The sequence below is a fragment of the Dioscorea cayenensis genome, chromosome 1 (assembly GCF_009730915.1).
Source record: "Dioscorea cayenensis subsp. rotundata cultivar TDr96_F1 chromosome 1, TDr96_F1_v2_PseudoChromosome.rev07_lg8_w22 25.fasta, whole genome shotgun sequence".
Lineage (NCBI taxonomy): Eukaryota > Viridiplantae > Streptophyta > Magnoliopsida > Dioscoreales > Dioscoreaceae > Dioscorea > Dioscorea cayenensis.
In genome coordinates, this window is record NC_052471.1 from 25,602,639 (window position 1) to 25,666,704 (window position 64,066).

The window sequence follows — 64,066 nt, forward strand, 5'->3', positions numbered from 1 at the left end:
ATGGTTTTGATTGAAAAATAAAGGCATTACCATGAAAAACATATGATTGGACTTTGAATGAAATAGGAAGGCGTGTGAAGAAATCACGGGATTGGGTTTTGACTAAAAATTGAAGACGTGTTAAGAGAAAGAAAACAAGTTGGTTTTGATTCAACAATATAGTAGGCGTTGAATGAAAACAAGGTTAGTGTTTTTGATTGGAAGTAATTGACATTACGATGAAAATATAAGATGGTTTTGATTAAAAAATGATATTTTAAGCATAGGATTGAGTTTGATTGAAAAATAGAGGCGACTAAAAACTGGAACATTGGATTATTGTTTGATTGAAAAATATATGAACAATGAAAAGCTGTAGATATGTTTTGAGCTGTCCGGCCGAGAATTCCCAAAACAAAAGATAAGATTAGTTTTTTTATTAAAAAAAATGAGACATATGAAAATAAAACAAAGGATCACTGTTTTAATTCAAACCTGTAAAATAGAATTTGGTTTCAAATTCAAAAATAGCGTACATTGTGAAAGGAAAAGAATGGATTTGGTATTTATTGAAGAATAGGAGACATTCTAAAAGAAAAACATTGGTTAAGGTTTTTGATGGCCGAGTAAATAATGGAGACATTGAAAAGAAAATACCATAGGAGTAGGGTTTTGTTTGCCAAAAATGGGAGACATTCGGATATGGGATTTGTGTTTGATTCGAAATATTATAACCATTTTGTAAAGAAATATGGGATTAGGTTATTGATTGAAAAATGATGTGAGCGTCAAAGAAAACATGGATTTATGGTTTTGATTGACAAGCTAGGGAGGCATTAGTACAAAGAGAAAAGCATTGGATTGAGGTTTTTGATTCAAAATACGTGAGAACATTCCTATAAGAAAACATAGGATTAGGGTTTGAGTAGAGAATTTCGTGCAAAGAAAACATGTCTACGATGTGTTTGATTAAAAATAGTGAGACATTGAAAAGATATTAGACTAGTGTTTTGGTTCCAAAATACGAAAAGCGTTCCACAAATAAAACTCTAAGGATAGGGTTTTGAATAAGGACTAGTAGCGTTCACTATAATAAAAAATATAATTATTGATTTGATTCAAAAATAGTAGACATTCCTAAAAGTAAACACAAGATTAGGGTTTTTATTAAAAAATAGGAGGCATTCCTAAATGAAAACATAGGATTAGGATTTTCATTGAAAAATATGAGACATTCCAAAAAGAAAACATCAGATTAAGGTTTTGATTAAAAATTAGCAAAGATTCCGAAAACAAAAGATATGATTAGTGTTTTGATTAAAAAAAAATGAGATATTCGGAAAAGGGAACAAAGGATTTAGGTTTTGATTTAAAACCGTAAAAACGACCTATTCAAGATAGAAAACATAGTGTCAGGATTTTGATTAAAAAATCATAGACATTCCGAAAAGAAAACATAGGTTATTTTTTTATTCAAAATTGATAAATATGAGACATTAAGAAAAGAAAATAAGTGATTCGGGCTTTGATTGAAAGATAGGGGACATTCTGAAAAGAAAACATAGGATTAGGGTTTTGATCTAAATACTATAGGTATTACGAAAAGAAAACTTAGGAGGCATTCCAAATAGAAAACATATGAATAATCTTGTTTTGATTATAAAATTAGGGGTTTGATGAAAACCAAAAAATAGGAGACAATAGGAAAATAAAACAAAGGATTATTATTTTGATTGAAAAATATGACACCTTTTGAGAGGACGACATAGGATTAGTGTTTTGATTTAAAAATAGGAAGCATTAAAATAAAGCATAGAATACGATTTTAATTTAAAAATAGGAGGCATTCCAAATAGAAAAAATAGGATTATGGTATTTTTTTTATTAAAAAATACTGGCCACTCTGAACAAAAAACATAGAATTAGGATTTTGATTCAAAATCGAAAAATAAGTGACATTCTGAAAAGAAAACATAGGATTAGGGTGGTTTTGATTAAAAAATACTAGCCATTATGAAGAAAAAACATTTTTTTTTTATTCAAGACAGAAAAATTGGAGACATTCGGAAAACAAAACTTAAGTTTAGTATTTTGATTGAAAAATATGAGACATCCCAAAAAGACATATGATTAAGGTTTTGATTTAAAACCAAAAAATAGGAGACATTTCGTAAAGAAAGCACATTATTAGGGTTTTGATTATAAAATAGTAGACATTCCCAGAAGAAAACATAGGATTAATGTTTTGATTCGAAAATAGTATACATCTAAAAAAAATATAGGATTAGTGTTTTGATTCAAAAAAATGTGGTATTCAGAAAAGAGAACATAGGAGTAGCTTTTTCATAGAAGAATATGAGACATTATGAAAAATATACATAGGATTACTGTTTTGATTTAAAATTAAGAGATATTAACAAAAGAAAACATAGCATTAGCATTTTAATTCAAAAATAGGGACATTCCAAAAAAAAAGTAGTAGGATTTTGATTCAAAATTGAAAAATTGTAGACATTAAGAAAAAAAATATAAGATTAGGGATTTGATTGAAAAATCGGAGACATTCCAAAAAGATAACATATTATTATGGTTTTGATTGTAAAATAAGAGACATTCTAAAAGGAAAACATATGACTCGGGTTTTCATTAGAAACCAATAAATAAGATACATACTGAAAAGGAAACATATGATTAGGGTTTTGATTGAAAATATGAGATATTATGAAAATAAAACATAAGATTAGGGTTTTGATTTAATAAAATGGTACCTTGCGAAAAAAATTGGATTATGGTTTTGACTAGAATCCAAAAAATAGAAAGACATTAAAAAAAAAGGTTTAATTGTCGTACAAGGCCCCTTGTAATTATGTACTTTCTACCCTTTTAGTTCTTGTAATACTTTTAGGTACATTTAAGTCCTCATATTTGATCGAGTTGGAACTTTCTAGACCGTGGCATAGATGGCGTTAACTTTACCGTTTCTTTTGCGCTGACATGACTTTTTATTGTGATGAAGTGGGGACTAAAGTCAAAATCGATCAAGTATGAGGAGTTGATTGGACTCAAGCTGCGAGATGTGAGCTTTTTATTATCAAATAGGGGGACTAAAAGAGTCCAAGCTTCGATCAAATACAAAGATTTATTCTACCTAGCAAATATTTAAAACCATGTACAGACTCAAAAGAAATGGTGAAGATAGCGCCATCTACGCTCGGACTTCGAGAAGTCTCAATTCGATCAAATATGAGGACTTAAATGTATCTAAAAGTATTATAAGGACTAAAAGGTAGAAAGTACACTATTATAGGGTGTACATGTGGCAATTATAGCTAAAATACATCATCGATTACTACTTTGACTCAAAAATAGCACACATTGGGAAAAGAAAACATAGGATAAGGGATTTGATTGAAAAATAGTAGACATTGCGAAAATGAAACATAGGATTAGGGTTTTGATTGAAAAATAGGTCACACTCGGAAAAGAAAACATAGGATTAGCGATTTGATCGAAACCCGAAAAATAGGAGACATTCCGAATTGAAAACATAATATTAGGGTTTTGATACAAAAATAGTAGACATTCTGAGAAAAAACATAGGATTATTGTCTTGATTCAAAACCGAAAAAAATAGGAACCCTAAGATTAGGTTTTTGATTCATAGGAGACATTCCGAAAAAGAATACGATAAGGGTTTTTCTATAAAAGTAGGAATATTCTGAAAAAATGGAAAAGGATTAGTTTTTTGATTAAAAACAAAAATTAAGAGACATTCCAAAAAAGAAAACATCTGATTAGGGTTATGATTGAAAAATAGTAGACATTCTAAAAAGAAACCCTAGGACTAGGTTTTTGATTAAAATATTAGAAATATTACCAAAAGAAAATGAAGGATTAAGGTTTTGATTCAAAAATATGAGACGTTCTGAAAGAAAATATAGGATTAGGGTTTCGATTAAAAAATAGGAGACATTCTGAAAAGAAAATATACGATTAGTGTTTTGATTGAGTAATAAGAGATTTTCTGTAATGAAAACATAGCATTAGCATTTTGATTCAAACCCGATAAACATGAGATATTGAGAAAATAAAACTTAGGATTACGTTTTGATTAAAAAATAGCAGAAATTCTGGAAAGAAGCCATAGAATTAGGGTTTTGATTTAAAATTAAAAATTTGGAGACATTAAAAAAATATAGGATTAGGGTTTTCAATTAAAATTATGAGACAATACATAATAAAATCTTAGGATTAGTGTTTTGATAAAAAAAAATAGACGACATTCCGAAAAGAAGATATAGGATTTGTGTTTAGATTCAAACAAGAAAATAAAAGACATTCATAAAAGTAAACATATGATTAGGTTTTTGATTGAAAAATATGAGATATTCTAAAAAGAAAACATATGATTAAGGTTTCGATTGAAAAATAGGAGACATTCCGAAAAGAAAATATAGGATGAGCATTTTGATTCAAATGCGAAAAATAGCCGACATTCAGAAAAGAAAACATAGGATTAGGGTTTTGATTCAAAAAGTGCAAAACATTTAAAAAAAGAAAAATATAAGATTAGGATTTGCTTGAAAAATATGAGGCATTACGAAGAAAACAAAAGGATTAGGGTTTTGTTTGAAAAGTAAGAAACATTCCAAAAAGAAGACATATAATTAGGCTTTTAAAATAAAACTGAAAAATAAGAGATATTTGGAGAAAGAAATATAAGATTAACATTTTTAATTAAAAAATAAGACACTAACAATGCCCATTTCCGTGTTGTACCTCAAGTGCACGGGTTTATCATAGTAATAATACCCCGGTGAGTGGGTAGTCGAATCCTAAGGGAATAGTGATCAGAAACATAGAGATTGCTATTTGACTAGTGTAATGATGAATTGATAGTGATGTGAAAATAAATCAATGCAAATAGAAATAAGAAAAGAAGAAGAAGGCGCAAATAAAAGATAGGAGAGGCAATCGACAATAAATGGGGCACCCAGACATTTCTCACCCTAGGACTATTGCTTCAAGTGCAAGACTAATCATTATGTCTCTTAACTGATGTCTAATGAGTCATGAAAATCCTTAAACACATGGTCCCAAAAGTTAAGATCAATAGTGACTAACCATAAACTATGCCCCGGTGGACAAATCGCTCAGTATCAACACCTCACACTGTGCTAGGTTGCTTAAAGCTCTAGGGATTCCAAGTGGTATAACCTATTCGCAAATATAGATCTAGCCCTTTGGTCCAGGCGAAAGACCCCTAATCACAATTAAGCCCCAGATACTAAGGATTAATTCAACGCTTCACTCTGTTGCTCGCGTAACTAAGCCCTAGCGGAGTTTGTCTATTAGTACTTCACTCTATTGTGACCGCACAAAACTCATGGAATGTGGAGGCAGGATAAATCACACCAGAGGGGAAAAGGGACATTCCTCTACCTCTTGACTCATCCTCTCAACCCTCTCCAATCTAGCATTGTCTAACCCTCATGGTGTGTCACTTATCCACAAGGATTACCAAGATGGATTCTCAGCCCTAGTGTCACTCTAAGAGAAAATAAACTCAACAAACATTCAAGATTGGAACTCAATTAAAACATCAATTAAAGAAATCATAATAAAAGGTCAAAGAAACAACATCATCCTAGGGTTTACAAGTCCAAGCACCCACTAGGGGTTTAGCTCTCCATGGAGCACAATACAATCAATAATGAAATTAAAAGTAAAAAGATGCAATCCATGAATAAACCTTCTTGGTGTTCGTGTTGATGGTCTTATGGATTGGTCGCGTCTTCTTCAAATGTTCCCTTGTCAACCCTAGGGCACAACTCGCAGGATCTGTGCCGACGAAAGCTCCCCCAATAACTCTCTTCCAAAGAATCACAGTGTTGAAGGCCGTCAAACCTCTCCAAAAGCCTAGCCCAAGCCTCTCGAACCCTAGCCACGGGCGCCTCCAAAGGTGGAGAAAAGATACCCAAAAGATAGGGAAAAAGATTCGAAAATCGGGCTGAAATCATGACTTAAATAGGGCTGGAATCAGGCATCCACACTAGTATGTGGAATTTCCACACACTCGTGTGAATCTGTAGAAATTCAATTTTCAGCAACCTGTGGACATTAATTGCTACAGTAAATTACTACAGTGATTTGCTACAGTATCTGCTACAATGCTCAGCCAAAATACTCCCGAATCCACACTTTTTGTCGAGACAACATAAATGGGCACACGTCCGTGCTGTAGATCGCATTGCATCTTCAAATAAAACACATTTGACAGCAATCTTCCTAGCATTACACAAGTCGGAACACATGAGTGTGACTGCCTTTGTGCCCCTCAAATTTTCATATTCACTTGAGCACAACGGAGGTTGGCACATACTCACATGTCTTTGAGCACAACTTGTGTGTTCACGTTTGTTCACTCCAAGATTCCATCAACAAAGTGCAAACGCAATCTACTTTGGCTTCTTTCTTCCATATTTGTCTGCACAACCCTACATGCACAAAAGAACACAAATACACATGTATTAGCGATAGAATCTGAGAAAAGTAATGCTCATTATAAGAAAAGAATACTTCGTATTACTAATAAACAAACACTTATCAAACTCACCCACACTTAAGCATTTGCTTGTCCTCAAGCAAAAATAAAACATTGAAGCATAGAAGAAGGAAATATTGAAAGTTTGTGGCCTTAGGTTCACCGAAGCATGCAAGGGAAGCATTCTACAAGTAAGGAGAATTTTAACACTAAATATGAAAAATAAATGCTATAGCTAAAAACTCGAATAAAAAAAGACAACAAACCCGAGATTGTGTAAGTGTGTATAGACTTACTAAAGTAGACCTAACATATACTCATCAAAGTTTTAAGCATAAAGGACTTATTTATATACAAAATAAAACAATGAGACTGTAATAGGTTCACACATCCTCTAAGATAGCCCTTTTCGAAGAGGCCGCTAAGGTGGCTTTCACAATTTCGAGTGGTAGCTCTATCTACCAGGGTAGTAGCTTTCACTCATCCCATGAGATAGCTTTTTCTCTCATTAGGGCAAAACTAGTATCTGACTTATGAGAATAGCTTCATACTTTATAGGTGGTAGCTTTTTCCACCCCAAATGCACAACCAAAACAAACTTTTTTCTTTTTTTCCCAATTTCTTTTTCATTTTTTCAGCAAAAATTAAACAAGAAACAAAACTAATCAGTCCCTTAGACAACAAACTTGAGTTTCCACAAGGTTTCATGAGCGAGTAGTGCAACAAGTGTTAATCAGGAAAAAATTCCTACAAATTCAAGTAAAAAGTAGAGCATGAGAACATTCAATGTAGAAACTTCTCCTAAACTTAAGAATAAAACCATTGCAACTAAGGTGAACCACCATGGGCTACATGAGAATGCACAATCAAAGTATATGTATAGAACATGTGTAATGTGAACTCCCCATCCCCCCTCCTCCTCCCCCCAACACTTAAGATGCACATTGCCCTCAATGTACGCATGCAAGCACAATAGAATATAAATAAATCAAAAACGTATGTGGAAGTGGGTAATTGAAACAATACTCCCCTAAACTCCTAATGGTGCATTTGATGAAGCTATTTTCATTGACAGTTGAGTTCCAATGAGTTGTGGAGCACACATGGCCACGTAAAAATCACATTGACTGTGTCTATGACTAGACCTCAAATTCCATACTCACAAGACCATCTGCACGTATACACAAGGGGAATTCAGTAAAGCTCAACAAAAAACAAAATAAAACTCGAGTATATAAAGATAAAGAAATGAAATACAACTCGAGACAAAATGAAAATAAACGATAAACTCCTAACGAAGATCTTTTCCAAGTAGTACAAGTACCAAAATAAAAAATGAAAAATAAAATACGAACACATAAAGAAACTAAAAGAAGAACGCATCAAGAGTCGGTGTCCTGTGTAGTCTCTGCTGGTGCTACTGCTGGGGCTGTTGAAGAAGGTGGATCAACTTGTGCTGGTACTGGTGATGGTGGTGCTGGGAATGCCTGAGGAGTCCGAGGTCTCATAAGAAATGGAGATGTCATGTCTTGCTCGAGAATCTGCTGTAAGATGTCGAGACGGGTCATCACCTCAGAATGGTGATCCACGGGGCTTAAAAACCACATGGGGACTTAGCAAAAATCAGAAAAATATATCATAAATTCATTCTTAAGTTCTCCTAAAACATGCATCCATCATTTGAACATCAAAACAAAGCACATTCACCAATTTTAATCGAATAAAATCAAGTATGGCGAAGAAAAGAGAGAATGAAATTGGTCGGAAAACTCGAGTAAAATCTCTCAAAATCGATGGTAAGAAGTCGAGAGAGGACGAGGATGCATTCTCAAAGTGTTTGGGAGTGTGAAAATGAAAAGATGAACAAGATATATAAAGAGAAATCGTGGCCTTTTGAATTCTGTTCATCCACACAGGCGTGTGGAAATTACCCACGCCCGTGTGACTCTACAGGAGAGCTTCACAGGGGCAGACACACGCCCTTGTGTGCTCTTAGGATGGCATTCTTTGACTCTGAATGCATCTACACGGGCGTGTGGAAATTTCCCACACCCGTGTGCCTGACCCACAGGGCCACTCACACGCTCTTGGGGCTCCTCTATCCACACAAGAATTTCTGTAAGTGTTTCACACGCCCGTGTGGAAATTCCACATGGATGTGGATCTTCACAAGGCCATTCGCAGGGGCACTCACACACCCATATGTCTCCTCGGGATGGAGGAAATCTTCTTTGCAGAGTTTCACACTGGCGTGTGGAAATTACCCACTCCCGTGTGTAGTTCACAAGGTCATCCACAGGGGCAGGCACACGCCCTTGTGTCTTCTCGGGATAAAGCTCTAAACTTTGCAGAGAAACACACGCCCATGTGGAAATTCCACACGGGCGTGTGACCGTCACAAGGTCATTCACAGGGGTAGACACATGCCCCTATGTCCTCTTGGGATGAGCTCTGAACGATAACACACGCCAGTGTGGAATTTCTACATGGCCTTTTGTATTCTCTAGATAACTTAGAAAAAAAATTACAGACTTTTTAGAAAATTTTTGAACATTTACATATCTTCTAAGCCTGCCTGTATTATGCGAGAGTAACCACAAAATCATGAAAAACACAATCAAATGATTAAGAAAACTTAGCCAAACACAATTAAGCACATGATATTACCAATAAGCCACTAGAAAATCACAACAATAGCTTATAAAAGATCAAGACACCCACATTTAAGCTCTTATTCATGGAAATACTAACTAAAACCTAGAAACACAGTAAAAAATTGGGTTGCCTCCCAAGAAGCGCTTGTTTAACGTCACTTAACTTGACGTACCTGACCTTACCATATGGGGGCTCATAGATGCAGGTTTCCCTCTTACCCACGACTTGAAAACATGATGAACATAGTCTTTTGAAGGTAGAGGGGGAGCTATCAAGTTTGTTACCGCACAAGGGTCATCACCCTTACTCTGTTCTTGCTCATCCCCATTTGCCTTAGGGCATTTCTTGTGACGTCTCCTTACACACTTCATCTTCCGGAGCATCTTCTTCATGATCCCCCGGGGTAGGTTGTATCTTGTCCTCTAGAACAAGTGTTATCACGTCTTCATTCTCCACTTCTTGGTCTAGCAACACCTTATATGGGTACAAATTCATCATTTCCTGCATATATTCATCTATTAGTTCATCGGTAGTGTCAAGAAAGTAAAGATTATCATCAAAGTCTAGAGAATGTCTCATGGCTTCAGTGAGGCGGCACGTGAGCTTGTCATCCCCTACTCGTAAAGTCAACTCCCCGCCATCCATATCGGTAAGAGCTTTGGAAGTGGGCAAGAACGGTCTCCTAAGTATCAAAGGAACATTGACATCCTCATCAATATCCAACACTACAAAGTCTACAAGAAATATATACTTGTCAACCTTCACAAGTACGTCTTTGATGATGTCTCTCGGATGTCTCACCGTTCCGTCCACTAATTGAAGTGTTATCTGAGTGGGCCTAGGCTCTCCCAAGCATAGCTTTTGGAAGAATTTATAGGGCATGACATTGATGCTAGCCCCTGAATCCACCAATGCCTTTTCTTCACCGAAATTGTCAATGTTGCATGAAATAATAAAGCTTCCGGGGTCTTTCTTCTTGTTCGGCATATTCTTTTGCAGTACCACCGAACAAGAGGCATTTAAGATCACAGATTCACTCTCCTCCAACTTCCTCTTGGTTGTCAAGAGGTCCTTGAGAAACTTTGCATATGGAGGCATTTGAGAAAATGCCTCCACAAATGGAATGTTGATGTGAAACTGCTTGAATAGACCCAATAACTTCTTGTATCGCTCATCATTTTGGTCATTTTTCAATCTTGAAGGGTAAGGGATTCCTTGCATGTAAGGTGGGGGTACCACCTTCTTCTCCTTGTTAGTTCTCTCCTAAACCTCCATGACCTCGTGTGCTTCAGCATTAGTCTTCTCGCTCGGAAGCCTACTCTCAACCTCATGACCACTTCTCAAAGTGATCGCCTTCACATGTTCTCTAGGAATAGTTTCGGTTATACTAGGCAAGCTTCCATGAGGTCTCTCCGATAATGACATCAGAATTTGCCCCACTTGATTCTCTAAATTGTGCAATGAAGCGGTATGGTTGAGAAGTGTAGCTTCGACTGACTGAAATCTTGTATCCGATGATTGGATGAATTTTGTCAAAGCTTTCTCTAGATCAGTTATCCGGGTCTCCATGCCTAAAACTCAATTTTCCATGTTCAGGGCTTCTTGTTGTTGTTGTTGAAACCCGGTGGTGTCATGGCCTTTTGTTGCCCTTGATAATTCCATGAAAGATTCGTGTGGCTTCTCCAACCTTGATTGTAGGTATTGCTATATGGATTGCCTTGGCCTCTTATTGCATTACCCACAAAATCCACTTGTTCAACCGAGGACGTACCACCAATAGAAATCGGGCAATCAGACGAAGTATGTCCTCCCCTACACCTAGTGCAACTAGTAATGGCCGTCACTCTAGGAGAAGTTACAGTATCTAGCTTCTTGCTCAATGACTCAACCTAGGCCGCCAAACTACATCGATCTCATGAAGTCCAGCTACCTTCTTTCTGTCTCTTGTGTTCCACTGATAGCTGTTCATAGCCATTTCTACAATGAGATATCGGGCTTCTTCAGGGGTCTTGCTTCCTAAAGTACATCCTGCTGTAGCATCAAGTAACTGCCTTGTGCTCGGGTTCAACCCATTATAGAAAGTCTGAATGATCATCCACTCGGGGAACCCATGTTGAGGACATTTCCGCAGGAGCTCGCCCTTGATTATTCCATGAAAGATTCGTGTGGCTCCTCCAACCTGGATTGTAGGTATTGCTATATGGATTGCCTTGGCCTCTCATTACATTACCCACAAAATCCACTTGTTCAACCGAGGATGTACCACCAATAGAAATCGGACAATCAGACGAAGTATGTCCTCCCCTACACCTAGTGCAACTAGTAATGGCCGTCACTCTAGGAGAAGTTACAGTATCTAGCTTCTTGCTCAATGACTCAACCTAGGCCGCCAAACTACATCGATCTCATGAAGTCCGGCTACCTTCTTTCTGTCTCTTGTGTTCCACTGATAGCTGTTCATAGCCATTTCTACAATGAGATATCGGGCTTCTTCAGGGGTCTTGCTTCCTAAAGTACCTCCTGCTGTAGCATCAAGTAACTGTCTTGTGCTCGGGTTCAACCCATTATAGAAAGTCTGAATGATCATCCACTCGGGGAACCCATGTTGAGGACATTTCCGCAGGAGCTCCTTGAGCCTATCCCATGTCTCAGAAAGAGACTCCAATTCCGTTTGCACAAAGGATGAAATTTAATTTCTGAGCTCCACAGATTTTCCAGGAGGAAAATATCGGGCAAGAAAAGCTTCTACCATTTCCTCCCAAGTAGTAATGGATGCTCTTGTTAATGAATATAGCCACTGCTTTGCTCTCCCCTTCAATGAAAATTGGAAGGACCTCAATCTGATAGCATCATCCGTAACTCCATGAATCTTAAGCATGTCGCACGCTTCCGAGAAGTTCTGGATGTGGTTGTTCGGATCCTCATCAGCCAAGCCATTAAACTGTGCTGACTACTGTATCATTTAGATGAATTTTGGCTTTAATTCAAAATCCTGAGCTGTAATCGGTGGCCCCACAATACTAGACTGTGTATTCAAAACTGTGGTCTGGAATAATCTAATAGTGTCCTCTGCTGTTCATTCTGTTTTGCCATATTATCTGACCCTTCACCTTCTACCTCAGCTTGATTTGTATGTTCTTGCACAGGTTCTTTTCCCCATCAACAAAGTGTTCGTTCAAGTTTAGGATCTCCTTCAAACAATGCCAAATATTTCCCTCAGGTCATAACCAGGACTTCAACCAAAGAAAGAAAATCAAATCAGAACAATGGAACAATAAGAAAATGTGACATAGAATAAATGATGAATAGCTAAAATAGCAAAGTGCAAAGTGTTTCGAAAATGCCTATTCCCCCGGCAACAGTGCCAAAAACTTGACAACGCCACTTTGCATATTGTACCGCAAATGTACGGGTTTGTCAAAATAATAATACCATGGTGAGTGGTTAGTCGAAACCTCAAGAAATAGTGATCAGAAACACATAGATTGCTATTTAACTTGAGTAAAGATGAATTGATAGTGATGTGAAAACAAATCAATACAAATAGAAATAAGAAAAGAAGAAGGAGGCACAAATAAAAGATAGGAGAGGCAATCGACAATAAATCGGGCACCCAGACATTGCTCACTGTATGACTATTGCTTCTTGCAAGACCAATTATTATATCTCTTAATTGATGTCTAATGAGTTGTGGAAATCCTTAAACACACGGTCCCAAAACTTATGGTCAACCGTGACTAATCCTGCACTATGCCCCGGTGGAGAAATCGCTCAGTCTCAACACCTCACACTGTGCTAGGTTGCTTAATGCTCTAGGGATTTTAAGTGATAAACCCTATTCCCGAATATAAATCTAACCCTTTTGTCCAGGCGAAAGACCGCTAATCTCAGTTAAGCCCAAGATACTAAGGATTACTTCAACGTTTCACTCTGTTGCTCACGAAACTAAGGCCCAACGGAGTTCGTCTCTTAGCACTTCACTCTATTGTGACCGCAAAGAACTCATGGAACGTGGAGATAGGATAAATCACATCGGAGGGGAAAGGGGATGTTCCGCTACCTCTCGACTCACCCTCTCAACCCTTTCCAATCTAGCATTGTCTAATCCTCATGGTGTGTCACTTATCCACAAGGATTACCAAGATCGATTCTCAACCCTAGTGTCACTCTAAGGAAAAATCAACTCAACAAGCATTCGAGATTGGAACTCAATTAAAACATAAATTAAAGAAAGCATAATAAAAGGTCAAAGAAACAACATCATCCTAGGGTTTACAAGTCCAAGCACCCACTAGGAGTTTAGCTCTCCATGGAGCACAATACAATCAATAATGAAATCAAAAGTAAAAGATGCAATCCATGAATAAAGCCACCTTGGTGTTCATGTCGATGGTCTTATCGAGTGGCGGCGTCTTCTTCAAGGGTTCCCTTGTCAAGCCTAGGACACACCTCGCTGGATCAGTGCTGACAAAAGCTTCCCAAATAACTCTCTTCCAAATGAACGCGGTATTGAAGGTCGTCAAATCTCTCCAAAAGCCTAGCCCAAGCCTCTCCAAACCCTACCGTGGGCACCTCCAAAGGTGGAGAAAAGATAGCTAAGAGATGGGGTAAAAGATTTTAAAATCAGGTTGAAATCACAACTTAAATAGGGCTGGAATTGGGCATCCACACATGCGTATGGAATTTCCACACGCCCGTGTCAATCTTTAGAATTTCAATTTTCAGCAGCCTGTGAACTATAACTTCTATAGTATGTTGTTGTAGTGATTTACTACAGTACTTGCTATAGTACTCCGCCAAAATACTCCCAAATTGACACTTTTCATCAAGGCAACATAAACAGGCACACGTCCATGAGTGTGACTACCTTTGTGCCCCTCCAATTTGCATTTTTAGTTGTGCACAACGGAGGTTGGCACACACTCACATGGCTTTGAGAAGAACTTGTGTCTTCACATTTGTTCACTCCAAGATTCCATCAACAAAGTGCATACGCAATCTACTTTGGCTTCTTTCTTCCATATTTGTCTCCACAACCCTACATGCACAAAAAAACACAAATACACATGTATTAGTGATATAATTCGAGAAAAGTAATGCTAATTGTAAGAAAAAAAATACTTTGTATTACTAATACACAAACACTTATCATACACATTCCAAAAGGAAAACAGAGAATTAGAGATTTCATTCAAAACTAAAAAATACGAAACATTCTTAGAAAAAAAAAATTGGATAAGGGTTTTGATTCAAAACAGAAAAATACAAGACATTCCACAAGCAAACATTGGATTAGGATTTTGATTCAAACATAGGAGACATTCCCAAAAAAAACATTGGATTAGGGTTCTAATTCATAAATAGGAGGCATTTGAAAAAGAAAACACATGATTTCTATATTTTTGATTAAAAATCACTTGCCATTCTAAACAGAAAACATAGGATTCGGGTTTTTATTCATACCAAAAACATAGGAGACTTTCCGAAAAGAAAATGTTGGATTAGGATTTTCATTGAAAAATAGAAGGCATTCAAAAAAAGAAACATACGATTAGGGTTTTGATTAAAAAATAGTAGGTATTCTGAAAAGAAAACATAGGATTAAAAAATGCTATACATTATGAACAGAAAACATATGATTAGGGGTTTGATGAAAAACCTAAAAATAGGAAACATTAGGAAAACAAACCATAGGATTAGTATTTTAATGGAAAAATATGAGGCATTCTGAAAAGACAACATAAGATTAGGATTTTGATTTAAAACCAAAAAATAGGACACATTTCTAAAAGAAACCACATTATTAGGGGCTTGATTAAAAAATAGTAAGCATTTCCAAAAGAAAACATAGGACTATTGTTTTGATTCAAAAATAGCAGACATTCCTAGAAGAAAAATATAAGATTGGCTTTTTGATTCAAAAGTAGGTGGTACTCTGAAAATAAAACATATGATTCAGATTTTGATAGAAAAATATGAGACATCATGAAAAAGAAAACATAAGATTAGTATTTTGATTGAAAAATAGGGGATATTGCGATAATTAAAGATAGGATTAGGGTTTTGATTTTAAAAAAAAATAGGACACATTTTAAAAAGATAACATAGGACTAGGGTTTCAATTCAAAAATAGGAGACATTGCTAAAATAAAAAATATAGGATTAGGGTTTTGATACAAAAATAGGAGGCATTCCAAATAGAAAATATTAGATTAGGGTTTTCATTCAAAACCAAAAAATAGGAGATAGTCTAGAAAGAAAACATATGATTTGAATTCTTTTTGAAAAATATGAGAAAAAGTAGACATTCCAAAAAAAAAATATATTGGATTAGAGTTTTGATTCAAAAATAGAATACATTATGGGGAAAAAACATAGGATTATGGTTTTGATTTAAAAATAAAAAAAGGAGACATTCCGTAAAAAAAAACATAAGATTCGGATTTTGATTAAAAAATCTTGAAATAAGAGACATTCAGAAAAGAAAACAAAGGGTTAGCTTTTTGATTCAAAACCAATAAATAGGAGACATTCAAAAAACAAAACATAGAATTAGTATATTAATTGTAAAATAGGAGACATTAAGTAAAGAAAACATATCAATAGTGTTTTCATTCAACAACAGAAGACATTAAAAAAATATAGGATTAGGGTTTCATTCAAAACCAAAACGTAGGAAACATTCTGAATAGAAAAAAAATAGGATTAGGGTTTTGATTCAAAAATAAGAGACATTATGAAAAGAAAACATAAGGTAATGGTTTTGATTCAGAAATAGGACACATTCTCGATAGAAATCAAAGGATTAGAGTTTTGATTAAAAAAATTGGAGACATTTCGAAGAGAAAACATAGGATTAAAATTTGGATCCAAAAGCGGGAATACGGTGATGATTGAAAAATTGGAGACATTGCGATAAGAAAACGTAGGATTAGTGTTTGATTTAAAAATAGGAGACATACCAAGACCAAAAACGTAGGATTAGGGTATTGATTAAAAAATAGGTTGTGTTCTTAAATGAAAATATTGAATTACGGTTTTGATTCAAATATTAAAACAGAAGACATCCCATAAAAAAAAGATAGAAGATAGGATTAGAATTTTGATTGAAACGAGACACTCCTTAAAGAAAGCAAATGATTAGGTTTTTGATTTAAAAAGAAGAGACATTTTAAGAGAAAACATATGATTATGGTTTTGATACAAAAGTTGAAGAAATTCCTCAGAGAAAACATAGGATTATGGTTTTGATTCAACGGAGCCATTCTAAAAACAAAATATAGTATTAGGATTTTGATATAAAAAAGGAGACATTCCGACAAGAAAACATAGCACTAGGGCTTTGACTGAAAATCGAAGAAAGAGACATTCCGAAAAGAATATATAGGATAATGGTTTTTATTTAAAAATTAAATAAGGATATATTAAGAAAAGAAAACTTGAGATTAGTGTTTTGATTTAGAAATAGGAGACATTTAGAATAGAAAAATTAGGATTGGATTTTTGTATTGGAAAAATCAAAAATAAGAGAGATTGTAATATATATATATAGGGTTAGGGTTTTCAATGAAAACTTGGAGACATTTAGTAAAGAAAACGTATAATTATTGTTTTGATTCAAACTCTAACATAGGAGACATTTCAAACAGGAAACATAAAATTAAAATTTTCATTCAAAAATAGTATATATTAAAAAAAAGAAAACATAGAACTAGGATTTTGATTAAAACCCCAAAAAAAGGAAACATTCCCAAAAGAAAATGTGGGATTTAAGTTTTGATTCAAACCAAACAAATAAGAGATATTCCAAAAAGAAAACAAAGGATTAGGTTGTTGATTAAAAAATAGAAGGCATTCCCAAAAAAATAGATAAGATTATGTTTTTGATTCTAATCCAAAAAATAGGAGTCATTTGGAAAATAAAACATAGGATCAAGGCTTGATTCAAAACCAAACAATAAGAGAAATTCCGAAAAGAAAAAATATGATTAGGGTTTTGATTAAAAACCGAAAAAGAGAAGATTCTGAAAAAGAACATAGAATCATGGTTTTGATGAAAAAATAGGAGACACTACCAAAAGAAATCATCGGACAACTTTTTGATTCAAAACCGAAAAATTGGGGAAAATATGACAATAAAACATAGGATTAGCTTTTTGGTTGAAAATAAAAAATTACGAGACATTAAAAAAGGAAAACATAGAATTAACGTTTTAATTGACAAATAGTAGACATTAAGTAAAGAAAACATAGAAGTAGTGTTTTAATTCAACAATAGAAGACAATATGAAAAGAAAATATAGGAGTAGGGTTTTCATTCAAAATTGAAAAATCGGAGATATTACGAATAAAAAAAATAGGACTAGTGTTTTGATTAAAAAATAAGAGACATTAAAAAAATAAAACATAAAATTAGGGTTTTAATTCAAAAATAGGACACATTACCATAGGAAAACATTAAATTATGGTTTTGATTAAAAATTGGACACATTGTAATAGGAAAACATAGGATTAGGGTTTTGATTGAAAACAAAAAAAATAGGAGAAATTCCAAAAAGAAAACATAGGATTAGGATTTTGATTGAAAAATAAGAAACATTCCAAAAAGAAAACATCGGATTAGAGTTTTGATTTAAAAACAGGAAAAAAAAAAGAAGACATTCCAAGAAGAAAACATAGGATTAAGGTTTTGATGAACAAATAGGAGACATTACTAAAAAAAACATAGGATTAGTTTTTTGATTCAAACACCAAAAATAGGAGATATTCTGAAAATAAAACATATGATTAGCTTTTTGATTCAAAACAAAAATTAGGAGACATTCAAAAAGGAAAACATAGAATTAGCATTTCAATTGAAAAATAGGTGACATTAAATCAAGAAAACATATCATTATTGTTTTAATTCAAAAATTGAAGACATTCTAAAAACAAAACATAGGATTAGTGTTTTCATTCAAAACTGAAAAAGTAGAAGATGTTCCGAATAGAAACGTAAGGTCTAGGGTTTTGATTAAATAATAATAGTCATTATTGAAAGAATACATAAGATTAGGGTTTTGATTAAAAAATAGGACATATTCCTAAAAGAAAACATAGGATTAGGGCTTTGATTCAAAATTGACAATATAGCATTATGAAAAAAAAAACGTAGAATTAGATTTTTTATTCATAACTAAAAAATAGGGGACATTCTAAGAATAAAATATAGGATTAGCTTTTCAATTCAAATGCAAAAATTAGGAGACGTTCAAAAATCGAAACATAGAATTAGTATTTTAATTGAAAAATAGGAGACATTAAGTAAAGAAAACATAGCATTAGTGTCTTGATTAAAAAATAAAAGACATTTGAAAAAAAACATAGGATTAGGGTTTTTATTCAAAATGGAAAAATAGGAGATGTTGCCAATAAAAAAAAATTAAGACTATGGTTTTGATCAAAAAAATAGAGACATTAAGAAAAGAAAACATAAGATTGGGATTTTGATTAAAAAATATGACACATTTCTAAAAAAAAACATAGGATTAGGGTTTTAATTAAAAAGCAAAAAATAGGAGACATTCGAAAAAGAAAACATAGGATTATTGTTTTAATTCAAAAATAAGAGACATTAAAAAAAAACATAGGGATAAGGTTTTAACTCAAAACCAAAAATAGAAGACATTCCTAAAAGAAAACATAGGATCACAGTTTTAATGAAAAAATAGGAGACATTCTAAAAATAAAACATAGGATATTCTTTTTGATTGAATTACAAAAATTTGGAGACATTCAATAAGGTAGAAATAGAATTAGTATTTTAATTGAAAAATTAAAAATAGGATACGCCCCAAATAGGAAAATAAGACTAGGGTTTTGATTAAAAAATAAGAGACATTACAAAAAGAAAATATAAGATTAGGATTTTGATTAAAAGTTAGGACACATTCCTTAAAGAAAATGTATTATTAGTGTTTTGATGAAAAACCAAAAAATAGGAGACAATCCAAAAAGAAGCAATAGGATTATTCTTTTGATTAAAAAATAGGAGACATTCGAAAAAAAAAAAATATTATTAGGGTTTTGATTCAAAAATGAAAAATAAAAGATATTCCGAAAAGAAACAATAGGATCATGGTTTTGATGAAAAATAAGAGACATTACAAAAAGAAAATATATAATTAGTTTTTTGATTCAAAACTAGAAAATAGGAGACATTTAGAAATTAAACATAGGATTAGCTTTTTAATTCAAAACCAAAAATTAGGAGACATTCAAAAAGGAAAACATAGAATTAATTATTAAATTGAAAAATAGGAGGCATTAAGTTAAAAAAACATAGGATTAGAGTTTTGATTAAAAAATAGAAGACCTTCCACAAAGAAAATATAGAATTACTGTTTTTATTCAAAACTAGAAAAATGGGAGACTTTCGAAATAGGAAAAAATTAGGACTAGTGTTTTAATTAAAAAATAAGAGTCATTACAAAAAGATAACATAAGATTAGGGTTTTGATTCAAAAATAAGACACATTCCCAAAAGGAAACACATGATTAGGGTTTTCATTCCAAAATTGGAGACATTGTGATAAGATAACGTAGGAGAAATTCCTAATAGAAAACTTAGGATTAGGGTTTTCATTCAAATATAATAGCCCTCCCAAAGAGAAATTATAGGATTAAGGTTTTGATTCAAAAATAGTAGATATTTAAAAAAAAAATATAGAATTAGGGTTTTGATTATAAATTTGGAGCCATTCTGTAAAGAGAACATAGAATTAGAATTTTTATTCAAGAATAAAAGGCATTACGGAAAGAAAACATACGATTAGGATAGGATTAGAGTTTTAATTCAAGAATAAGAGGCATTACGGGAGGAAAACCATAATCCTATGTTTTCTTTTCGAAATGTCACCTATCTCATAATCTGCCCTGAATCTTATGTTTTCTTTTCGGAATGCCTACTATATTTGAGTGAAAAATCTAATCCTATATTTTGATTTGCGAGTCTCTGCTAATTTTTAATCAAAACTCTAACCATATATTTTCTTTTTGTAATCCCTCCTATTTTTGAATAAAAATCCTAATCCTATGTTTTCTTTTCAGAATGGCTCCTAATTTTTAATCAATCCCCTATTCTTATGTTTTCTTTTGGGAATGTCTGGTATTTTTTATTCAAAACCCTAATGCTATGTTTTCTTTTGGAAATGTCTCTTATTTTCAGATTTTAGTGAAAACCCTAATCCTATGCTTTCTTATAGTAATATCTCCTATTTTTCAATTAAAAACTAAATCCTCTATCTTTCACTACTAAATGTCTCACATTTTCAATCAAAACCATAATCTTATTTTGTTTTCCCATCGGAATGCCTCCTATTTTTGAATCAAAGTCTAATCTTTTGTTTTCTTTTTGGAATGTCTCCTATCTTTCAATCAAAACAATAATCCTATGTTTTCCTTCTGAAATACCTCATATTTTTCAATCAAAATAATAATACTTTGTTTTCTTTTCAACATTTCTACTATTTTTGACTCAAAACAATGATTCTATATTTTCTTTTCGTAATGAATCCTAATTTTGAATATAAATTGTAATCCTATATTTTCTTTTTGAAATGTCTATTATTTTTTAATTAAAAGCTTAATCCAATATTTTCTTATAGTAATGTCTCCTATTTTTAATTCAAAACTTTAATTCCATGTTTTCTTATAATAATGTGTCCTATTTTTCAATTAAAACTCTAATTCTATGTTTTCTCCTATTAATATCTCATATTTTTAAATCAAAACTCTAATTCTATGTTCTCTTTTCAGAATGCGTACTATATTTTAATCAAAAACCTAATCCTATGTTTTTTGATGTTAATGTCTCTTATTTTTAAATCAAAACCATAATCCTTTATTTTCTTTTCAGAATGTCCCCTATTTTTTGTTTTTTAATCAAAACGATAATCCAATGTTTTCTTATATCACCTATTTTTTTAATCAAAAGGCTAATCCTATGTTTTATTTTTGAAATGTCTCATTGTTTTCAATGAAAATGCTAATCCTCTATTTTTTTTAAGGAATGCATCCTATTTTTCAATGAAAAACCTAATTTTGTGTTTTTTGTTCGGAATGTCTCCTATCTTTCAATCAAAATTCTAATCTTATGTTTTCTTTTTGAAATATCACACACTTTTCAGAATGTTTCATAACTATAAGAAAAACATATGATTACCGTTTTGATTAAAACCCAAAAAATCGGGGAAATTTCCAAGAAAAAAACATGGGATTAGGGTTTTGATTAAAAAATAGTACGCATTTAGAAAAGAAAAGTAAGGATTTGCTTTTGATTCAAAACTAAGAGCTATTCCAAAAAGAAAATATAAGATTGGGGTTTTTATTGAAAAATAGGATACATTAGAATAAGAAAACTTAGGATTAGGGTTTTGATTCAAATATAATAAGCATTACCAAACGGAAAACATAGGATTTAGGTTTTGACTGTAAAATAGGAGACATTACTATATGAAAACATAGGATTATGGTTTTGATTGAAAAATAGGTGAACTTGATATAAGAAAATATAGGATTAGTGTTTTTAATAAAAAATAGGAGACATTACTATAGGACAACATAGAATTAACGTTTTAATTCTAAAATAGTAGACATTAAAAAAACAACACATAGGATTAGGATTTTATTCAAAGATAGGAGGCATTACGAAAAGAAAACATAGGATTAGTGTTTTGATTCAATAATAGTAGACATTTCGAAAAGAAAATAGGATTAGGGTTTTGATTGAATAATATGAGACATTTCAAAAAGAAAACATAAAATTAGGGTTTTTGATAGAAATATAAGAGATAATCCAAAAAGAAAGCATAAGATTAAAGTTTTAATTATAAAATAGGAGGCATTCCAAAACAATAACATATGATTAGGGTCTTCATTGAAAAATATGAGACATTTTTAAAGGAAAACATAGGATTAGGGTTTCAATTGAAAAATAGGAGATATTACAAAAATAAAACATAGGATTAGGGTTTTCATTGAAATATAGTAGGTAATCTGAAAAGAAAACATAAGATTAGGGTTTTGATTGAAAAATAGGAGACATTATTAGAAGAAAATATAGGATTAGGGTATTGATTCAAAAATAGCAGACATTCCCAGAAGAAAACAAAAGATTAGTGTTTTGATTAAAAAATAGGAGACATTGCTAGATGAAAACATAGGTTGAAAAATAGGAGACATTACAATAAGAAAACATAGGATAAGAGTTCTGATTAAAAAACAAAAAATTGGAGACATTACAATAAGAAAACATAGGATGAGAGTTTTGATTAAAAAACAAATAATAAAGGACATTTCCATTCAAAGACCTAATCTATGCTTTAATTTCGTAATGTGTCCTATTTTTCAATAAAAACATTAATCTTGTGTTTTCTTTTGTGAATGCCTGCTATTTTTCAATCAAAATAATAATTCTATGTTTTCTTTTTGTAATGTCTTGTATTTTTTAATCAAAGCCCTAATCGTATGTTTTTTTTTTAAAATGGCTCCTATTTTTGAGTCAAAAACCTCATCGTAAGTCCCTATTTTTTACTTTTTAATCAAAATCATAATATTGTGTTTTCTTATATTCATGTCTCCTATTTATCAATCAAAGCTTTAATACTATGTTTTTGTTTTTGAAATTTTGAATATTTTTCAATCAAAACAACAATCCTATATTTTGTTTTCAGAATGTCTACTATTTTTAAATCAAAACTCTAATCTTATGTTTTCTTTTCATAATGCCTACTATATTTTAATAAAAACCCTAATCATATTTTTATTTTTTGAATATCTCCTATCTTTCAATCAAAATCCGAATCCTATTTTTTCTTCTGTTAATTCCTCCGATTTATCAGTTTTGAATCAAAACCTTAACTTATGTTTTATTTTCAAAATGTCTCCTATTTTTCAATAAAAAATCTAATCCTTTCTTTTCTTTTTGGAATTTCATTTATTTTTGAGTCAATACCCTAATTCTATGTTTTCTTCCAAGAATGTGTACTATTTTTCATTTTTAAATAAGAACCCTAATCCTTTCTTTTCTGTTTGGAATGTCTCATTTGTTTGAATCAAAACCCTAATCCAATCATTTGTTTTTGGAATCTCTGCTAAATTTTAATCAAAACTCTAATTCTATATATTCTTTTCGTATTGCATCCTAATTTTGATAATCATCCTAATTCCACATCTACTATTTTTGAATCAATACCCTAATCCTATTTTTTTCTTTTTGGAATGTCTCCTATTTTTCAACCAAAATTCTAATCCTATCGAAATGTCTACTTGACAAGGTCCTCTTGCGTATATCCCGCAAGTACACGGGTTTGTCGAAGTAATAATCCCGGATGAGTGGGTATCGAATCCACAGGGAATAGGGAATGAAAACACATAATCCGATTCTTAGCTATGTGAAAGATTAGTACTGATAAGTGTGAAAATGATTCAATTCTCAAAAGTAAAAACAACAAGTAAGAGAGCACGAGAAAAGGAGGAGGTAAGGAAATCGATAAAGATGGGGTACTTGGATAATGCTCCGCCTAAGATAATTGTTTCAAGTGCAAGAACCACCTGTTATGCTTCCTAATCGATGCAATGGTGAGTCGTGGAAATCCTTAATTACATAGTCCCAAATCTAAGGTCAACTATACCTAACTCTATACATGTCCCGGAGGAGAGATTAGATAACCTCTCAACCTCGCACTCGAATAGAGTTGCAAAAGAGCTCTAGGGATTCCAAGTGATAAATCTCTTCCTAATTATAGACCTAACCCTTTGGTCCAGGTGGAAGGTCCCTAACCACAATTAAGCCCTTGATACTAAGATCACCTCAACGCTTCACTCCGTTGCACGCGCAACTAAGCCCTAGCGGAGGGTCATCCCTTAGACCAGTCACTCTATTATGGCCACAAAGAACTCGAGGAACGGAGGTAGAATCTATCACGTAAGAGGGGAAAGGGGACGCTCCTGTACCTCTCGACTCACCCTCTCAACCTTCTCCAACCTAGCTTTGTCTAACGCTCGGGGTGTGTCACTCACTCACAAGGTTACCAACAAGAACTCTCAACCTTAGTGTCACTCTAGGGGAAATGTTCATACAATCAAGCATTCAAGGTTGGAACTCACAATAAACATCAATTAATTGAAAGCATAATAAAGAGATTCAATGAAACAAATACATCCTAGGGTTCACAAATACCCAAGTACCCACTAGGGGTTTAGCTCTCCATGGAGTTAAGTACAATCAAAGAAATAGAATGTAAAAAGCAATGAATCCATAAAAGAAACCCCCTCGATGGTCGTGTCGATGGTCTTGTAGAAAGTCCTCTACTAGTCAGTCCAAGGATTCCCTCGTCTCGGGTATACGATACGCCTCGACGGAAGCTCCCCTACCAACCTTCTTCCTAAGGAATGACGATGTCGGAGCCGTAGAACCTCTCCAAAACCTTAGCCAATACCCCTCAAAAGCCTAGCCGAAGCCCTCTCTCAAGTTGGGGAAAAGATGGAGAAAAGAATACTGAAATCGGGGCTGAATCGGCTTTAAATAGGGCTGGAATTGGGTGAGTACATGGGCCTTTGGATTTTTCACACGCCCATATGGAATTTCCACACGGGCGTGGATAATTTCCACACGCCCGTGTGGATCCTCTGAATTCCTGTTTTCTCGGCCGACTGTGAACAGTGATGCTACAATACCTTACTGCACTACTCTGCTACAGTATCCGGCCTGAATAGCTTCCCGAATCCATACTTTCATCGGGGTAATGCAAACGGGCACACGTTCACGTCGTGGATCACTTGCTTTTTCAATGATAGACAAGTTGGTGGAGCTCTTGTTCTATGTGCATAAGTCAGAATGCTCGAGTGTGACTGCCCTTGTGCCCTTCCAAATGGATGTGCCAACTAGAATACGAGGAGGTTGGCACACACTCTAGCATCTCACACCCGACCTATGTCTTCACGTTTGAACCTTAGCAAGATTTCCTCCAAAATCGGTGCATTACGATCCACATTGGCTTCTTTCCTTCATAGTTGGCCTCACAACCCTACCTGCATGAAAGTAACATAAAAACAAACATATTAGTGTAAAAACCCCAGAAAAGTAATGCTCAACATAAGGAATGAACGCTTCACATTCATATCACACAAGCACTTATCAAACTCCCCCACACTTAAGCTTTTGCTTGTCCTCAAGCAAAAATTAGACATTCTGTGCAAAGATGAAGTAAATATTGGAAGTGCTTGGCCTTAGGTTCACCAAAGTGTACAGAGAAAGCATTCTACAAGTAAGGGAAATTTCAATATTAAATACAAAAAATCAAAGCTCTAGCTAAAAACTTGAATCAAAAAGGACAACAAACACGAAATCATGTACTTGTGTGAACTCACTCAAAATAACCCAAGGTATACTCCTCAAAGTTCTAAGTACAAGGGACTTATTTATCTACAAAAGTGACAACAATTTCAAAGATGGTAGTAGCTCCACACATCCTCTAAGGTAGCCCTTTCCAAAGCGGCCGCTAAGGTGTCTTTCACACTTTGGAGGTGGTAGCTCTTTCTACCGGAGTGGTAGTTTTTACTCATTCTATGAGATAGCTCTTTCTATCATTAGGGCATAGCTAGTATCTGACTTATGAGAGTAGCTTCATACTTCATAGGTGGTAGCTCTTTCCATCCAACAAGCACAAATAAACAATAAAACTATTTTGTTCCTTATTTTCATTTTTCATTTTTCATTTTTCAATTTTTTTTTTGTTTTTGTTTTTTTCTAAGAATTTAACACAAGAAACAACTATAACTAGTCCCTTTAACATCGAACATGAGTTTCAAATATAGTTTAAAGAGTGAGTAGTTTACTGACTGTAGTTCAGGTAAAAATTCCTAGAAATTCAAGCAAGAACTAGACCATGAAAACATTCAATGTTAAAAATTCTGCTAAACTCAAGAATACAATCATTGTAACTAAGGTGAACCGCCATTGGCTATATGAGCATGTATATCAATCAAGAACAATAAAAAAAATGTGTGCACTATGAAACTCCCCCCCACACTTAAGTTGTACATTGTCCCCAATGTACACATGCAAGCTCACTCAAAATGTATTTCATTCAAAAATAGATGTGGAAGAAATAATCAAAACAATACTCCCCTGACTCCGAATGTCGCGTTTGAGGGAGCTAAGTCCTTGGGAGTAATATTCCGACGGGTTGTGAAGCTCACATGGCCAAGTGCCGAAGCACCTTTGCCGTGCCCATGACTAAGTCTCAATTCCAATGATGACAAGACCATCTGCAGGCATACACGAGCGGGTTCAGTGAAGCTTAAGAAAAACAAAATATCTCGAGTATATATAAAAGATAGACAATGAATATAACCCGAGATGCAAAATGAAAATAAACTCGGAAGGAGAATCCTTTATGAGTATACAAGTCTAAAATAAAATGCAGAAGGTAAAGAATAAAATGTATAAAGTGTCTGTGTCGTCTGGTGTAAGCTCGACTGCTGCCACTGGATAGTCAAAAGGTGCAGGTAGATCAGGCGATGGTGAGGCTGGTGGGGGTGAAGGGGTCCTCGTTCTCCTGATGAAAGGCGAGGATGCATCTCGCTCTAATAGCTTCCGTATGTTGTCAAGAAATGCCATCATCCCCGCATACTGTGCAACCTGTATAGCCCAGACCTCCATGATCTTGGTCCGAAGCTCACCCACAAAGGTAGTCACAATCTAAGTATTCCGGCTTGTGCATGTGTGTGTAACAAGATCTCCACCAGCGCGGTCGTTCGCTGAAGAAGCAAAACTATCTACAACGTAAATGTGTACCCGTTTATGTTACCTCGATGAAAGCATGGTTTCGTAAGTGTTTTGCACCGGTACTGTAGCAGGACACTGTAAGAACTACTGTAGCAGGTACTGTTTACAGCCGGCCGAAGAAAGAGTTGTCTAGAGAAGCCACACGGGCGTGTGCAAATTCCACACTCCCCTGCATTACTTCCACACGAGCCGTGTGAAATATTCACAGGGGCGTGTGGATTCCCGATTCTAGCCCTTTAAAAGCTGATTTCAGCCCCGATTTCAGCATTCTTTTCTTCATCTTTTCCCTAACTTGAGAGAGGGCTACGGCTAGGGTTTTGAGAGGTATTGTCTAGGGATTGGGAGAGGGTCTTTGGCTCTAACAACCCGCTCCGTTTAGAAGAATGTCTGTGGGAGAGCTTTCGTCAGCACCGATTCGGCGTGGTGTATCCTAAGCCGGACAAAAGGACCTTTGGACGAGTAGCGGACTCTCGACAAGACCATCATTATGACTATCGAGGGGTTTTCTATGGATTTATTGCTTTTACATTCGATTTCATTGATTGTAATTAGCTCCATGGAGGGCTAAACCCCTAGTGGGCACTTGGATTGTCAACCCTACGATGTATTCATTTCATTGAACCTTGTTATTATGCTTTTATTAATTGATGTTTTTATTGAGTTACAATATCCGAGTACCCCATCTATATTGATTACCTTACCACTCCTTTACTTGTGCTCTCTCTTGTCTCTTTTACTATTGTTTGCATTACATCTTGTCACACAAATCACAATTCATATTTCACTTAGTTAAGAAACAATTTAAGTATTTTTACTCCCTACTCCCTGTGGATACGGTACCCACTCACCTGTTATTTTATTACTTCGACAAACCCGTGCACTTGCAGGACATATGCAAGGGGCGTTGTCAACCGGGCGCTAGAGTGTTTCCTGTGTTGTAAGGGGTGCTTCGGTCTCCATCGGTGCACGCCAAGGCTCAGGAACCTGTCGTGAACCCTCTGCTACAACCCTTCCATCCTCAGCAGTCTCTGGGGTAGCCGTAGCCAGAATGTATGCTCCAGGTCCAACTCTACGCACTAATCCCATAATCCTAATCGTATCAAGTCCAAGAGGGGAGGGAATGACCGCCTTTTTGGCACCTCTAATAGCGTCCAGAAAACCCATCCCCACGATGAGTCTAGTGATGTGAGGGCCTGCGAATAAAACTCCCACTCTCGTAAACTAGATCTGGTGCCTCAAAAAGTTTGCCACTACATACCACAGGTCAATCTGTTCATTCCGGACCATGGAATATAAATAGAGTAAGTCCTGCCAGCTCAAAACAGCTGTGTTGTCACCTCGGCCAGTCATAGACCTATTGAGGATGGAGTGTAAATATCTGTAGCTCAGCCGGGATAACCATGAGGCCTTATACACTCCAGGTTCATAATGCCCTTGTCCACACAAAGCTCGGTATGCTTGCTATGGGATTAGGGTGCTAGGGTAATCCGTCTGCAAGCGTCCATACTTCTCTTTATCTATGTATGTCTCATCATACAAGCTCATCCAAACTGAGAACTTAGTGACACTCATGCAAAACTAATGTCCGAATGCTTGGAATTGTATAGCATGAATGGTGTCGAATCTCCCATAGTGCTTATCAAACTCGAAGGATGCCAACACTTCCAGCGTCAATGTGCGGATAGTTGGTTCTCGAATCGACAACAATCTCCTCCAGCTTCGCATTCCTAACATCTCGTCAATCTCATCGGCTAATTCATCACCCTGCTGGATCTCTCTCAGCAAACTTAAATCCACAAAGCGAGAATGTCCAAGACTGAGTCCCGATAAGCTCTCAAGTCGAGCCTGATGCTCGGGATTCAAGAATTCAATGTGTGCTAGCTCAGGTGGAGTCTCTCTAGGACGCTTACCCTCTTACTTCTTTGAACGCGGTGCCATACAAGCAATAATTGATGAAGAAACTATCAAAGAAGCTCAAGAAACAGTACTGAAGAATTCCACACGGTCGTGTGGAAATTCCCTACGCCCGTGTGGATCTGCTGGGCGTGATAATCACACGGCTACATGTCAATATTCCCAAAATACAACTTAAAACCACATCTAAACTCTTTCTAAACGTGCATAGGCCATTCTAGAGTAAAAATCGCACCACACTATGACTATTAATCCAAAAAAACAAAACAAGAAATGGCGAATAAGAGAGGGGGTAAAATGTTTACTGATGAAATGAGTATGTAAACTTCAAAATCGGCATGGAAATTAAATAAAAACACTCTAACCTAGCAATGCGAGGTCGGGCGACTGATGAAGAATGCTCTTCGAGTGATTGAAGGTGTCTTGGAGAAAAATCTCAAAGAGATTTTAAAGAAAAATTCGTGTCTCTTGGAATTACCCACGCCCGTGTGACACTATAGGAGAGACTCATAAGGGTGAACGCAAGCCACTATGTGCTGTCAGGAAACCACATAATGCCATCTGGACGCAACCACATGGGCATGCGATAATTACCCACGCCCGTGTGCCCGACCCACAGGGGCAGACCCACAACCCTGTGGCTTCTCTGTCCAACCCTAGAAAACTCTACGTGTTTCACACGCCCGTGCAAAACTTCCCCATGGGCTTGGACATGTACAGGGCAAGCTCACAGGGGCAGTCGTATGCCCCTGTGCCTTCTCGGGATGAAAGAGAGCTCCTTTGCACAGATACACACGAGCGTGCAGAAATTACCCACGCATGTGTGTTTATCACACGGTCATCCATAGGGGCGAGTCCACGCCCCTATTTCTTCTCAGGAAAAATCTCTAAGTCTCTACGGAAGATACACGCCCGTGTGGAAATTACCCACGGGTGTGAAAATCTCACAAAGTTGTTCACAGGGGTGAGTCCATGCCCCTGTGCCTTCTCTAGATGAGCTCTCAGTAGAGACCCTTGGATGCGTTAGAAAACTCTGCAATCTCTGCAGAATATTCCTAAACCAATAAAAACACTCAAAGGCTGCTTTCATCATGCAATTACACCAGACAAAAAAGCACGACATGCTCAAACGACCAAAAACTTCACCATACTCATTTAAACACATGTGTGCACCAAAAATCCACTAGAAAATCATAGCAATAACATATCAAAATCAGGACACCAACACTCAAAACGTTATTTATGCAAACACTAAACTAAAAACTAGAAAAATAGTAAAGACTTGGGTTGCATCCCAAGAAGTGCTTGTTTAACGTCACTAAGCTTGACGTACCTTGTCTTATCTCACGGGGGCTTATAGATGAAGGTTTCCCTCTTACCCATGACTTGGAAGCATGATGAACATAACCTCTTGAAGGTAGAGGGGGAGTTGTCAAGCTTGTTACCACTCAAGGACTTGTCACCCTTGTTCCTTTCATTCACATTCCCAATAGCTATGGGGCATTTCTTGTGGCGTCTTCTTGCTCGCTTCATCTTTGAGTGCATATTTTTCATGATCCATGGAGTAGGTAGTACTTTCTCCTCTAGACCAAGCATCATCATCATCAACTCCACGTTCTCCGCGTCTTGATCTAGCAGCCCCTCGTATGGGTCCGGATTCAACATTTCCTACACATATTCATCGATTAGTTCATCATTGGTGTCAAGAAAATATAAAGTATCATCAAAGTCAAGAGAATGTCGCATGGCTTTAGTAAGGCGGTATGTGAGCTTGTCATCTTCAACCATTAGTGTCAACTCCCCACCATCCGTGTTGATCAATGCCTTGGAAGTGTGAAATAATGGTCTCCCAAGTATCAAAGGAACATATACATTGTCATCGACATCCAACACTATGAAGTCTACAGGAAATATGTACTTATCCACCTTGACAAGTACGTCTTCAATGATGCCCCTCGCATGTCTTACCGTTCGGTCCGCCAATTGCAATATCATCTGAGTCGGCCTAGGCACTCCCAAGCCTAGCTTTTGAAAGAAAGAGTATGGCATGACGTTGATACTGGCTCCTCACTCTGAAAATGCCATCTCTTCACCCAAATTGCCAATGTTGCATGGGATAATGAAGCTTCCTGGGACTTTCTTCTTGTTCGGCATATTCTTTTGCAAGACCGCCTAGTAAGATGCATCTAAGATCACCAATGCACTCTCTTCAAATTTCCTCTTGTTGGTCAAAAGATCTTTCAAGAACTTAGCATACTGAGGAATTCGAGACAATGCCTCTACAAAAGGAATGTTGATGTGCAATTGCTTAAATAGACCAAAGAACTTCTTGTATTTCTCATCATTTTGATCATTCTTCAATCTTGAAGGATAAGGGATTCTTGGCTTGTAAGGTGGGGTGCCACCTCTTTTTCTTTGTTAACTCTTTCCTCAACCTGCACGACCATCGGTGCCTCAACATTGGTCTTCTCACTAGGAAGTTTGCCCTCCACCTTAAGACCAATTCACAAAGTAATCTCCTTCACATGTTTACGTGTGTTAGTTTTAGTATCACTAGGCAAACTACTTTGTTGTCTCTCTGATAGAGACTTCATGATTTGCCCCACTTGATTCTCTAGGTTGTGCAATGATGCGGTGTGGTTGCGAAGTGTAGCTTCAACCGATTGGAACTATGTATCCGATGATTGTACAAATCTAGTCAAGTTTTTCTCTAAATCAGTCATCCGGGTCTCCAAGCCTGAAACTCTATTCTCCATGTTCGGGGCTTGTTGTTGTTGGAAACCCAGTGGTGCTATGGCCTTTTGCTGCCCTTGGTTACTCCATGAAAAATTGGGGTGGTTCCTCTATCCTTGGTTATAGGTGTTGCTATACGGATTGCCTTGGTTTCATATTGCATTACCCATAAAGTCAACTTGCTCAACGGATGAAGTACAACCAACGGCTATTGGGCAATTGGATGGGGCATGTCCTCCCCCATTTCCATCATAATTCATTACGGCCGCCAATCTAAGAGAAGTTAGAGTGTCTAACTTCTTACTTAATGCCTCTACTTGGGCCGCCAATGATGTAACCGCATCAATTTCATGGAGTCCAGCCCATGTCTTCCTTTCCCTTGCATTCCTTTGGTAGGTCTTCATGGCCATTTCTTCTACTAATTGTCGGGCTTCATTGGGGGTCTTATTCCCCATTGTCCCTCCTGCGGCGACATCTAAAAGCTGTCTTATACTTGGATTTAACTCATTGTAAAAGGTCTGAATGATCATCCACTCAGGAAATCCGTGTTGTGGGCACTTCCACAAAAGGTCTTTGAAACGCCCCCATGTCTCAAACAAGGACTCGAGCTCCATTTGAACAAACGATGAAATCTCACTGCGAAGTTTTGCCGACTTTCCCGGAGAGAAGTACTTAGCAAAGAAAGCTTCAACCACCTCATTCTAGGTCATGATGGATGCTCACGGTAAAGAATGCAACCACCACTTTGCTCTTCGTTTTAGAGAAAATGCGAAAGCCCTCAATCTAATAGCATCATCCATAACACCGTTGATTTTCAGCAGTCACAAACTTCCAAGAAGTTTTCAATGTGATTTTATGTATTCTCATCATCCAAACCATTAAACTGCGCTGATTGCTGAATCATCTGGATGAATGCTGGCTTCAGCTCAAAGTTCGGAGTTGTAATCGGGGGTCACACAGTGCTAGATTGTATCCCCAATACTGATAGTCTTGTGTAATCAGAAAGTGTTCTCTATTTTTCATTCTGTTCAGCCATGTTTGTAGATCCTTCAAAGTCTATTTCAGCTTGATTTAATGGTTCTTTCATAGGTTCTTTACCTTTCTTCAGAGTATTCGTTCAAGTTAAGGATCACCTTCAAGCAATATCAAAGGGTTACCTCGAGTCATAACATAGAGCTATACAAATGAAAGAAAAACAAATCAGAACGATGAAAGAATAAGAAGATATGAAATAGAAAAATAAATTAATGAATAGGTAAGATAGCAAAGTGCAAAGTATCTCTAAACGACTAGTCCCTGACAACGGCGCAAAAAACTTGACAACACCCCTTACGTGTGACCCGCAATAGCATGGGTTTGTTGAGTAATAAATCCCAGGTGAGTGGGGTATCTTATCCACAGTGAGTAGGGAGTAAAAATACTTAAATTGCTACTTAACCACATGAAAGTGAACAATGATAGTGTCGATAAAATGTAATGTGAACAAAGATAAAAGAAACTAGAATGAGAGGTGCAAGTATGTGAGAGGTAAGGGAATCAATATAATTGGGGTACTAGGACAATGCTCCCCCTAGGATTAATGTTTTAAGTGCATGACCCACTATTATACTTCCTAATCAATGCTCAATGGGTCGTGGAAATCCTTAAGTACACGGTCCCAAATCTAAGGTCAACCATGACTGTCTCTACACTATGTCCCGGCAGGGAAATCGCCCAGTCTCAACACCTCACACCGTGTAAAGTTGCATGGAGTTCTAGGGAATCCAAGTGATAAACCCGCTTCCTATGTATAGACCTAACTCTTTGGTCAAGGTAAAAGACCCCTAGTCACATTTAAGCCCTAGACACTAGAGTCACTTCAATACTTTACTTTGTTGCCCCTTGCGTATGTCCCGCAAGTGCATGGGTTTGTCGAACTAATAAATCCTAGATGAGTGGATATCGTATCCACATGGAATAGGGAAGAAAAACAATTAAATTGTTTTCTAACTAAGCAAAAAGTGGATAATAGTTGTGTGACAAGATGTAATGTAGCAAAAGTAAAAGAGACAAGAAAAAGAGCACAAGTAAAGGGGAGGTAAGGCAATCGATATAAATTGGGTACCAGGATATTTTTCCGCCTAGGACAATTATTTCAAGTGCAAAACCCTCTATTATGCTTTCTAACTAATGTATTAATGAGTCATGGAGATCCTTCAATACATGGTCCCAAATCGAAGGCCAACCATACCTAAGTCTGTACATGTCTCGGAGGAGAAATTGAACAATCTCTCTACCTCGCACTCGTATAGAATCGCAATGAATTTTAGGGATTCCAAGTGATAAATTCTCTTCCAAGATGTAGACCTAACCTTTTGGTCCAGGTGGAAGGTCCCTAGTCACAATTAAGCCCTAGGTGCTAAAATCACTTCAACGCTTTACTCCGTTGCCTCTACAACTAAGCCACAGCAAAAGGTCATCCCTTAGCCCATTCACTCTACTAGGACCATGGAGAACTCATTGAAATGGAGATAGGATAAATCACACCGGAGGAGAAAGGGGACACTCAGCTACCTCTCGACTCACCCTTTGAACCATCTCCAATCAAGCTTTATCTAACTCTCGTGGTGTGTCACTCACTCACAAGGGTTACTAATAAGAACCCTCAACCCTAGTGTCACTCTAAGGGAGTATTCAAGCAATCAAGCATACAAGATTAGAACTCAATTAACACATCAATTAATGAAAACATAATAACAAGGTTTAATGAAACAAATACATCCTAGGGTTCACAAATCCAAGTACCTACTAGGGGGTTTAGCTCTCCATGGAGCTAGTTACAATCAATGAAATCGAATGTAAAAATAATTAATCCATAGTAATCCCCTCGATAGTCATGATGATGGTCTTGTGGAGAAGCTTCTGCTCATCCAAGGGTCCCTTTTTTTGGCATAGGATAGACCTCGCCAGATCGGTGCTGACGAAAGCTCTCCCACTAACCTTCTTCCAAACAAAGCGTGATATTGGAGTTGTAAAACGTCTTCCAATCCCTAGCTAATACCTCTTAAAACCCTAGCCGCAGCCCTCTCTCAAGTTGGGGAAAGATGGATAAAAGAATGCTGAAATCGGGGCTAAAATTGGCCTTGAATAGGGCTAGAATCGGGAATCCACATGCCCCTGGAAATTCATCGCACGGGCCAGTGGAATTAATGCACGGGCATTTGAATAGTACCTACTACTGTGAATTACTATAGTACCAGCTAGAAATCACTTTTGTCTAGAATGTGATTACCTTTGTGCCCCTCCAAATCATTGTGCTAACTTGAATACACCTAGGTTGGGACACATTCTAGCATCTTGAGCCCGACTTATGTCTTCGCGTTTGATCCTTCTCAAGATTTCCTCCAAATGGTGCATTCATGATCTACATTGGCTTCTTTCTCTAACATTCGATTTCACAACCCTATATGCATGAAAGTAACATAAATGCACACATATTAGCGCTAAAACTTGATAAAAGTAATGCTTATCATAAGGAAAGAACACTTCGTATTCTTATCACACAAGCACTTATCAAACTCCACCACACTTAAGCTTTTGCTTGTCCTCAAGCAAAAATTAAAACATTAAGACATAGATGAAGGAAATATTGGAAGTGCTTGGCCTTAGGTTCACCAAATTTTACAAAGAGAGCATTCTTCAAAGTAAGGAAAGTTTCAACATTAAATACGAAAAACCAATGCTCTAGCTAAAAACTTGAATAAAAAAGGATACAAACCCGAAATCGTGTAAGTTTGTGTAAACTCATTCAAGTCAACCCAAGGTAAACTCCTCAAAGTTCAGGGACTTATTTATCTACAAAAAGTAATGAAAATTTGAAAGATGGTAGTAGCTTCACAGCTCCTCTAAGGTAGCCCTTTCCAAAGCGGCCTCTAAGGTGGCTTTCACACTTTCAAGGTGGTAGCTCTTTCTACCGGGGTGGTAGCTTTCACTCATCCCATGAGATAGCTCTTTCTCTTATTAGGGCATAACTAGTATCTGACTTATGAGAGTAGCTTCATACTCCATAGGTGGTAGCTCTTTCCACCCAACAAGCACAACAAAACAATGAAACTACTTTGTTCTTTCTTTTCCTTTTGCTAATTTTTTTTTACAAATTAAGAAAAGCCACACTTATAACGAGTCCCTTCAACATCAAACTTGATGTTCTAAAAGAGTTTAAAGTGTGAGTAGTGCAACAAGTGTGAATAGGGCAAAAATTCCTAGAAATTCAAGTAAAATCTAGAGCATGAGAACATTCAATGCTAAAAATTCTCCTAAACTCACGAATACAATCATTGCAACTAAGGTGAACCGCCATTTTCTTAATGAGCATGTATAACAATCAGACTAATATAAAAAAAATGTGCACTATGAAACTTCCCCTCACACTTAAGTTGTACATTGTCCCCAATGTTCGCATGCAAGCTCACTCATAATATATATCAATCAAGAACAAATAATTGGGAGAAGCAATCAAAACAATACTCGCCTGACTCCTAGTATTGTATTTGATAGAGCTAAATCCTTGGGAGTGATGTTCCAATGGGTTGTGAAGCACACATGGCCAAGTGCCTAAGCACCTTAGCCGTGTCCATGACAAGCTCTCAATTCCCATACAGACAAGACTATCTGTAAGCATACATGAGGAGGTTCAGTGAAGCTCAATAAAACAAAAACAACTCGAGCATATATAAGATAAGGCAATGAGTACAACTCGAGACAACAAAATGAAAATGAACTTAGAAGGAAAGTCCTTTCTGAGTATACAAATACAAAATAAAATGCAAAAGTAAAGAAATGAAAAAGCGGAGTCAAGTGTCGATGTCGTCAGGTCTCTCCTCCACTGCTGATGCTGGTGCCAGATCAAAGGATGCCGGTGGAGATTGTGATGGTGATGCTGGAGTGGTTGGAGGTCTGCTAATCAGTAGTTGTTATAACATGCCAAAAGGGGCCACCATCTCGTTATACTGTGCTGATTGTATCTCCTGAATCTCGGTGATCTCAGACCACAGTACACTCACAGTGCTCTCGAGCCTCTCAATACGATCGTAGGCTCCTGAAAAGTGTACTCAGGCGCCCTGATGTCTCGTTCGCCGTCAGTGCAAAATCCACCGCCGCATCTCCTCCGCCCTCAGTGTTCTTGACAAACGCCTCTTGCGTATGTCCCGCATGTGTACGGGTTTGTCAAAGTAATAAATCCCAGATGAGTGGGTATCGTATCCACAGGGAGTAGGGAATAAAAATATGTGAATTGTTTCTTAACTAAACGAAAAGTGAATAATAGTTGTATAACAAGATGTAATATAAACAAAAGTAAAAGAGACAAGGGAGAAGACACAAGTAAAGCGGAGGTAAGGCAATTAATATAAATGCGGTACCAGGATATTGCTCTACCTAGGACAATCATTTCAACTGCAAAAACCCTCTTATATGCTTTTTAATTAATGCATTAATGAGTTGTGAAGATCCCTCAATACATGATCCCAAATCTAAGGTCAACCATGCCTAAATCTCTACATGTCCCGGAGGAGAAATTAAACAATCTCTTAACCTTGCACTCATATAGAATCGCAATGAGTTCTAGAGATTCCAAGTGATAAATCCTCTTCCTAGATGTAGACCTAACCCTTTGGTCCTGCTGAAAGGTCGATAGTCACAATTAAGCCCTAGGTGCTAAAATCACTTGAACACTTCACTCCGTTGCCTTTGCAACTAAGCCCTAGTGGAAGGTCATCCGTTACCCCATTCACTCTACTATGACCGCAAAGAACTTGAGGAAATGGAGGTAGGATGAATCACACTGGAGGAGAAAGGGGATGCTCCGCTACCTCTCGACTCACCTTTTCAACCCTCTCCAATCTAGCTTTGTCTAACTCTCCTAGTGTATCACTCACTCACAAGAGTTATCAAGGTGAACTCTCAACCCTACTGCCACTCTAAGGGAGCATTCAATCAATCAAGTATTCAAGATTGGAACTCAAATAAAACATCAATTAATGAACGCATCATAACAAGGTCTAATGAAACAAATACATCCTAGGGTTCAGAAATCCAAGCACCCACTAGGGGGTTTAGCTCTCCATGGAGCTAGTTACAATCAATGAAATCGAATGTAAAAACAAGTAATCCATAGAAAACCCCCTCGGTAGTCATAATGACGGTGTTGTGGAGAAGCCTCTACTCGTCTAAGGGTCCCTTTGTCCGGCCTAGGATACACCTTGCTGGATTGGTGGCAACAAAACCCCTCCCACTAACCTTCTTCCAAACAGAGAATGATGTTGGAGCCATAGAACCTCTCCCAATCCCTAGCTAATACCTCTCCAAACCCTAGCCACTGCCCTCTCTCAAGTTGGGGAAAAGTTGGAGAAAAAGAATATTGAAATCGGTGCTAAAATCAGCCTTAAATAGGGATGGAATCGGGCATCCACACGCCCCTATGGATTCACCACACAACCCATGGAATTTCCACACAGGGGTGTATAATTTCCACACGCCCATGTGGATTCTCTGGAATTCACTTTTCTCGGCCAACAATGAACAGTACCTACTACAATGAATTACTACAGTATCCTACTATAGTATCGTCCCAAAACACTCCGAAATCCATGTTTTCATCGAGGTAACGTAAACGGGCACACATTTACGTCATAGGTCACTTTGCTTCTTCAACAACAGACTCATAGGTGAAGATCTTACTATTAATACACAAGCCGGGATACTCGAATGTGACTACCTTTGTGCCCCTTCAAATCGTTGTGCTAACTTGAATACATGGAGGTTGGCACACATTCTCTCATCTTGAGTCTGACTTATGTCTTCGCGTTTGATCCTTCTCAAGATTTCCTCCAAATGGTGCATTCATGATCTACATTGGCTTCTTTCTCTAGCATTCGTCTTCACAACCCTACATGCATGAAAGTAACATAAATGCACACATATTAGCGCTAAAACCTGATAAAAGTAATGCTCATCATAAGGAAAGAATACTTCACATTCCTATTACACAAGCACTTATCAAACTCCCCCACACTTAGGCTTTTACTTGTCCTCAAGCAAAAATTAAAACATTAAGGCATAGATAAAGAAAATATTGGAAGTGCGTGACCTTAGGTTCACCAAAGCATACAAGGATAGCATTCTGCAAGTAAGGGAAGTTTTAACATTAAATACGAAAAATCAATGCTCTAGCTAAAAACTTGAATAAAAAAGGATAGAAACCCGAAATCGTGTAAGTGTGTGTAAACTCGCTCAAGTCAACCCAAGATATAATCCTCAAAGTTCTAAGTAAAAAGGGACTTATTTATCTACAAAAAGTAATGAAAATTTGAAAAGACGGTAGTAGCTTCACACATCCTCTAAGGTAGCCCTTTCCAAAGCGGTCGCTAAGGTGGCTTTCACACTTTCGAGTCAGTAGCTCTTTCTATCAGGGTGATAGCTTTCACTCATCCCATGAGATAGCTCTTTCTCTCATTAGGGCATAACTAGTATATGACTTATGAGAGTAGCTTCATACTTCATAGGTTGTAGCTCTTTCCACCCAACAAGTACAACTGAACAATGAAACTTTTTGAAATTAACAAAAGAAACATCTATAACTAGTCCGTTTAACATCAAACTTTAGTTTCCAAAAGAGTTTAAAGAGTGAGTAGTGCAACAAGTGTGAATCGGGCAAAAATTCCAAGGAATTCAAGTAAAAAAACTAGAGCATGAGAACATTCAATGTTAAAAAAACTCTCATAAACTCAAAAAAATACAATCATTGCAAACTAAGGTGAAACCGCCATTGGCTATGTGAGCATGTATAATAATCAAAACTAATATTAAATATATGTGCACTATGAAACTCCCCCCCCTCCCTCCCTCCCCCACACTTAAGTTATACATTGTCCCCAATGTACCATTCAAGCACAATAGAAAATAAATCAATCAAGTATAGATATGAGAGTGGTAATTGAAACAATACTCCCATGACTCTGAGTGTTTCTTTTAATGGTGATAAATCCTTGGGAGTAAAGTTCCAACAGGTTGTGAAACACACACGGCCCACATTGGCCGTGTCCATGACTAGTTCTCAATTCCCATACGGACAAGACTATCTGCACGCATACATGAGGTGGTTCAGTAAAGCTCAATAAAACTAAAACAAATCGAGAATATATAAAAGATAAAGCAATGAATACAAGTCGAGACAGCAAAATTAAAATAAACTCAGAAAGAAAATCCTTTCTGAGTATACAAGTCCAAAATAAAATACAGAAGTAAAGAAATGAAAAAGAAAGTCAAGTATCAGTGTCATCATGTCTTTGCTCTGCTGCTGACGCTGGTGTTATATCAAAGCATGCTGGCGGAGGTGGTGATGGTGATGCTGGAGGAGTCATCAGTCTCCTGATAAAGGATGAGGATGCATCTCGCTCTAATAGCTGCAATAAAATGTCAAGAAGCGCCATCATCCCTGTGTACTACGCAACCTGTAAAGTCTGGACCTTCGCGAGCTCGGACTAAAGCTCACCCACAGCACTCTCGAGCCTCTCAAAAAGATTATGAGCTGGAGAGTCAGTAAAAATGGGTATTGAATACCATAGTGTCTCCTGTACTACAATGGATGCTCAGGTCCATATCGGTGTAAACTGAGGCTCGGGAACTTGTCTTGAACCCTCCGCTGCATCTCTTCCACCCTCAGCGATCTCCGGTGTAGCCGTAGCTAGAATGTATGCCCCAGGCCCACATCTATGTACCAACCCCATCATCCTAATCGTATCAAACCCAAGAGGAGAAGGCACAACAGTCCTCACAGCACCTCGGATGACGTCTAGAAAACCCATCCATAAGATGAGTCTAGTGACATAGGGAGCAACAAATAATATTCCTACTCTCACAAATTGGCCCTAATGCCTCAAGATGTCCGCTACTATGTGCCCAGGTGAATCGACAAATTGCATACCATGGAGTATAATTAGAGTAAGTACTGCCTGCTCAAAATAGCTGTATTGTCACCTCGATCGGACACAGACCTGCTGAGGACAGAGTGTAAGTATCTGTAGCTCAGCCGGGATAGGCTAGTGGCATTGGACACTCCTGGTTTGTACTATCTATATCCACACAAAACTCGGTACGCTTGCTGCAGAGTCACTATGGCCAGGAAATCCGTTGGCAAGCATCCATACTCCTCTGTACCTGTGTAGGTTTCATCATACAAACCCATACAAATGGAGAATTCAGTATCACTCATGCAAAATGGATGTCCGAATACTCAGAACTGTATAGCATTCACTGTGTCAAATCTCCAATATGGCTGATCAAACTCAAAAGACGCCAACACCTCTAGCGTCAATGCACGGAAAGCTGTCTCTTTTATAGTCAATAATCTTCTCCAGCTTTGCACTGATACAATCTCATCAGTTAGCTCGTCACCCTGCCGAATCTCTCTTTGCACACTCAAATCCACAAAGCGAGACTGAACAAAACTGAGTGCTGATAATCTCTCAAATTGAGCCTGATGCTAGGGATTCAAGAACTGCATGTGTATTGGCTCAGGTGGGGTCTCTCTAGGACGCTTAACTTCATGCTTCTTCGAAAAAGGTGCCATATCTCCAAGAATTGACGAGAAAACGATCAACAAAACTCTAGAAACAATACTGCAGAATTCTACGCAGGCTTGTAGAAATTACCTGCGCCCGTGTGGATCTGCGGGGCGTCAAATCTGCACGGTTGCACATCAATGCTCCAAGATTACAACAAAAAACCAGAGTTAAACACTTTCTTATCATGCATAAACTATTATAAAATGGAAATTACATGCAACTCAAGACTTTTGATCTTTTAAAAACAAGAATTAGCAAAGAAAAGAGGGTAAAAAGGTTTATTGATGAAATAAGTATGAAAACTTCAAATTCGGCATTAAAATTGGATGGAAACTTGTCTAAAATAGTGCTATGTGGTCCAGGAGACTAAACAAAGTCTCGATCTTCGAGTGATTGGAAGTGAAGAAGAAGAGAATTCAAGAAGATTTTAAAAAAAACTCGTGTCTCTTGGAATTCTACGCACCCACACGGGCGTGGGTAATTTCCACAGGCCCATGCACATCCACAAGAGAGAATCACATGGGCAAACGCAAGCCCTTGTATGCTCTCAGGAAAACACTCAATTTCTCTGAACGCAATCTGCATGGGCATGCAGAAAATGCCCTACAACCCGTGCACCCAATCCATAGGGGTAGACGCACGCCCCTGTGGCTTCTTTGTCCAACCGAGAAGAATCACTAAGTGTTTCGTACGTCCGTGCGAAAATTCTGCACGGGTGTGGACATTCACAGGTCCAACTCAGAGGGGCAAGCACACACCCCTGTGTCTTCTCAGGATGGAGGAGAGCTCTGCTGCAGAGATACACATGGGCGTGCGGGAAATACCCACGCCGGTGTATTTGCCACAGGTTCATCCACAGTGGCGAGTAAATGCCCCTGTGTGCTCTCAGGATAAATTGCTAAGTCTGTGCAGGAAAACGTACCCCCATGCGAAAATTATCCATGGGCATGCGTGAGTCACAAGGTCACTCACAGGGGCGCATCCACGCCCCTGTTTCTCTGGACGAGCTCGCAATGCAAAACCATGGGCGTGCAGAATTTCCACATGCCCGTGCGTTTTCTCTAAATGCCTTATAAAACTTTGCGGGCTCTGTAGAAAATTTCTGAACATGTATACACACTCAGAGCTTGCCCTATTATACAAAATACACTAGCGAAAAACATGAGAAACTTGCTCGAACGACCAAAACTTCACCAAATCCACATGAAAACACACAATACATTAAGAGTCCATAATAAAATCACAGCAAAAGTAACTAAAAATCAAGACACCAACACTCAACACTTTATTCATGCAAATACTATACTAACAACTAAGAAAACAGTAAAAACTTGGGTTGCCTATCAAGAAGCGCTTGTTTAACATCACTAAGCTTTACGTACCTTATCTTAACTCACAGGGGTTCATAAGTGAAGATTGTCCTCTTACCCATAGCTTGAAAGCATGAAGACCAAAGTCTCTTAAAGGTGAAGGGAGAATTATCGGGCTTCGTACCACCTAGGAATGGTTCATCCAACTTGTTCAATTCTTGCACATCCCCAACAGCCGTGGGGCATTTCCGGTGGTGTCTCCTCACCCTCTTCATCTTCAGAAGGACATTCTTCATGATCCCTTGGAGTTGATGGTACTTCTTCCATTAAACCAAGCATCACTACTTCCTCGTTGTCCACCTCTTGGTCTAACAAACCCTCGTACAGGTCCAGATTGAACATTTCTTGCATATATTCATCAACAATCTCATCAGTAGTGTTAAGGAAGTAAAGAGAATCATCAAAGTCAAGCGAATGTCACATGGCTTTGGCGAGACGGTATGTTAGCTTATCATCTCCAATCCTCACCACCGTCCATGTCGATTAATGCCTTGGAAGTATGCAAGAATGGCCTCCCAAGTATCAAAGGTACTTCTGCATCCTCATCGACGTCCAACACTACAAAGTCTACAGGAAAAATGTACTTGTCTGCCTTGACAAGTAAGTCTTAAATGATGCCCCTCGGATGTCTCACCGTTCAGTCCGCCAATTGCAATGTCATCCAAGTAGGCCTAGGCTCTCCCAAGCCTAGCTTCTGAAAGAAAGTATACGGCATGACGTTAATACTAGCCCCTGAGTCCGTCAATGCCATTTTTTCACACAAATTGGCAATGTTGCACGGAATGATGAAGCTTCCCGGGTCTTTCTTCTTGTTCGGCATATTCTTTTGCAAGACCACAGAGCAAGAAACATCTAGAATCACAGAGGCAGTCCGCCAATTGCAATGTCATCCAAGTAGGCCTAGGCTCTCCCAAGCCTAGCTTCTGAAAGAAAGTATACGGCATGACGTTAATACTAGCCCCTGAGTCTGCCAATGCCATTTTTTCACACAAATTGGCAATGTTGGACGGAATGATGAAGCTTCCCGGGTCTTTCTTCTTGTTCGGCATATTCTTTTGCAAGACCACAGAGCAAGAAACATCTAGAATCACAGAGGCAGTCTCCTCCAATTTCCTTTTGTTGGTCAACAATTCTATCAAGAACTTTGTATAATTAGGTATTTGGGATATTGCCACAACAAAAGGACTATTGATGTGGAGTTGCTTGAACAAACTCACAAACTTCTTGTACTGTTCATCCTCTTGGACATTCTTCAATCTAGATGGATAAGGGATTCTTGGCTTGAAGTTGGGGGTGCCATCTCCTTCTCTTTGCTTGCTTCCTCCTCAACCTCTATGAGCTCGGGTGCGTCTACATTGGGCTTCTCACTCAGAAGCCTATCCTCAACCTCATGACCACTTCTCAAAGTGATTGCCTTCATATGCTCTATAGGATTGGTCTCGGTATTACTCGGCAAGTGACAAGGTCCCCTTGCGTATATCCCGCAAGTGCACGGGTTGGTCGAAGTAATAATCCCGGGTGAGCGGGGCCGAATCCACAGGGAGTAGGGAGTAAAGACACTTAATTCGATTCTTAGCTATGTGGAGTATCAACAACGATAATTGTGATAATGATTCAATTCTAAACAATTAAAAGAAACAAGTAAGAGAGCAAAAGTAAGGAGGAGGCATGGTAATCGATAAAGATGGGGTAGTCGGATGATGCTTCAACTAGGAAAATCATTTCAAGTGCAAGAACTCTCTATTATGCTTCCTAATGAATGCAATGGTGAGTTGTGGAAATCCTTACATACATAGTCCCAAATCTAAGGTCAACTATGCCTAACTCTATTCATGTCCCGAAGGAGAGATTAAATAACCACTCAACCCCACACTCGAATAAAGTTGCAATGAGCTCTAGGGATTCCAAGTGATAAATCGCTTCCTAATTATAGACCTAACCCTTTGGTCCAGGCGGAAGGTCCCTAGCCACAATTAAGCCCTAGATAATAAGATCCCCTCAACGTTTCACTCCATTGCACGCACAACTAGGCCCCAGTGGAGGTTCATCCCTTAGACCATTCACTCTATTATGGCCTCAAAAAACTCAAGGAACGAAGGTTGAATCTATCACGTCGGAGGGGAAAGGGGACGCTCCTGTACCTCTTGACTCATCCTCTCAACCCTCTCCAACCTAGCTTTGTCTAACGCTCGTGGTGTGTCACTCACTCACAAGGTTACCAACAAGAACTCTCAACCCTAGTGTCACTCTAGGGGAAATGTTCATACAATCAAGCATCAAGGTTGGAACTCACAATAAACATCAATTTATTGAAAGCATAATAAAGAAGTTCAAAGAAACGAATACATCCTAGGGTTCACAATTACCCAGTACCCACTAGGGGTTTAGCTCTCCATGGAGCTAAGTACAATCAAAGAAATCGAATGTAAAAGCAATGCATCCATAAAAAAACCCCCTCGATGGTCGTGTTGATGGTCTTGCGGAGAGTCCTCTACTCGTCGTCCAAGGATTCCCTCATCCGGTATAGGATACGCCTAGACGGAAGCTCCCCTAGAGACGAGCTCTGCAGACGAGCTCTCTCCATCCTGTGAAGACACAGGATGTGCGGCTGCCCCTGTGAGGTGGGCTTGTGAATGCCCACACCCGTGCAGAATTTCCACATTGGCGTGTGAAACACTTAGCGATTCATCTCGTGTGGACAGAGAAGCCACATGGGCGTGCGGCTGCCCCTGTGGGTCGGGCGCACGGGCGTGGGTATTTTTCGCACGCCCGTGCAAGAGCATTAAGAGTAGAAGGACTGTTTTCCTGATAGCGCATAGGGACGTGTACATGCCCGTGTGAAGTTTTTATATGGAGACGCACGGGCGTGGGTAATTTCCGTATGCCCGTGTGGTTGTGCAGAATTCCTTGAGACGCGAGTTTGTCTTTAAAATCCTAGTGGATTCTCTTCTTCTTCATCTTCACCCACCCGAAAACCGCTTCCGATCAGTTTCTCGGCCTTTCACCGCTGTTTTGGAGGATTTGTTTTCATATTCCTCGCCGATTTTTAAAAGTTGCACATCTATTTCATCAGTAAACCTCTATATCCTCTTTTCTTCTTCAACTCTTGTTTTTAGTGGATTGAATGCCTTAAAGTGCACGAATTTTCATGTTATAATGTTTATGCATGTTTAGAAAGGGTCTAGGCGTGTTTTTAAGTTGTATTTTTGAGAATTGTTGTGCACCCGTGCGATTTTCACTTCCTGTAAATCCACACGGGCATGGGTAATTTCCATAGGCCTGTGTGGAATTCTACAGTATGCTGTTTCTGAGATTCTTTGATCATTTCTTCATTTTTTATCGCAGGTATGGCCCCGCGCTGGAAGAAGAAAGAGGGTAAGCATCGCAGAGAGACCTCACCTGAGTTAGCACATATCAAATTCTCAAATCCCGAGCATCAGGCTTGATTTGAGTGGCTATTGAGAGTCAAGATTGGGTAGTCCCAGTTCGTGGACTTGAGTGTATTTAGTGAGGTCCAGTGAGGTGATGAGCTGGCCAGTGAGCTTGACACATTGATGACCTTGGAAAGCTAGAGGAGATTGCTTTCTATACGAGAGCTACTCTACCGGCTACTGACACTGGAGGTTCTGGCGTCCTTTGAGTTCCAGCAGCCATATGGGAGGTTTGATGTCATTGATGTCATACAGTTCAGAGCATTCAAACATCAGTTCGCCATGGGTGTCACTGAGTTTTCAGTGCGCATGGGGTTATATGATGAGTCTTACATAGACACCGAGGAGTATAGACACTTGGTGATAGATTAACTTGGCACCTTGACCCCACAGCAAGCTTACCAGGCCTTGTACAGACAGGGATAGTATGAACCGGGAGTGTCTAAGGCCTCATATTTGTCACGACTGAGCTACAGGTACTTATTCGCCGTTCTTACCAGATTTATAGATGGCCGAGGGGACAATACGGGTGTTTTGAGCCGACAGGGTTTACTTTACTTGTATTCCATGGCCCGAATCATGCCAATTCACTTGGGGTGTATTGTGGCCAATTATCTGCAATATCAGTGCCATAATAGGAGAGTGGGAGTATTATTTGCTGGTCCCTACATCACTCGACTTATTCTGGGGATGGGCCTCGTAGACGCCATTCGGGACACCGATAAGACATTTATTCCTTCTCCACTCAGACTCGATACTCTTAGGATGATGGGAGTAGTGCGCAGATATGGTCCCGAAGTTCACATTCTGGTGACATCCACCACTAAGAGTACCGAGAGCAGAGGAAATACAGCGGGACAGTCCGCACCGACGGCGACTGAGATCTCAGGGTGCCCAGGTATCCTTTCAAGAGCCTATGATCATATTAAGAGGCTCGAGAACACTGTAAGTGTATTGCAGTATGAGATTATCGAGATGCGGTTGATACAGTCAGCACAGTATATCGATATGATGGCCTGTTTCAACTTCTTATAACAGATATTGAGAGGCAGACCCGCAGCTCCTCCAGCATCTCCTTCACCACCTCCACCAGCACCCTTTGATCTAGCACCAACAGTAGTAGAGAGCCAGAGCGCGACATCTACACTTGATTTTATTTTCCTCGTCTTTTACTTCCACATTTTACTTTGGACTTGTCTACTTAGAAACAACTTTCCTTTTGAGTTTATTTTCATTTTGTGTCTCGAGTTGTATTCTTTGCTTCATCTTTTATATACTCGAGTATGAATGCAGATGGTCTTATAATCATTTAGTGTCTCGAGTTGTATTCTTTGCTTCATTTAGTGAGCTTCTCTGAACCCCCTCATGTATGAATGCAGATGGTCTTATAATCATGGGAATTGAGACTTTGTCATGGGCATGACCAAGGTGTTTCGGCACTTGTCCATGTGAGCTTCCCAACCCTTTAGAACAACACTCCCAAGGACTTATGATAAGTGCTTGTGTGATATAACTGCGAAGTGTTCATTCCTTATGTTGAGCATTACTTTTCTCAGGTTTTTACACTAATATGTGTGTTTTTATGTTACTTTCGTGTAGGTAGGGTTATGAGGCTAAGTATGAAGGAAAGAAGCCAATGTGGATTACAATGCACAGGTTTTAGAGGAAATCTTGCTAAGGTTCAAGCGCGAAGACATAGGTTGATGTGAAATGCTAGAGTGTGTGCCAACCTCCTCGTTTTCGAGTTTGTCACATCCATTTGGAGGGGTACAAAGGCAGCCACACTTGAGCATTCCGACTTATGCACATAGAACAAGAGCTCCACCAACATGCCTATCATTGAAGAAGCAAGTGATCCACGATGTAAACGTGTGCCCGTTTGCGTTACTCCGATGAAAGTATGGATTCGGAAAGCTATTTAGGCCCGGTACTGTGGCAGAGCACCATAGCAACACGGGAGCAAGTACTATAGCAGCACTGTTCACAACCGGCCGAGAAAATAGAAGTTCAGAGAATTCACACGGGTGTGTGGAAATTATCCACGCCTGTGTGGAAATTCCGCACAGGCATGTGAAGCATCCACGACCGTGTAGTCGCCTGATTCCAGCCCTATTTAAAGCGAATCAGCCCCGATTTTAGTATTCTTTTCTCCATCTTTTCCCCAACTTGAGAGAGGGCTTCGGCTAGGGTTTTGAGGGTTATTGGCCAAGGTTTTGGAGAGGTTCTACGGCTCCGACATTGTCATTCCTAAGGAAGAAGGTTGGTAGGGGAGCTTCCGTCGAGGCGTATCCTATACCGGACGAGGGAATCCTTGGACGACGAGTAGAGGACTTTCCACAAGACCATCGACACGACTATCGAGGCGGTTTCTTTATGGATTCATTGCTTTTACATTCTATTTCTTTGATTGTACTTAGCTCCATGGAGAGCTAAACCCCTAGTGGGTACTTGGTATTTGTGAACCCTAGGATGTATTTGTTTCTTTGAATCTCTTTATTATACTTTCAATAAATTGATGTTGGTTGTGAGTTCCAACCTTGAATTCTTGTTTGTATGAACATTTCCTCTAGAGTGACACTAGGGTTGAGAGTTCTCATTGGTAACCTTGTGAGTGAGTGACACACCACGAGCGTTAGACACAGCTAGGTTGGAGAGGGTTGAGAGGGTGAGTCGAGAGGTACTGGAGCATTCCCTTTCCCGTTCGATATGATAGATTCTACCTCCATTACTCGATTTCTTTGCGGCCATAATAGAGTGAATGGTCTAAGGGATGAACTTCCGCTGGGGCTTAGTTGCGCGTGCAACGGAGTGAAACGTTGAGGTGATCTTAGTATCTAGGGCTCAATTGTGGTTAGGGACCTTCCACCTGGACCAAAGGGTTAGGTCTATAATTAGGAAAAGATTTATCACTTGGAATCCCTAGAGCTCATTGCAACTCTATGCGAGTGCGAGGTGTTGAGATTGTTTGATTTCACCTCCGGGACATGTATAGAGTTAGCCATAGTTGACCTTAGATTTGGGACTATGTCATTAAGGATTTCCACGACTCACCATTGCATTGATTAGGAAGCATAATAGAGGGTTCTTCCAGTTGAAACAATTATCCTAGGCGGAGCATATCCGATTACCCCATCTTTATCGATTGCCTTACCCCCTTTCTTTACTTTCGCTCTCTTACTTGTTGTTTTTATTGTTGAGAATTGAATCATTGTCACACTTATCATCATTGATTTTCACATAGCTAAGAATCGAATTAAGTATTTTTATTCCCTATTCCCTGTGGATTCGATGCCCGCTCACCCGGGATTATTACTTCGACAAACCCGTGCACTTGCGGGATATACGCAAGGGGATCTTGTCAACTTAGCTCCATCAAATGCAACACTAGGAGTCAGGGGAGTATTTTTTTTATTGCTTCTCCCACATCTGAATTTAATTGATTTACATTATGAATGAGCTTGCATGTGTACATTGGGGACAATGTACAGCTTAAGTGTGGAGGGTAGTTTCATAGTGCACGCATCACTTTTATAGTTATTTTGATTGATATACATGCTCAGATAGCCAATGGCGGTTCACCTTAGATACATTGATTGTATTATTGAGTTTAGGAGATTTTTTTTTAACATTGAATGTTTTCATGCTCTAGTTTTAGCTTGAATTTCTAGGAATTCTTGCCCGATTGACACTTGTTGCACTACTCACTCTTTGAACTCTTTTGGAAACTTATGTTTGATGTAAAAAGGACTAGTTATAGTTGTTTCTTGTCTTCATTCTTAAAAAAAAATGGAAAAAATGAAAAGAAGGAACAAAATAGTTTTATTGTTTATTTGTGCTTGTTGGGTGGAAAGAGCTACCACCTATGAAGTATAAAGCTACTCTCATAAGTCGGATACTAGTTATGCCCTAATGAGAGAAAGAGCTATCTCATAGGATGAGTGAAAGCTACCACTCCGGCAGAAAGAGCTACCACTTCGAAAGTGTGAAAGGCACCTTAGCGGCCGCTTTGGAAAGGGCTATCTTAGAAGATGTGTGAAGATACTACCATTTTTGAAATTTTTGTTACTTTTTGTAGATAAATAAGTCCCTTGTACTTAGAACAGTGAGGAGTATACTTTGGGTTCTTTTAAGTGAGTTCACACACTTACACGATTTTGGGTTTGTTATCCTCTTTTATTCAAGTTTTTAGCTAGATCATTGATTTTTCGTATTTAATGTGGAAATTTCCATTACTTGTAGAATGCCCTCTTTGTATGCTTTGGTGAACCTAAGGCCAAGCACTTCCAGTATTTCCTTCATCCATGCACATAATGTTTTAATTTTTGCTTGAGGACAAGCAAAAGCTTAAGGGTGGGGGAGTTTGATAAGTGCTTGTGCGTTAGGAATGCGAAGCGTTCTTTCCTTATCTAGAGCATTGCTTTTCTTGGGTTTGAACGCTAATATGGGTGTATTTATGTTACTTTATGCAGGTAGGGTTGTGAGGCCGATTATGAGAGAAAGAAGCCAATGTGGGTCCTAATGCACTAATTTTTACGCAATCTTGCTAAGGTTCAAACACAAAGATATAGGTCAGGTTCCAGATGCACGAATGTGTGACAACCTCCTCGTACTCGATGGAGGACAACTATTTGGAGGGGCACAAGGGCAGTCACATTCATGCATTCCAACTTATGGATATAGAACAATATCTCCACCAACATGTCCGTTATTAAAGAAGCAAGGTGATCCACGACGTAAATGTGTGCCCATTTGTGTTACATCGATGAAAGTATGGATTCGGGAGTATTTCAAGCAGGTACTGTAGCACGATATTGAAGAAAACACTGTAGCAAAAATATTACAGCAGCATTATTTATAGTCGGCCGAGGAAACAGGAAAACAGAGAATACACACGGGCGTGTGGAAATTCCACATGCCCGTGTGAAAAATCCACAGGGGCGCCCACATGGGTGTGTGGATTCCCGATTCCAGCCATTTAAAAGCCGATTTTAGCCCTGATTTTAATATTCTTTCTTCATCTTTTTCCCAACTTGAGAGAGGGTGGCGGCTAAGGTTTGGAGAGATATTAGCTAGGGCTTTGGATTGGTCCTATGGCTCCAACATCATGCGCTATTTGGAAGAAGGTTAGTGGGAGAGCTTTCGTCGGCACTGATATGACGAGGTGTATCCTAGGCTGGACAAAGGGACCCTTACGATGAATACAAGACTCTCCATAAGACCATCACCACGACTAATGAGGGGGTTTCCTATAGAGCCTTTGTTTTTATATTCGATTTCATTGATTGTATCTAGCTCCATGGCGAGCTAAGCACCTAGTGGGTAGTTTGGTATTTGTGAACCCTAGGATGTATTCGTTTCATTGAATCTCTTTATTATGCTTTCAATGAATTGATGTTTATTGTGAGTTCCAATCTTAGAGACTTGATTGTATGAATACTCCCCTAGAGTGACACTAGGGTTGAGAGTTCTTCTTGGTAACTCTTGTGAGTGAGTAACACACCATGAGAGTTAGATAAAGCTAGATTGGAGAGGGTTGAGAGGATGAGTCGAGAGGTAGCGGAGCGTCCCCTTTCCCCTCCGGTGTGTTCATCCTACCTCCATGTTCCAAGAGTTCTTTGTGGCCATAGTAGAGTGAATGGGGTAAGGGATGACCTTCCGCTGGGGATTAGTTGCGAGTGCAACGGAGTGAAGCGCTAAAGTGATTTTAGCACCTAGTGCTTAATCGTGGCTAGGAATCTTTCACCTAGCCCAAAGGGTTAGGTCTATACATAGGAATAGGGTTTTTTCACTTGGAATCCCTAGAGCTCATTGCAATATTGTGCGAGTGCGAGGTTGATAAGTTATTCAATCTCTCCTCTGGGACATGTATAGAGTTATGTATGGTTGACCTTAGATTTGGGATCATGTAATTAAGGATTTCCACGACTCATTGTTGCATCAATTAGGAAGTATAATAGAGGGTTCTTGCACTTGAAATGATTATCCTAGGTGGATCAATATCCGGGTACCCCATCTTTATTGATTGCCTTACCTTCTCTTTTTCGTGTGCTCTCTATCTTGTTGCTTTTATTTTTGTTATTTCATATTTTGTTACACTTATCACTATTCACCTTCTACATTAGTTAACAAACAACTTAAGTGTCTTTATTCCCTACTCTCTGTGGATATGACACCCACTCATCTAGGATTATTACTTTGACACCCGTGCACCTGCAATTTACAAGCATATATGGACTTGTCAGGCCTCATGTTAAAAACTCACAAATACATCATTAAATCTCTTCTAATTCCTTCCTAAGCATGCATACTGCTCATAATTGAAGAAACAAAGCAACATTCACTCGTCTCATCGATTAAAATTAAGAATTGAAGAAGAAAAGAAGCAAAGAGGGTTTACCGACAAGTCGAAGATGTGGAACTTGGAGTCGGCTAGAAAAACAAGTAAAAATCCTTCTAAAACGATGATGCAAGGTCTGGATAGAGTAAGAGTGTGCTCTCTGATTGATTAGGAGTGTGAGAATGAAGAAACATGACAAGACTTTAAAGGAAACTCGCACCTCTTGAGGTTTTGTACATCCATACAGGCATGTGGAAATTACCCATGCCTGTGTGGCTCCACAGGAGAGCATCTATACAGACGCATGCCCCTGTGTCCTCTTAGGATACCACTCCTTTTCTCTGAATGCATCTACGTGGGCGTGCCAAAAATTCCCACGCTCGTGCACCCAACCCACAGGGGCAGACGCACGTCCCTGTAGCTTCGCTATCCAACCGAGAAAATTCTCTAAGTGTTTCACACGCTCGTACTGAAATTCGACACGGGCATGGATCCTTACTGGGCAATTCACAGGGCTAAATGCACGCCCCTGTGTCTTCTCGGGATGGAGGAGAAATTCTCTTCAAAGAATCACACGGGCATGTGGAAATTATGCACGCCCGTGCGTTTGTTGACAAAATCATCCACAGGGGCGAGTCCATGACCCTGTGTCTTATTGGGAAACACAAGGTCGCACAGTCATGGACATGGGAAACACACGCCAGTGCAGAAATTCTGCACGGGCATGGACTATCACAAGGTCACACACAGGGACGACTCTATGACCTTGTGCCGTCTCTAGATGAGCTCTGAACGAAAACACACACCCATGTGAAACTTCCACATGGGCGTGTGTTTTCTCTAAACACTTAGCAAACTTTGCAAGCTCCGCTGAAAATTCTTCAACATAAATATACACTCAGAACATGCCTAATAATGTAATTTTAACTGGAGAAAACATGAAAAACCGCTCAAACGACCAAGATTCTTCTCCACACACGATTCGGCACATGATAATAGCACAATGCCCACGAGAAAATCATAAAAAAAGCATCTAAGAATCAAGACACCAAGACTTAAATCCTTATTCATGCAAACACTAAACTAATAACCAGGAAAACAATAAAGACTTGAGTTACCTCCCAAGAACCGTTTGTTTAATGTCACTTAGCTTGATGTACCTTGTCTTACCACACAGGGGCTCATAGATGAAGGTTTCCCTCTTACCCATGACTTAGAAGCACGATGAACATAGTCTTTTGAAGGTAAAAGGAGAGTTGTCGAGCTTGGTATCACTTAACAAGGGTTCGTCAACCTTGTTCTGTTCTTACGCATTCCCAACAACCTTGGGGCATTTCTTGTGGCATCTTCTTTCTCGCTTCAACATTCTGGAGCACCTTCTTCATGATTCCTGGAGTAGATGGTACTTTCTCCTCTTGACCAAGCATCATTACTTCTTCATTATCCACCTCTTGGTCTAGCAACCCCTCATACGGGTCCAGATTCAATATTTCCTGCACATATTCATCAATTATTTCATCACTAGTGTCAAGAAAACACAAGAGTATCATCAAAGTCAAGAAAATATCATATGGCTTCGGCGAGGTGGTATATGAGCTTATCATCTCCAACCCTCAGTGTCAACTCCCTATCGTCCATATCGATTAATGCCTTGGATGTGTGTAAGAATGGCCTCCCAAGTATCAAAGGAACAACTACATCCCCATCGACGTCCAACACTACGAAGTCTATAGGAAATATGTACTTATCCATATTCACAAGTATGTCTTCAATGATGCCCCTCGGATGCCTCACTGTTTTGTCCGCCAATTGGAATGTTATCCGAGTTGGCCTAGGCTCTCCCAAGCCTAGCTTCTTGAAAAAAAGATATATGGTATGACGTTGATACTAGCCCCAAAGTCCGCCAATGCCATTTCTTCACCCATATTGCCAATGTTGCATGGGATGACGAAACTTCCGGGGTCTTTCTTCTTGTTTGGCATATTGATTTGCAATACCACCGAACAAGACGCATCTAAGATCACCGATGCACTTTCCTCCAACTTCCTCTTGTTGGTCAATAAATCTTTCAAGAACTTAGCATACCGAGGCATTTGAGACAATGCCTCCACAAAAGGAATGTTGATGTTTGCTTAAATAGACACATAAACTTCTTGTATTGCTCATCATTTTGGTCATTCTTCAATCTTGAAGGATAGGGAATTCTCGACTTGTAAGGTGGGGGTGCCATCTCTGTCTCCTTGTTTGCTCTCTCCTCAACCTCCATGACCTCGGGTGCTTCAACATTGGTGTTCTCACTTGGAAACCTACCCTCAACCTCACGACCACTTCTCAAAGTGATCACCTTCACTTGTTCTCTCCGATTAGTCTTGGTATTACTCGGTAGGCTTCCTTGTGGTCTCTCCGATAGAGACTTCGTAATTTTCCCCACTTGATTCTCTAGATTGTGTAATAAAGCGGTGTGGTTACGAAGTGTAGCTTTGCATGACTGAAACCGATTGTTCGATGTCTGCACAAATCTGGTCAAAGTTTTCTCTAAATCGTTCATCCAGGTCTCCAAACCTGAAACACGATTCACCATGTTTCGGGTTTGTTGTTGTTGTTGGAAACCCAGTGGTGTTATGGCCTTCTGTTGCCCTTGATGGTTACTCCACGAAAAGTTAGGATGATTCTTCCAACCCGGATTATAGGTGTTTCTATATAGATTACCTTGGTTCCTCATGGCATTACCCAGAAAATCAACTTGCTCGACTGAAGATGCATCACCAATAGAAATAGGGCAATTGATTGTAGTATGTCCTCCCCCACAACTTGTGCAAGTAGTGACAACCACCAATCTATTAGAAGTTAGAAGTTCTAACTTCTTCCTCAATGATTTCACTTGGGCCGCCAAAGAAGTGACTACATCGATTTCGTTGAGTTCGGCTACTTTTTTTTTTCTCTCGCATTCCACTAGTAGTTGTTCAATACCATTTCCTCTGCCAACTGGCAGGCTTCTTCAGGGTCTTATTCCCTATTGTACCTCTTGCGGTAGCATCTAGAAGCTATCTTGTACTTGGATTCAACCTGTTATAAAAAATTTTAATGATCATCCAGTCGGGAAAACTATATTGCGAACACTTCTGCATGAGATCCTTGAATCGCTCCCATGTCTCAAACAATGATTCGAGCTCCATCTGTATGAATGAGGATATCTCATTACAAAACCTTGCTGATTTTTTCGGGGGAAAGTATTTCGCAAGAAAAGCTTTGACCATTTCATTAGAAGTTGTGATGGAAGCCTTTGGCAATGAATAAAGCCTTTGCTTGGCTTTTCCTTTGAGAGAGAATGGGAAATCCCTTAATCTGATAGCATCATCCGACACTCCATTAATCTTCAACATATCACAAACTTCCAGGAAGTTCTCGATATGATTGTTCAGATCCTCATCGCCCAAACCATTAAACTGCACTGACTGTTGAATCATTTGGATGAATGCCGATTTCAGCTCAAAGTTTAGAGTGGTGATCGGGGATTGCACAATACTCAATTGTGTGCCTAAAACTGAAGGTTTGGCATAGTCAGAAAGTGTTTACTGTTGCTCATTATCCGACCCTTAACCTTCTATTTCAGCTCAGATTGATGATTCTTGTATAGGTCCTTTTGTGAAGGGTTCCTATGGGTCAATAACCTGGAACTACAACCAAGAAAGAAAAGAAAAATCAGAATGATGATAGAATAAGAAAATGTGAAATAGAATGAATGATGAATAGCTAAAATAGCTGATAAGTTCTTATGTGATAAGAATGCGAAGTGTTCTTTCCTTATGATAAGCATTACTTTATTGGGTTTTAACGCTAACATGTGTGCATTTATGTTACTTTCATGTATATAGGGTTGTCAAGCCGAATGTTAGAGAAAGAAACCAGTGTAGATCGTGAATGCACCATTTTGAGGAACACTTGAGAAGGTTCAAATGCGAAGACATAAGTTGGGTTCAAGATGGAAGAATGTGTGCAAACCTCCTTTTATTCAATTTAGCACATCAATTTGCAGGGGCACAAGTACAATCACATTCAAGTATTCTGGCTTGTGCATGTATGGCAAGATCTCCACCAATGTGTCCATTTATTGTAGAAGCAAAGAGATCTATGGCGTAAACGTGTGCCCGTTTATGTTACCTCAATGAAATCTTTGATTCAGGAGTGTTTTAAGCTGGTACTATAGCAACACATTGTAGTAGGTACTATTCACAGCCGACCGAAGGAGTAAAATAGAGAATTGACACCGGTGTGTGGAAATTCCACATTTCCATGCAAAAAATCCACAGGGACGCCCACATGGGTGTGTGGATTCCCGATTCTAGCCCTATTTAAGGCCGATTTTAGCCCCAATTTGAGTATACTTTTCTCCATCTTTACCCAAACTTAAGAGAGGACTGCGGCTAGGGTTTTGAGAGGTATTGTCTAGAGATTTGGAGAGGTTCTATGACTCTGACATCGAGCTCCATTTGAAAGAAGGTTAGTGGGAGAGCTTTTCTCGGCACCGATCCGGCGAGGTGTATCCTAGGCTGGACAAAGGGACCCTTGGATCAGTAGAGGACGCTCAATAAGACCATCACCATGACTATTGAGGGAGTTTTCTATGATTTCTTTGCTTTTACATTTGATATCATTGATTGTCATTAGCACCATGGAGAGCTAAACCCCCTAGTGGGTACTTGGATATTTGTGATCCCTAGGATGTATTCGTTTCATTGAACCTTTTTAATATGCTTTCAATTAATTGATGTTTTATTTGAGATCCATCTTGTATGCTTGATTGTGTGAATACTCCCTAATGGGTTTAGAGTTCTTGTTGGTAACTCTTGTGAGTGAGTGACACACCATGATAGATAGACAAAGCTAGATTGGAGAGGGTTGAGAGGGTGAGTCGAGAGATAGTGGAGCGTCCCCTTTCTCCTCCGGTGTGATTTATTCTACCTCTATTTCCTCGAGCTCTTTGCGGTCATAGTAGAGTGAATGGGCTAAGGGATGACCTTCCACTGGGTTTTAGTTGCAAGGGCAACGTGAAGCATTGAAGTGATTTTAGCACCTAGGGCTTAATTGTGGCTAGGGACCTTCCACCTGGACCAAAGGGTTAGGTCTACATCTAGGAAGAGGATTTATCACTTGGAATCCCTAGAACTCATTGCGATTCTATACGATTGCGAGGTTGAGAGGTTGTTCAATTTCTCCTCCGGGATATTTATAGAGTTAGGCATGGTTGACCTTAGATTTGAGAACATGTATTTAAGGATCTCCACGACTCATTAATGCATTAGTTAGAAAGCATAATAGAGGGTTTTTGCACTTGAAATGATTGTCCTATGCAGAATAATATCCGAGTACCCCAGTTATATTGATTGTCTTACCTCCCCTTTACTTTCACTCTTTCTCTTGTTTCTTTTACTTTTGTTACATCACATTGTATCACACAAATCACTATTCACTTTTCGTTTAGTTAAGAAATAATTTAAGTGTTTTTATTCCCTACTCTCTGTGGATACGATACCCACTCATCTGGGATTTATTACTTTGACAAACCCGTGCACTTGCGGGGCATACGCAAGTGGCGTTATCAATAGCAAAGTGCAAAGTGTCTCTAAACACCTACTCCCCAGCAACTGCGCCAAAAACATGACAACGCCCCTTGGGTGTCACCCGTAAGTGCACGGGTTTGTCAAAGTAATAAATCCCAGGTGAGTGTGTATCGTATCCACGGGGAGTAGGGAATAAAAATATCAAGATAGCTGTCTAACTAAGCGAAGGCAGAATAATGATTTTGTTAATAAAATGTAATAAAACAAGAATAAGAGAAACAAGAAAGAGGGAAGCACAAATTGATGAGAGGTAAGGAAATCGATAGAAGTGGGGTTATCAGATATTGTTCCACCTATGACAATTTCTTCAAGTACAAAATCAACTATTATATCGCCTAATTAACGCTTAATGAGTCATGGAAATCGTTAAACACATGGTCCCAACCCAAAGCTTAACCGTGACTAACTCTACACTATTTCCCGGTGGAGAAATAGATCAATCTCAACACCTCACACTATGTAGAGTTACAAGACACTCTAGTGATTCCAAGTAGTAAACCCTATTCCAATATATAGATCTAAGCCTTTGGTCTAGGCGAAAGAACCCTAGTCATAATTAAGCCCTAGGTGCTAAGGTCACTTCAACACTTCACTCTGTTGCCTGTGCAACTAAGCCCCAATGGAGGTCATCCCTTAGCCCATTCACTCTACTATAACCACAAAGAACTCTTGAAACGTGGAGGTATGATAAATCACATCGGAGGGGAAAGGGGACGCTCCACTATCTCTCGATTTACCCTCTCAACCCTCTACAATCTTGCAATATCTAACCCTCATGGTATGTCACTCACTCACAAAATTTACCAATGTAGACTCTCAACCCTAGTGTCACTCTAACAGAGAAATCATGCAACAAGCATTGAAGATTGAAACTCAATTAAAGACATCACTTACGGAAAACATAATAGAAGATTAATAAAACAAATGCATCCTAGGGTTCACAAATCCGAGTACACACTAGGGTTTAGCTCTCCATAGAGCTAGTTCCAATAAACAATGAAATCAAATGTAAAAACAAGTAATCCACAGGAAAACCCCCTCGGTATTCTTGTCGATGGTCTTCTGGAGTAGCCTCATTGACAAGATCCCCTTGCATATATCCCGGAAGTGCACGGGTTTGTCGAAGTAATAATCCCAGGTGAGCGGGTATCGAATCCACAGAGAGTAGGGAGTAAAGACACTTAATTCGATTCTTAGCTATGTGGAATATCAACAATGATAAGTGTGACAATGATTCAATTCTCAACAATTAAAAGCAACAAGTAAGAGAGCAAAAGTGAGGAGGAGGTAGGGCAATCGATAAAGATGGGGTACTTGGATGATACTTCACCTAGGATAATCGCTTCAAGTGCAAGAACTCTCTATTATGCTTCCTAATCAATGCAATGGTGAGTCGTGGACATGCTTACATACATAGTCCCAAATCTAAGGTCAACTATGCCTAACTTTATTCATGTCCCGGAGGAGAGATTAAATAACCTCTCAACCTCGCACTCGAATAAAGTTGCAATGAGCTCTAATGATTCCAGGTGATAAATCTCTTCCTAATTATAGACCTAACCCTTTGGTCCAGGCGGAAGGTCCCTAACCATAATTAAGCCCTAGATACAAAGATCCCCTCAACGCTTCACTCCGTTGCATGCGCAACTAAGCCCCAGCGGAGATTCATCACTTAGATAATGCATTCTATTATGGCCGCAAAGAACTCGAGGAACGGAGGTAGAATCTATCACCTCAGAGGGGAAAGAGACGCTCCTGTACCTCTAGACTCATCCTCTCAATCCTCTCCAACCTAGCTTTGTCTAACGCTCGTGGTGTGTCACTCACTCACAAGGTTACCAACAAGAACTCTCAACCCTAGTGTCACTCTAGGGGAAATGTTCATACAATCAAGCATTCAAGATTGGAACTCACAATAAACATCAATTTATTGAAAGCATAATAAAGAAGTTCAACGAAATGAATACATCCTAGGGTTCACAATCACCCAAGTACCCACTAGGGGTTTAGCTCTCCATGGAGCTAAGTACAATCAAAGAAATCGAATGTAAAAGCAATGAATCCATAAAGAAACCACCTCGATGGTCGTGTCAATGGTCTTGTGGAGAGTCCTCTACTCATCGCAAGGGATCATTTGTCCGGCCTAGGATACACCTCGCCGGATCGATGTCGATGAAAGCTCTCGCAATAACCTTCTTCCAAATGACGCGCGATGTTAGAGCCATAAAACCTCTCCAAAAAACTAGCCAATACCGCTCAAAACCCTAGCCGAAGCCCTCTCGCAAGTTGGGGAAAAGATTGAGAAAAGAATACCAAAATTGGGGTTGAATCGGCTTTAAATAGGGCTGGAATCGAGCGACTCCACGGGCGTAGACGGTACACGCGCCCGTGCGGAATTTCCACACGGGCGTGGATAATTTCCACATGCCCGTGTGGATTCTCTGTTTCTCTAATTTCTCGTCCGGCTGTGAACAGTACTGCTACAGTACAGTACATACTACAGTGTTGCTGCATTGCTCTGCTGCAGTCTTCGACGTGAATAACTTTCCAATTCCATATTTTCATCGGGGTAACACAAACGGGCACACGTTTACATCGTGAATCACTTGCTTCTTCAATGATATACATGTTGGTGGAGCTCTTGTTCTTATGTGCATAAGTCAGAATGCTCGAGTGTGACTGCCTTTGTGCCCCTCCAAATGGATGTGCTCACTCGAATACGAGGAGGTTAGCACACACTCTAGCATCTCACACCTGACCTATGTCTTCGCGTTTGACCCTTAGCAAGATTTCCTCCAAAATAGGTGTATTATGATCCACATTGGCCTATTTCCTTCATACTCGGCCTCACAACCCTACCTGCATAAAAAGTAACATAAAAACACACATATTAGTGTAAAAACCTGAGAAAAGTAATGCTCAACATAAGGAATGAACACTTCGCATTCATATCGCACAAGCACTTATCACTCATCTTCTCCAAAGGTCCCCTTATCCGGTCTCGGCCACACATCGCCAGATCGATGCTGACAAAAGCTCCCCCAATAACCTTTTTCCAAGTGGAGCGCGGTGTTAAATCCATAGAACCACTCAAAAGGCTTGCCAAAAGCCTCTCAAAACCCTAGTCGATGGCCTCCCAAAAGATAGAGAAAAGTTGGAGAGAAGGGTGAAAAGGATCCCTCAAAATCGTACTGAATCACGGCTTAAATAGGGCTAGAATCGGGCATCAACACGTCCCTGTGGATTCTCTACACGGGCTTATGGAATATCCACACGGGCGTAGGGAATTTCCATACGCCCGTGTGGATTCTCTAGAAACCTAATTTTCAGCATGCTCTGAACAGTAACTACAACAGTATATTGCTGTTATGATTTGCTACAATAACCTGCTATAATATTCAGCCAAAACACTCCCAATTTTACAGTTTTCATCAAGGTAACATAAACAGGCACATGTTTATGCCGTAGATCGCAACTCTTCTTCAATCAAAGGCCTCATTGGTGAAGATCTTGCTATCAAATGCACAAGTCAGGATACACAATTGTGACTGCTTTTGTGCCCCTCCAACTCATTGTAATGACTTGAATACATGGAGGTTGACACACATTCACATATCGTAGAGCTCTACTTGTGTCTTCGCGTTTGTTCCTTCCAACATTCCACCAAATAGTGCATGCACGATCTACTTGTGGCTTCTTTTCTTAATACTTAGCTTCACAACCCTACATGCGTAAAAGAACACAAATACATAAGTACTAGTGCTTAAACTTGATAAAAGTAATGCTCATCGTAAGGAAAGAATACTTCGCGATCTTAGCACACAGGTTTTAATCAATGCACCATGAAGTGGAGATACAAAAGATATGTCTTGTGAAGTGAGCATGTACCATCTTCACAACCTGTCACCAACCACCTAAGAATAGAATGAATGTACCTGTGTGCCGGTCATGTGAGAAAATTGGCCTTCAACTAGCCTGGGACATACTGGTAGTCACCATATAAATAATGGAAAACCTAGCACAAAGTGAGATCATCAGGATATTCGGTGAGGAGCTGTGTGTACTTGATAGTATCAGCATAGTCCTGCTCATATAATCCAAAATATATCAAGACCTAGGTCAAAGACATCCCATGCGGTTGACCGAAGGCTCGAAAACAAACGGTATCCTCCGTATCAAAGTTACTGTCGGCTACGTCACGGTCAAAGGAAAATGAGGCTAGAACCACTAAGGTAATGTCTCACCTGACGGGCTCTTGGATAGCGAATAGTCAGTCCCAACCTCCCAGTCAATAAAGCGTGACTGTCTAATCTAAAGACTCTGGAGACACTCGAACCTTTGCTGATGAATGGGGTCAGGAAATTCGAGTACTAGTGCTGGGGTCGGCTCCCTATCATGGCAAGGGCATTTCTAAGCCAATCTCTTGGTCTGTGGTGCCATATCTACGAAGAAAACACTTAAAAACATCAGTTCGGCATGAAGACAATGTAAACTAGGTACCACGCGCACGAGGGCAGTGAGCCATGGGAGAAAACAGGCCACTGGGTCATTGTCCTAGCCCAAGCGCCTGTGTGGGCGCGTGTCTAGCTCAGCCAAAAGGCCACTGGCTTGTGTGGCCTGATAAGTATCTAAATATATATATTTTAGTATATGTATTTGATATATCTAGCATGTATTTTTATAAGAATTGATGCACATTTTGTGCTTAATCAGTTATTATTTGATTTGTAGGGCACGGAGGAGCCATGGAAGACACGAAGATATGATTTGGGTGAAAAAAGAGTAGAAAACTTGGGGGCAGCACTGTAGCAAGATCACTGTAGCAAGATATGGTTTGGAAGACACAAAGATATGATATGGAAGACACGAAGATATGGTTTGGAAGACACGAATATATGATTTGTAGCAAGATTACTATAGCAACAACTGTAGCACATAGATAATTTTTGTGTCAGGATTTGACCAAGGCCATACGGCCTCAATGCTGCTCTAAATTGACCCCGGGATGGATACTGTAGTAAGAGAAACCATCTTCTAGCTTGATTCACACGGCATCAATGAGGTCATCATTAACCCCATCATAGACCCCGGGATTGACCCCGGGATGGCTAATCTGGATGGATTTTGGTCTCTTTTTAACCCCTATACGGCCCCCTTATGGCCGAGATACTTGGGAAGTATAAAAGCACATTTGAGGGGTAGAAAAGGGAGCTTTTTTGCAGCCACAACTAGGGGAAGGAAAGGAGGAATGAAGGCATATTTTGGAGGTTGTTTCTTGAAGCTTGAGAGGTGATCAAGGGCTTGGAACTTCAAGGGGAGAGTTTCACCATCAAGGGGAGAGTAGTCAAGGAGGTCATTCGGCATTCATTCGGCTAGAGGAAGCGTCATTCGGTCGGCCTTCTTCTTCTTCTTCATCATTTGGACTAGGGAGTGCCACTTATGCATTTGTCTCTTGTTTTTCTCTTCTCTATCATGTTTGTTTGTATGATAGTACACTAGACCCCTCAAGGCCACCGGATGTAGGTGAACCTCGGGGGTTCATCATGTATTTTTGGATGACTTATTATTAATTGAAATGCTTGGGTAGATTTATGGTTTGGTTCATTGTTATTCATGCCTAGAACTACTTAATGGAGAGATCCGTAGTTCTTATTTGATTTGTACACGTAAATGTGACCTACTCAAGTGTATTGGATCTCTAATGAACTGGAAGGGGTATACTTGTATCGATATGCCGAGAAATTGGATGTCGGTAGCCCCTCTGAACCATAAGGATAGACATAAGGTAAGTGTGTCCTGATTGCAGGATCTCCCTATACTTAATGCGATCGTAGGAATTTGATTAGGGAGATATCCTTATTAACATTCGTATGGGATTAGGGTTCAATCGATGAGAAATTGGGGTTGGACTAATCTTAAGATCCTTCGATCTAAATCACCCTTGCTATGCTATTACAGCGCATCCATATATCATGATGACTAATAAATGCCTAAATATACCTATTTTATACGTATTAATCTTGTATTATTTGTGTATATTTTAATGAATC

The 64,066-nt window shown here is 38.8% G+C and overlaps 3 non-coding genes across 3 annotated transcripts; all 3 read left to right on the top strand.

The window, feature by feature from the left end:
• The first annotated feature begins 11,775 nt into the window (after nt 1-11,775).
• LOC120266161 lies at nt 11,776-11,882 on the top strand. Its single transcript, XR_005538008.1, has one exon. It is a non-coding gene; the product is annotated as a small nucleolar RNA R71 (small nucleolar RNA).
• A 20,313-nt stretch (nt 11,883-32,195) lies between these two features.
• Nucleotides 32,196-32,302, top strand: LOC120267578. Its single transcript, XR_005538494.1, has one exon. It is a non-coding gene; the product is annotated as a small nucleolar RNA R71 (small nucleolar RNA).
• A 23,195-nt stretch (nt 32,303-55,497) lies between these two features.
• On the top strand, nt 55,498-55,604 carry LOC120268817. Its single transcript, XR_005539047.1, has one exon. It is a non-coding gene; the product is annotated as a small nucleolar RNA R71 (small nucleolar RNA).
• Nucleotides 55,605-64,066: the final 8,462 nt, after the last annotated feature.